The 56,881-nt window shown below is 39.6% G+C and overlaps 1 protein-coding gene across 1 annotated transcript; it reads left to right on the top strand.

Annotated features, from left to right (window-relative positions):
* Window positions 1–3,317: 3,317 nt before the first annotated feature.
* CPPED1 (calcineurin like phosphoesterase domain containing 1) lies at window positions 3,318–54,336 on the top strand. The gene is made up of 4 exons (XM_082006556.1): window positions 3,318–3,482; window positions 14,592–14,810; window positions 38,504–38,926; window positions 54,045–54,336. The coding sequence occupies exons 1-4, from the start codon at window positions 3,425–3,427 to the stop codon at window positions 54,275–54,277; spliced, it is 933 nt and encodes a 310-aa protein (XP_081862682.1). The 5' UTR covers window positions 3,318–3,424; the 3' UTR covers window positions 54,278–54,336.
* Window positions 54,337–56,881: the final 2,545 nt, after the last annotated feature.

The following is a 56,881-nucleotide window of genomic DNA, read 5'->3' as shown; positions in this document are numbered from 1 at the left end:
CCAATGTCTAGACCAACCCTGTTCTATCCTTTTCACCTTTTGTATTCTTCCATTTTTGCAATTTGTTGTCTTCTTGTCATTTGCTGAGAATTGAGAAAGGATTCCCTCCTTCAACCACTTCTTTGACTATTTTGCTCTTTATATGAATTGCTCATCAGAGCTGGTAAATTTTAGAATTACTTACATGTTTTATTAGTACTTTATCTAGGTCTCAAAGTGCATACAGTCACACTTTAAATTGCAGTAAGAAATAGAGTGTCTGCTACTGGATCTTTCAGAACTTCCAAGTTCTTAAGAACTGTGAGGATCGGCAGCATGATCTAATGCGTACTAGAATAAGTCTTAGAAGATCTGGACTCCTCAGATCTGCACTATTCTAATCATAGTCATTACTAAGCTAAACCTTACACAAGCATTTCCTTTTCAATGCCTCCATCTCTCACTTTTTATCTATCTTATTTTCAATATACTACATGCTTTTCCAGAATGGTAAGTGCTCCTCTGTATGCTCACACTAGCTTTTTAAAAGTAGTAAAACTATTCTCAATTTATACTCTATAAATAAGACCAGACACGTGGTACTGTAAATTGTTTATTCAATGTCATCATAGTCATGACACTTTGCATACCAATTCAAGTCCTATGACAAAATTCTGCTGCTTTATCTAGGCCTCATCTGGAATAAGTCCATGAAAATCTATAATTAAACTAACATAGATCTGTAGTAACTTTAAAAGATTTAGTCATAGTAAAATGAGTTTAGCTGTTTAGCATTTGGTCCATGATCTTGGCTTCAAAAATGCATACTTTAAATTTGGCAGAGTAAAGGAAGCAGGAGAGAGCAGAAATCCCCCTCCTGCACACACACTCCCCATCCTCAGTTCTCACAGTTATATGCAAATGTTCCTTTATTTCTGCAGATGAAAACACTTCTGCAGTCAGGCTGCAAAATCACAAGAAAAATGTGTTTAAATTACAAAATGGAAATTTCTTGTGGCATCCTCATTACAGCAGACAATAGTCAAGCTGATGTAATATCAGAGGAATCAACATAGGCATGCTGCATACTTACCATACTCATCACCTAGAAAGAGCTGAGCATTCTGAGGCTCATCTGTAACCCATCCTGCAATGAGACCAAATACAGTCCTGACAACAGAATTTTGTGGAAGAGAGCCCCCTACACATGCCTAGAAAAAAGAACTGTGAAATTACAGAGGTTTTGATAAATCTAGAAGATGTTTGAATCCACATCTCTGCCAGGTCTGATTCAGTCTTTCAGACGTGCATACCTTAAGAAAAATGGTTGCCTTTAGCAACACATCCAGGTAATTCAGCATGGTGATGTCCTGGTTTCAGCCAGGACAGAGCTGGTTTTCTTCACAGAAGCTAGTGTGAGACTGTGTTTTGGATTTGGGATGAGAAACTGTTCAACAACCCAAAACATCTTCACAGAAGCTAGTGTGTTGCTAAGTAGTCAAGGACAGTCCAGCTTCTCATGCTGGCCTGCTAGCAAGAAGGCTGAGGGTGCATGGGAAGCTGGGAGGGGACACAGCCGGGACAGCTGACCCAGACTGGCCAAAGGGATATTCCCCACCATACGACGTCATACCCAGTACATAAACTGGAGTTGGCTGGGGGGGAGAAATCGCTGCTCGGGGACGGGCTGTCGATCGCCGGGTGCTGAGCAATTGCTGTATTGGGCATCACTTGTTCTTGTACATTCCTTTGTCATATTATTATTGTTGTTATCATTGTTGTTTCTTTCTCTCTTTCTGTCCTATTAAACTGTTTTTATCTCAACCCACGAGTTTTTTTTCCCAATTCTCTCCCCCGTCCCACTGGTGGAGGGGGGAGTGAGCGAGCGGCTGTGTGGTGCTTAGTTGCCAGCTGGGGCTAAACCACGACAGGTGATCACAAGCTCACATCCTAGTGCTATGAAACTACAGTGTGCTGCCTTGCCAAAACAGTAGTGTTCTCTCTACATGTTTTGGCCTGATCTTGATGATACTTCATTTGCAAAATTCATCCTGAGTTTAGTTGAAGTCATGCAGCAGTCATATATTCTGGTATATGGCTGCTCAGGCCTATTAAGCAGATGAGAAGAAAATGGAAAAGAAACAGAAAAGGTCAAAAATCTCTTTGGATCATTCAGCTAATTGCTCTTCTATTAGCATGAGCAGTTCCAGCATTAGACCATAATCACCTGTTCCTATGATGGTGTTAGGATTGGTGATAGGCTGCACCTGAGAGTCAAAAATGCACTTTAGTATTTACTTGCTTAATGTACCAAATGCCGTATCATAGAGGGGAGCTGACAAAAACAACTTAATGAAAAAGACTACCTCTAGCACTTTCCATCTCATGATCATCAAGCAGTTTACAAGCAGGAATGAAACTGTTTTCATTTGTGGATAATAATAACCCCATTTAACAGGTGGAAAAATAATCCAGCCATAGGAATGTGTTTTACTTGATAACAGGAACCTTATCTAGTGCTTTGCTACAGATTTCACAAGATGAATAAAGAGGCACTCAGAACTCTGCATGTCACATGGTGCAGAATAATGGGGTCCTGGCTGTTTGAGTGGAAAATCACAGCTGTATTGCTAGGTCAAAAAGGGACTCCAGTCCAGAAAAGGCTAAGAAAACATTGCCTTGCAAGCATCATGCATGTATTTCAGTTAGTACCTGACTGGGTAGCCTGGTGCTGAGAAAAATGGAAGCTGTGTGGGCCATGGTAGCAGCCCACCATGCTACCCACAGCCATGGGCAGGGCCCACAGGCAAGGCAGGGCCTGGCCAGAGATGCTGGGGCTGGGGGCAGCAAGACACTCTCCACTTTTTCATGTAACTTTTTTTTTTTCCTCCTTTTTCAAAGAGCAGTTGGTGGTGATGTCGAACTTTGGGAGTGCAATTAACGCTAAGAGGAAATCTGACCTGTAAAACATCCCTTGAAGGTACAGAGGAAGCCTGCCAATATTTTTAGATGACATCGGTTTACTTCAGTTCGCAGGTCAGGAAGAAGTTGAAAATGAAGTAACTCTATTACTGTTTTTATTATTATTCATTTAAAAGCCAGCGCACCTTTGGGACAGGTTCCGCTCCCAAAGGCTACGGTCACCCGCAGCCGTGCCCGCCCGCGGCCGCCATGTCGCCGCACCTCCCCCGCCGCCTCCCGAACATGGCGGAGCCAGGGAGCCACTCCGCAGCACCCCCCTTGCGGGGGCCGTGCCCCCGCCTCTCTCCCGGGGGAGCCGCTCCCACCGTGCCCGACCATGCTCCCTGCCGCCGCCTTGCCCAGGCCGTCCTCCCCCTGCGCCGCCCGCGCCCAGGCACCGCCCCCGGCGGAGGTGGTGCCGCCCCCTCGCCGGCCGGGGGCCAGGCGGCGGCTCTCGGCAGCGGCTGCACGGCGGGCGAGAGCTATGGCGGCGGACGCATTTCTGAGCGCCCGGGGCAGGACTCTAACCGCCTTCCGCCAAGGTACTCTCCGAGGGGTCCGCGTCTGGCGGAACCTCGGCATAGGGCTGCGGGTTCCGGCGGGCTCTCTTCCCCGCCTCGCAGCCAGGCGAGTGGTGCGGGAGGAGCGTGCGGAGGGGGAGGCCCGGGGCTTTCCCCGGCGGCAGCGGGAGGAGCGTTTACTGCCAGGGAGGGGGAGACGGAGGGCGGGCGCTCGCAGGGGCTGGGACAGGGCCCTGGGCCGTCTGCCGGCGCCGCGAAGCCCGTGATGGGGGCCGCGTTGCTGGGGGGAGCAGGCGGCACTCGGCGTGCGGCTGCCGGGCGGCGGGGCCTGGCTGAACGCGGATCTGTGGCAGCTCGCTGCTCCCCCTCCGCTGTGCTGGGGCGCGCCGAAGCCTCGGAAGTTTGTTACCACGTTAGCTGGAGAGCAGAGGCGCGTTGAAGCGTTTGCCCCCGCGGTCCTGCTGTCCGCAGCGCGGGTGGCTCCGTCTCCCGTGGAGAAGATGCCAGCAGTGTCCAACACCAGATTTGTTTTAAAAAGCTTGTCAGTGCTGCTAAACCTGGTCTCCGTAGCTTGTGAAACTGCCGGTGCCAGCGCTATGATATCGTGTGTTTGTAGCTACAGGGGTGAAGTTACAGGTTACAGCTCATTGTTTTTGTTACTTAAATGAAAGGCCAGGTGTACCAGAACGGATACAACTAGACAAGATCCAAGTTCCTTCAAGGTGCTTCAGCCTCTCTCCGGGTGGAGGTGAGCAGGTAGTCCCTCCCTTGGAGCTTCTGCTAACCCCCTCGGCTGATAGTGCCTTATTGTAAGTCAGCTCCCTAGGAGACATACTTCTAGACTTGCCTCCTCCCAGGTGAATAAGGTAATGAGGCTGTTGCCAAGCCAAAGATAGCAGCCACCTGCTGACTGCTGGGTCTTGTGGCTGGTCCAGCAGAGGAGTATGTTTAGCATCTATGTGTCTCACCTGTTTGTAAAATTTTCCCAAGGAAGGAGGTTCAACAGTGTGCCTAGGTTTTTCAGGTGCATAACTAGCTCTGTGTTAAGAAATCATTTCCTGTTGCCACACATGTAAGGTATTTTATTTTCTTGTATTTGTTTATTAATTACAAATTGTATTGGTTTGCTGAGGTGGGCAAGGCTATTCAATACCAACAATTTTGTGGTATTTTCTTGGGTTTCATTGGAAATATTTGGCTTTGCTTGTTGCCAAATAAAAATCACTAACTCTGAGTATGTGAAGTATATGTATACAGTCATTCTGGCAACCTATTAATTGCAGATGGTGTGGTTGGTTTGGAACAGAATGCCTAGCATTTGTTGAGGGGACAGATGGCAGACAAGCTATCTAGTTATATCAACTGTATAGTGAAATTGTAACAAAAGGAGTGTTCAGTGGCAGTGTAACAATTTCTGAACAAAAGCTTTATCTCGGGACTTCTTGAAAATTGCCTAAACATGGAAGAAAAAATGTGATTTGGGTGTCTGTTTTTCCAGGTGTGCTTCTTTCTCCTGAAGTGTCCTTGTTTGATATTCTTTAAATATTAAGACTTTCCTTACCAACTTTTTTTTTACTCTTGTTCAGGAGTTTTAGGCTATCATAGTCCAGCTATCATCTTTGGGTACAATGTTTCTTTGCCAATAATTTACTTAGCTCTTTCTTAAGAGTCTAAAGTTCAACACAATCTTTTAATAACTAAATGATTGGAAAAAAACAGAACCAAGGGCTGATAAAACTGAGGCAAAGTTTCTTGCAGTTTAAGATGAAAATCTGTTACCTGTTTCATTGTTTTCCTCAGTCTCGAGGTTTCAGTCCTGTTAAACAGGTAGCTACACAAAACATTTGCTATTGCTGCTCTGGCTTGGCACACTGTTTCCTTTTAAAATTTGAGAGTCACTATTGAGAGTTTAATTAATTTTTTCTCACTACCTTTTCTGCAAAATCACTCTTCCACACCCAACCCCTTAATAGTAATTTGTTCAGTTGGCTTTCACATAATGTGGAGGTTATATTTGTAACCTGCTCTAATCTGCTCTTGCTATGTGACGTGTGAATCAGAAGCTCAAGGTTAGGGTTCTAAATTATCCATGTCATCAATGGAGCGTAGTAGCAAACAGTGCATAAATGCCCTACTTCATTGGCAAGAGACCTCTGTATGCTTTGGCTTTACTTTTTTAATACATTTTCTGTCTTTCTACCCATGTGAAATGATGCTTCAGATGTCTACTACTTTTATTAGTATATTAGTGAAGGAACAGGACAATATGTTTGGGTAAATTCTGTCTTTCCCCCACTTCCAAAATGTTGTGGGATTTTTTGTTTTAGTTTTGGTTTGTGGTTTTTTTGTCCCAAGTATGCCAGTCACATGCTATGCAAAGAATTTCTGTGAAAGTAGGTAGAGCACTTTTTCCAAGTAACTAAACAAGTGATAGTACCATCAGCTTAGCTGGTTGAGAAGTGTCTCTGTTTCGAAGCTGTCTTTTGCTAGTTTTAGCTGATGGTTCCAAAACCTTCATCTGGAAGAGGTAGATAGCCAGCATTGCATACTCATGTTCTCAGTTCCACATACAATTTTATTATGTTCCTCTGTCATGCCTCCCTCACCAATCTTTTGCAAACTCTTTAAGCTTGTTCAGTTGCTTCTCTCATTTTTTTGTTTTGCTCCGCACTCTATTCCTTTCCTGTCTCTGCTTTTTTGCCATTACTGAATGTTGAGGTGACTTTTCTTTGTAGCACTTGCCAGAACTATCTATGAAGTTGGTGGTGTTTTTCTGACATGCACTATCGTGTACTTTTCTGCACTGATGTTCATCTGCTTTCCTGAACAGTCACTGTGTAATGAATTCTCTCCCCAGTTCTTCACAACCAGGCCTTATTTTCAGACTGCCAAATGGCTTAGTTTTAGGAAATTTCACTTCCTCGCAATTCAGTTGCTGTTACAGATTGTTTGGAATTTTTTGAACAGTATAGGTCCCAGTACAGATTCAGGTGGGATCTGTGTGTCTTGTCCGTTTCTTTTTTTTTTTTTTACCAGTTTTTTATGCATGTGACGACTTTCATATTTCAAGACAGCTTGGCTTTCTTAAGAGTCTTTGGTAGAGTAACCGTCGTATACCTCTCGGAGATTCAATAGACGGTATCAAGTGGATTTCCCTTGTCCATGTAAAAGCTGTCGATAACTCTGAAGAATCAGTAAGTGCAGTAGTTACTGTCTTCGCTACAGTCTCAATTAAAAAAATTGTCTGTACAGATGCCAGTTTTGCAGTCAGTTACCACGGTTGCTCAGGAATAAATGTAGGCGTGATACTGGCCATGTTCCTGCTCCTCTGGTGCAAAGGCAGTTTTAAGCAAGGGGTAACTCCCCAGGGCTTAGCTGTTTTTTACTTTTGAGTGTGACTGTGGATGCCACCTAATCTGAGTGGTTTGTTGTTGTTCATGTCTATTTGTTGAATCATCTACTGGTATTTTGATTTGGGACAGGTCTGCTGCACTGTTTGTGATGAATTTTGGCATTGGATCTTCACAAATTCCTTCACAATAAACATGGATACAAAAATTTACATTGTTTTTCTTCTCTGCCTTTATCTTTGGGTGCATCTTGCATGTCTGGAACATCTGTTAGCCTTAGTGAATGTCTGGCAGGCAACTTGCTCCTAATGCCTCTGAAAAGGGATTTATTAGTTTTCAGATTTATGCTATTTCCAATTGTTCTTCACTTTTTTAAGCTTGATTTCTTGAGGACTTCTGTAACTAACCTTCCAGTGTATAAAATCTTACCTGTTTTCTTTATTTGGATGCTTTAGCTTTTTGAAGGATGCTCTCCTGCTCTTACTAGCATCCTTATGGCTGCTGTTTACGTTGTTTAGGCAGTCTGGATTCTTCTTGGTCTTTCCAAAGTTCTTAGTAAATGCTGTGCCTATGGTCTGAGCCTCTGGGATAGTGCCTTTGAGTAGTTTCTGTGCTGCCTTCAAGGATTTTTGCACTTTTAAAAATCATCATAATTACATATAATTCGCCTTCCTTTGAAATTAAATACAACTGCAGTTGATGTCTTATTTTTTCTTGCTTTCGCATGAGTGTTGGATCTTGGCACATTATGGTTACTGTTCTAGAGCTCTTCAACAGTAATATTTTTGAGCACTGATCAGAACTGCTTCCCAGCTAGCATATTCCATTCCCAATACTGTCTCCAACTCACATATGAATTAGGCAAATTTTTACGTGGGTTTTGAGCAACTTTCTGTGACTTCACCTTGTCATTATGCAAGCCACCCCCCTTCACACCTACAGTGTTGGGCTGTAAAGTTTCTGTAATGAGTTTACATGTTAAGTTTGGAGGTGGGCATAAAGGCATAACTAGAGTTTAACATTCTGTAGCCCTCAGTAATAAATAAACTGTATCTGAGGGGGCATTTCCTACCTTGATAGTTATCTGAGAAGCTTAAAACTATATCTTTTAAAAATAATAGTACTGCCTAATTTATTTGAGAAACCGTATTCTGTCAATTAGTGTTTCTACTGACATTGTAGTTTAGGCTCACTGTACATGATTTCTACAATAATTACTATTTTTAAATGGCTTTATTTTCTCTCTGAAAAAATTTATTTTGGTACCTGTTTTGAATGTTTGTTTTCCATAATAGGTTGCCTTGGTCATTCAGCAGAACCCTCAATAGTCCTATATTTGGTAACCCCTCAGGTACACATGGAAAATACAGCTGAAAGGAATGAGTATCTCATTAGATTGAAATCTTTTGTATTTGGACATACACACAGTAATGATGGTGGTTTTGAAGCCATAATTATTGACAATGTTTTAATATTATAGGAATTATTAAGGATTTAGTGCAAATCCTTTCTTGTTTTTCAAGCTATTCCAGGACTTGAGAGGAAAGAAAACAAACTCCTTCAAAAGTAAACTGCAAAACAATTGCAAGGAAAAAGTTTTTTGCCTTTTTATATTGTTTATGATGTATAAATAATGCCTTCACTTCAAAGATTCCATTTTCCTTCCTGCCTATTGCTTCTTGTCCAGTTTTATCTAGAAGAAGACACAGACATGCTTTGTAGGCAGAGACAGCACAAGACAGGGAACCATGTGCCTGTTTGCTATTTTGTGATCTTTCAGAGAAGTGAAATTCATTCCCCAGGCAGACCCAACATGAGAATGAGGATACTTCTTGTATTTATTACTGCTCATGGTATACTGGCGAAGCACTAGGCGTGTGTCCATGTCCATTCTCCTCTGATATACGATAGTGTCTATAGAGAGACTACAGGCAAGAGTAACTTTTCGTAACCAATTTTTTCCTATGAAATGCCATATTGTGTAGAGGAAGAAGAAAACCAATGTACTGTTGAAACCAACCAATGTACTTTTAAAAAATCCCAGCACGGACATATTGGAAATCCCACCACTACGTGGCTGTCAGAGGCCAACTTGGCAGTGGTTTATATGAGCAATCTCTATATGTGTATTTGTGATGCTTGGAGAGGAGGGAAGAAAAGGGAGGAGAAATTAGGAAAATCAAAAGGGGAAGAAGTCAAGGCACAACAAGATACTGGCTGTTGTCCTCTAGAAATGGTGAGGTTTGGCTTAAATCCCACCTAGGTCCTTGAAGTGTCTTTTTGTGTGTGATCACAATGCGTGGCTGAGCTTTTGTCATGTGAATTGTTGATGACTACTTTGGCCCTTCACAGAATTAATCCTTAGATAAAATTAGAAGCTGGCACCATTTTTCAGCCTGTGCTCCTAGAAATACATTGAATTGATCCTCTCTCTGTACTTTGGCATGCATGGGAGCCGAAAAAAAGAGTGGGAAGCTACTGAAACTGAGGCATAACAACGTGTTCTGAAGTTGCACTTCTTTCATGGTGATCAGCTGTGCAGCTCTTAAGGAGGCCTGGGAATAAAATGGATTTGGAATAGGAGTTTTGCATGGCTAAATGTATAAAAGCAGCTCTACAGACATTTGTTCTTCAGAAATGGAAGCCGTATGTGCACCAGTTGTCTGAGATCTGCTGACTTTTGTCTGGCATTTGCTTTTTCTTATTGCTTGGTAAATTCGGAAAGTTGCAAACAGCCTCTGTGCTCATAGGGATGAAGAGACAATTTGCAGGCATTCTCAAATCTGCTCAATTTTGTGACACAAGGGAGAAGGCAGAAAAAAATTGTTTATTAATTGAATCCTAATCTTCTGTTGCTTTACCTAGCATGTACTTTGTCTAATACCATTACATAGCTCATCTAAAGGCTTGAAACATGGACCCGATGCCCCATGGACTTAAAAATTGAAACTCCTAGCCAGAAGGATACCTTTGATGTCATTCCCGTAAAAGTCGTTGCTTGCTACATTTGAAGGGAAGATAGCAACCGTACATGCTATTTAATTGAAGCCGTATGGAGTAACATCTAGGACCTGGATCATGACTAGATGATCACTGCAAAAACAGCTGTTCCCCCTCCCACCACTTGTGCCCAATGCTGTTTGTTACTAACTCTCTGCCAGACTTCGGCATTCCCGTAGCATACCAACAGAATTATTTGTCTGAGCACTCTTCTTGTGATTCAGTGCAAACTAAAAAGGTTCAAACAATTTTTTGTGGTGCCTGACTTACTGCTTAAGCAGACGAGGTTTGCTTGCATGAGCTACAATACCTATTCTTCTTGCGGGTGCTAACAAGCAGCTGGTGAGGGAGAGAAGTAAGTTACCGAAGTTTTATTGATAATTATCTGAACACTGTCCATTGATAAATGATTTAACTCTTTAACTGTTAATCCAAAAGACTTCTGGATCCATGTACGGTAGTGGAAGATGCTTTTACGTTCTGTTTCTCTTTGCTTACCATATTGGTCTGTTGAAAGAGCACTCGTGCAGGCGTGCTCCTGGCATTTTAAGCAAAATTAGCCAAATTGCGCTACTTGCAACACCTTAAACTTTAGCTGGACTGGTGTTATGCCTTGCACAGATAAGGCAAAACTTGCATGAGCTCCTATGCAGACATACCAGTGAGGGCAATTGAGAGTTCTTTCCTGGATGAGCTGAATTCAGAACATGCTTAAGAGTTGGTGCAGGTGCAAGTTTGCACCAGTGGTGTTGTACAAATACAACTCTCTTCATGATATTCTGCTTTTTTTATAGCACTTTATAGTAATTGAAATGCATTCCTAATAAACTTAAGTTATAAGTTTAAACTGAGTGTCCATATATTATTTTGTTCCCATATATTCTTTTGTTTCATGAGGAATGAAATCTGTAAGTACTAAACTAAGTCAGGAAGTACCACTTGATAAGTAATAAGGTAACGGAATTTGGTTTAAGTACTATTTATTTGTTTCTAGTTGAAGTGATCAAATAACAAGACAAAGGTAGAAAATATTTATTCAACCTTACTGTTATTTTTTGTAACTATTTGATAAATTATCAGATACCACAAAAATAGCTGTTGACTGAATTATTTGACTAAGACCAGTTAATTAAAATAACGTTTTAAGTAAATGCTATTTATGTAGCCCTAATTCCTGGATCTTTTCTGTTCTCCCTTCGCTTTCTTCATTTTATTTTTTTCTTTCCTACAGGAGAATATAGTATATACCTTTGCATCATTTTCAGTTCCTTTCTCTTTTCACCTCCTATCTCTTTCCTTTTCTCCCCACTCTTCTTCACCTCCACCCCTGCATCTTCTGTTTCTCCTTTCTTCTGCCACTTCTTGATTCTGTCTGTGTACTGAACTTCTCTTTTCAAATTCATCTTATCAGTGTCTCTCTCTCTGCCTCACATGACCATCACTCACCCACTCAAACCAGAGCATCTGTGCACAGTCTTGAAAACATTCAGGTACTTAAAACCTAGACAGCTACTGTATTGGCATGAATATAAGGCAGGAAGGAAAAAAAAAAAAATCCATGAAGCACATATTAGAGTAGCTCCTGGTCTGGCCTTGCAACCTGTTTTGCACCAGCTCTGCGTGCGCTCTGACAGTGCATTGTCTGCTTGCCAGACTTCTCTCTGTTCAAGCATTATATATGAAGCTCCTTGTTTCCTGGGAGTGATCCAGTCCTGCTGCCTGGGTTGGCCAGCCTGCCTGACCAGCTACCTGGCCTGCTGCAGGTGCTCCAGCTGCCTTTGGCCACCAGACACCATCCCTGGGGCTCTGGAAAGGGAAACACAGTATGTCCACAACTGAAACAGAGTCTTTAAAAAAAAAATTAAAAAAAAAAAAAAACAAAACACCTAGCTGTCTTTTCTAAGTATTACCTGTAAAAATAGATAAATGTCTCTATACTTTACTTAGGCTACAGTGGTAAAAATTACTGGCTTCAGATTAATCAATACAAAACAAGTAGATTTTGCTCAGCATTGATTATCAATACTGTCTGCTGAGTTGCTGGAAAAGGGACAGGTGTTAAAAATCCTGCCACGTTGTTCAAAGATTTGATCTTTTTTCCCATTTAATGAGTGTGAGGATTGTGCCACTCCTCCAAAACAAGTTCCTGTTTCAAACTTTCCCTTTTTTTTTGGTTTTATTTTGTGTAGGTCATAAAGAATTTCTGATGCAAGCTTGCTTAATTGCTTTTTTCTATAGCTTTCCACTGTTGTTTTCTCTGCACAAACGAAGCCTTTGATGCAGCGTGTAAGCTATTTTTTTTTTATGGCTGTCATATTTTGCCATGCAAGACAAAATAAAAACCTAAATTACTTTGTCTCATTCAGCTGTTTCCATAAGGCTTCTATTGCAAACTCATGGATGGATGGATCATTTCACTTCTCTGAATAAGTTATGTAATTGGAAAAGTTAATTTCGTTTCATAATTAAAAGCTAATGAATGGCTAAAAGTTTCTATCTATAAAATACATGATTATTATTTAGAACAAGGCAATGCTGGTATGAATTAACAGACAATGTTAACAGATTATAAATAATTTTGTTTAGAAATTCAATTTTAACTAAAATGTAGAAGCTTGCATTTGCAAAATGATCTGATGCCATAGCAACAGATGACAATTACAAGCAGCTTTTGGGAGTTGCCCACATTCCTTCTCCCCCACCCCAGCCTACCCATATCCATAGTGCAAGAGATGAATTCTGACCTCTGTTTTCTAACCTTTCTTGAAAGAAACATATCCCATTTCATGCAAAGGAAGAAGCTCCAGTTCTAGATCACTTGAAAGAAAACCAAAAGTAAATCCCTGTGGTTGACATGCTGCTTGCTTATGTACTGTTATTGAAAGATTAGTTTTGCCTCAAACTGTGTTTCAGCTCAGACTGGCGTAATATGGGAGTGTATTTATGGATTATATTTTAATTTGGCATAATTTGCTGTATCATTTTTTCTTAGATTCAACTATAGATTGATGTAGTAGCTACAGGCTTGGGGAGGAGTGGCTGGAGAGCTGCCCGGCAGAAAAGGACTTGGGGGTGCTGGTTGACAGCCGGCTGAACATGAGCCGGCAGTGTGCCCAGGTGGCCAAGAAGGCCAACAGCATCCTGGCTGTTACTTACTTACACAGAAATAGTGTGGCCAGCAGGAGGAGGGAAGTGATTGTGCCCCTGTACTCGGCACTGGTGAGGCCGCAGCTTGAATACTGTGTTCAGTTTTGGGCCCCTCACTATAAGAAGGATGTTGAGGTGCTGGAGCATGTCCAGAGAAGGGCAATAAAGCTGGTGAGGGGTCTGGAGCACAAGTCTTATGAGGAGCGGCTGAGGGAACTGGGGTTGTTCAGTCTGGGGAAGAGGAGGCTGAGAGGAGACCTTATCGCTCTCTACAACTACCTGAAAGGGGGTTGTGGCGACAAGGGTGTTGGTCTCTTCTCCCAGGTAACCAGCGATAGGATGAGAGGAAATGGCCTCAAGTTGCGCCGGGGGAGGTTTAGATTGGATATTAGGAAAAATTTCTTCACCAAGAGGGTGGTCAAGCATTGGAACAGGCTGCCCAGGGAGGTGGTGGAGTCACCATCTCTGGAAGTGTTCAAAAAATGTGTGGATGTGGCACTTTGGGACATGGTTTTGGGGACATGGTGGCGCTGGATTAATGGTTGGACTTGATGATCTTGAAGGTCCCTTCCAACCTTAGTGATTCTGTGTAGTCACTGAGTTTTTTAAATGCTGTTTAAAAAAACTACAGTAACACTAAATGTATTAAGCCAAATACAGCTGTCAAAACTCAAATATTCAGGTTGCAAATGAATGCCTTTAGACAGCTGGAAAAACAACAGTATGTTTGTGTTTGTAGTTTAATTCCAACTTGAGACATAAGTCTAGGAAACAGGATACCCATTTTTGTTTCTGATTTGTAGCCAACTGTTAGCTGCCAGTGTTGAGTTTTTTTCTTATGTTCTTGTAGTCTTATGATTCACATTTCTTTTGTGGTACTTGCTGTTACACTATCAGAGAAACAAGTATACAAGAAAATTGTAGCAGTACAAATTCTGTTGTACCTTCTGTTTGCGTTGACTCTGCCAGTGGAAATCTGTTTCCGAGTTCTCACCTTTTTATTATAGGTCCCAGGAGCTATTACAGCAGTTCTAGATTAGGATTTTCATTGTTGCTGCTAATTCTGATGATGTTGGATTTTGTGTTTGCTGACCTTGGTCCTGTTGAGTGGCTTCGGTTCTAACTCCAAAGAATATGCTACCTCCAACTTCCCGCTAAACGTATAAGAACAAAAAGCATTTAACTCTTTAATAATTTAAGGACAAGTCTACTGGAACCATGAAATGTGAAGTGTGTTGTGTATGTTTTAACTTGTTAATTAAAGAAGCAATAATTGGAGTCTTAAAAGAATCAACTGAAATCTAATGTTATACACTTGTGCTCTGTTGTAGTCTTGTAATTTCCAGCACTATTTGTTGAATTCTTCATATACTTTTCCTCTAATCAGTCTGTAATTACCATGTGGTATAATTAATATACTTTCATTTATTGCAGCTATCCATTAGAGGAAAATTTTGTACTTCTGCCTTTATATTTGTCCTGTATGAATGACTACAGAATTATGTACTTTCATTAAAGCAGCCTGAACTTAGGTGAAGAGCAGTCAGTTTAATGATGCATGGAAACTTTTATTCTCTTTGTAAGTTTCTCTAGAGCTTAACTTTTTTTTTTCTCCTCTTTTTTTTCTTCTTAGATGATGAGTACCAATGGAGGGGGCCCTTCTACTTCATCCAAGGAGCAGATCCTCAGTTTGGACTGATGAAAGCTTGGGCAGTTGGAGACACTAACAATGGAGATGATGAATGGGGAGAAGAAATCAAATTAGCAGAGCAAGCAGTGCAGGCCATTAACAAACTAAACCCTAAACCCAAGTTCTTTGTGTTGTGCGGAGACCTTATCCATGGAATGCCAGGTAAGGCAATTAAAAGTGTAGAACAGGGATTGTAACTCCATTTTCTTTATATTTCATATTGGCAGCAAGGCTAATTTAATTTCTTTGACTTCATAATATGCTTTCATAGGATTTGGTATGCTACTGTTTTGGTGTTTGGGGAAAAAATTGTGCTTTGTAAACAATTCTTGAGACATTATTCTGATTTCTTCATCTGATGTCCTGTATCATTAATTTTAGGGTGTACTTTTGTTAGTTAGTTGCTTTTTTTCCAGTGGGCCTGGGGAAATTTTCTCTGAAATAAAAGACCTAAGAATGACACATTAGAATTCTTTCTTCTAAACAAAATGCTTTGAGAAGACAAATAGGGACTCTACTCACTGGGGAAAAACAATGCCAAGAAAAGAACAAAAAATAGCTATAGCTTTTTGAGTACCTAAAGTAGCTGAAGCTCAGAGAATTCTCTGGCTTTCTAATACTTAATAAATTCAACGGCTTCAATATTTAAATTCTTAAAATGCTAGAAGTCAGCAAATTCAAGTTTTAGCATTCTTTCCTGTTGCTGTGGGACTCAGAGATCGGTGTGTTTCTGTGTACAGTCAGAGGAAGAACAACAGATCATCTAGAAAGGTGGGTTAGAAAGTTTGACAGTTATAACTTTAAAACAGACTGGTAATATTTTCTATTTTAAGAAGATAACTGTTCTTCTTGGAAATGAATGAAAAAGTGATGTTACTAGTTGACAAGTGGTCTCAAAAGCAGATCTAAGCACAGTGTTTAACATTTCTTAGCCTTGATAAGAAGCAGAGCTGCAGACAGCCTTAGCTATGTAACTGGCAGCACAGCAATCCAAGTGAGCTTGCAAATACAGAGTCCTGTGTGCTTTATGCTACGCTCTGCTTTGCACTCCACTTGCACCTGAGGTGGTGCTTCCCAGCTCGTTTGCACAGGAAGGTTTTGAGCATGTTAGAGACCTTTCACTAATTCCTTGTGTCCTGCAAAGTGTATTTTAAAACCTTAGCTGTCAAATTGACAAGTCAATTGATTTGCATTATTTATAGGCTATGGACTTTCTTGTGGCCAGAACATGATTTTAGTGGGAAAGTGTAAAAACCAAGAGATTTAAGCTTGATAGAATCTACCGTGGAAAACCTCAGTAGCTTGATCATAATGTGAAGTCTGCTTTTATGCAGTTGGTTTTTGGTTTATGTTCTTCCATTAATTTTGGAAGTACCGTTTTGACCCAGAATCATAAAATAATCTCTTCCTAAGAATCATCTGGCCTTCCTATAGCAGAGTTTTAGTAAGTGTTTTGATTAGGACTTCTAATTTTGTAAGTGTTCCCACCATTTTTTTTTTTTATCTTCAGTATCCCTTGTAAGTGGAAGAAAATTCTGGACAAATAGGTGTTTCTACATCCTGCTGAAAAGGTTCTTTCACTCACAAATTTAAATCATCCAGGAAGCTAAGTTAATTTCATTTTACCTGGAGATTTCTCAAAGGCTTATAAAACAATGCAGAGTTCTGAGTACTTTTGTCTATATTGACTTTAAACGACGATATTCTAAGGCTTTTCTGTTGATAGAGAGTAAGTGCCAGCTACAGAAAACCAGCAGTCTTCTGACTTCTGCTGGGTACTGAATGGCTAGATACAATAAATAAGTCTTGTGTGTGGCAGGTTTTATGGGTTTTTTTTCTAGTAATGGATCTCTGTAGTCATTTTATCCCTTTTACCAGTGGTATGTCTCAGACTTCTGTAATATTTTAAATACAAACCTGCCAGGCTTTTGCAAAATATTATCGTATACTCATTTTGCTCACAAACATGTACAAGAAACCTAATGGATTGTACTGCTGAGATCACTTACATTGTGTGATGTATGTGCTGTGCATTGTATAAATATTTGAAGCTGTCCAGTGCAATTTCCAAGAAACTGCAAGAAAGAGCAGTTCATTACTGGATGATCTTAAGGGTCTTTTTCAGCCTAAACGATTCTATGATTACCTCACTTGAGCCACCATATTTTAATTCATCTAATAATTTCTTGTTGATTGAAATTATGTTCTTTAATGCTTTGTAAGCCTGTGTGATCATGTAGTTATATAAAATAGTTAAGGAAATGTTCTGCCAAAAGGAACTTCAGAATATTCAACTGGAACAACTACTTATTACTGTCTTTGTATTTATACAAACGGCTTGCTGTGGTGTGAGTTGGTAAACATATAAGTACAATTTTAGAGTCAGCCATTTCTTTTCATGTCTAAACTGATGAGAGAGATAAAAGTGAATTGCTGTATGGTGCAGATACCTGTGGATTAGCACTCTGACTAGTTGCCTAGAAGGGCAAGGAGATGTGTGATACAGCAAGGGAGACAGAAATGCAGAATCAGAAAAATACTTCAGAGAAGATTAAATCTAATCTGTGTGTTTAAAAGAATTTGAAAGAACTCTTTAGTTTAAACTGTATGAATGTGTATTTTGGAAGAGAAATAATAGGTTTTTCAAAGGGTTTTTTCTTACCTTTTCATCTTGCGTATTTAGCTTCTAGAATAGAAACTCCTTTCAAACACAGGGAGTTAAAAGAAAACTTAAAAGATATTAAAATATGACAACTCACATCCTGTTTAAAAATGTCTTATCAAGATACTTATTGACAATTTCTTTGGTTTGGTTTGTTAATAGCTGTTACTGTATGAGACACTGCAAGACATTGGCATTAAGAAGCCAAGATGTTGGTCTTATAAGAACTTATTTGCTGCATATTCTTTTACCAAAATAGAAATTCTCTGATGATAGAAATTCTCAAGCTTTCTGCCCCATTCTGTGCTAAACTCTAGGGATTGAGGTGACTTCCTTCTCATGGATTATTTAAGAATGACTTTTTAAATTTCTTCTCTTACACGGGTATGTGCTTGAACCGCTTGTGTATTTCTGCACGAGTTATAACTCAGATAAAAAGCAGGAGCCATTGTATTCCACTGTCATATGGCACAAGTATCTTTCCACTAATTCCAGTACTAATACTGTGCTTGAGATTTCATGCTTCTTTACATAAACCATTTAAAAAATGAGATAAAAAAGCTATCAGCAACCAATTAAACTCTTAAAAAAATTTAGAAAGAGTTCTATTTCAAAATTATAACAGTAATATTGAAATTTTCCAGCACTTTCCTTATTTGTTACAACAAAAATTTGAAATTTTAAGAAGCCTTTTGGCAATACTGTATTAATGAAAAACAGCAAATAGCAAATCTTAGAATTTTTATAGCCAATAGCTTTTCAGATAATCTGCATACATTTATATGTTCAAATTTGAAGACTAGTAGTACTATTTCTTTTCCTGGAGTAATTTAAGTATTTTCACTGTTCTAGCCAGGGATGTTTAGACCTATGTAATGTATGTCTGTAGTAGAATGGTATGGCAATCGTTTCATACTTCTCCACTGAGGAGTCTCTCCAAGAATAATTGCTGTGTTAATTCTCTTATTATGTTAGTTCAATAAAATGAAGGATTAAAAATTAATTTTTTCAGTAGGCAAAAATCAGAAATTACAAGAGACAAGACACTGATTTAAGTTCAACAATTGTGAATGTGGCTTGTACATGTATGTTATTTAATGTCTCAAATAGCCTTTTAAATCACTTGTGTATATCAGCTATATTAAAACTGAAAACATCAGCGTTAATGGAAGTGTATCATAGTTACTATTGCAGCATGGTTATTGAAGAAAGCTATGATCAGCTCAATTTCAGCTATGTTATGATCCATTAGCCAATGTCTATCAGGTTCTTTCAAATAATCAATGCTTGTCAATAAAGGTGGTGGTAGGGAACCTCAGATCTTCCTCTCCTCTCTTAATATGTTTCATTGTGGACTACTAAGTGTAAAGTTTATGATGACTATTTTAAAGCATGCACTGTAGCTGTTTAGCTGAAGCAATGTTAAAGCCTTTGCAAAGGGACTCCAAGAAATCTCAGAATTCCAGCAGCTAGAAGTGATGAACAGAATCCTGATCAGCTGGGAAGCAATCAGGCACAGCACTTGGAATCCATTACAGATGTCATTAGAGCAACGAAGTAATCAGCACCAGTATCTTGGTATTTAGCTGCTGATTAAAAGTAGTTTGTACTCTGAATATTATTTTCAGAAGTTTTTCTTGATTACATAATCAAGAATAGAATATCTATTCCTGGTAACACTAATATTGTGGTGCATAATCAAGAATTTCAAGCAATACCTTATAGTGCAACTGTGTTACTGAAAATAATTTCTATGAACTTGATACTTCTACCTAGATACACCATGATAATGAAAGACTTCTGAAGTCATTTGTGTGCATTAAGTTAGTGTACCATAATTTAGTATGGCAAAAATGGTAATCGGCAAAATGCAAAATATTGTTGATTAGATAATGTGTTTGTTTCACAGCATTTTTCTAAAACTCTGGAAATTCATTTCTAAAAGCGTTTTTTAACATAGCAAGTTGGAACCTTCCATTTTGTTTTATGACAACTTCCCATATTGTTCCATTAACCCTTTGAGCCCAACAGTCCAGCCAGTTTTTCGCTCGTCTAGTTCTCCACTCATTTACACTTCAACATCCTAACTCCACAGCCTTTTGATGATTATAGAGAGGTGCCTCACAGTGACATCAGCCAGCGCTCTCAGTACTCTTGGATGCATCCCCTCGGGTCCCACAGGCTTGCTTGGGTTGAAATTTTTCAGGAGATACTTGGCTGAATCCTGTTCCACTACCAATATTTCCTCTGCTCCTTTAACTCTGGGAGAATATTTCAGTGAAGAGAGGCAAAACCAGCATGGAGTACCTGTCACTTTTCACTGCCTCACTTAGCAGTGGGCCTGTGCTTTCTTTGTTTATTATTTTATGGCTAAAGTAGTAGTAGAAGCCTTTGCTGTGTATCATGCCGTTTGCTAGTTTCAGCCCTCAGTGAGCTTTGGTTTTCCTGACACCAGCCCTGCATGCCCAGGTACTTTTTCAATATTCTTCCATTCAAGTCCATCTTTGTTTCCATCTCCCTTTTACATCCTCTTTCTGTTGGTACTCAGGCATGAGTTCCCCATTTAACCAGGTCATTCTGCTGATAGTCTACTTCTTTTTTTTCTCTGTGCCCCCTCCCCCCAGGTATGAGGAAGGACCATTCTTGTGTTAGGAGGAGCTTGTCTTCAAAGACAGGTCAACTCCCTCAAATTCTTCTGCCTTTCAGAGCTGCCTTCCACAGGATCCTATATACCAGCTCCCTGAATAAGCCAGTCTGCTGTCCTGAGGCCCCAGATCTGCTGTCTGCCTGCCTTGCTCCCTCAGGATCTTCAAATCACTCTGGTGGCTGCTACAGCCAAGGCTGCCAGGGATTGATACAACCCCTAGCACTTCTATGCTCCCGAGTAGCAGGTCTAGAAGAGTGGGCCCTGGTTGGCCCATCTGTGTCAAGAGGTTGTCGCAAACTCCCTCCTGGATTGCTGTCAGCAGATGTCAGGGAGGTTAGTCTCCCGTAAGAGCCAGGGTCTGGGATCTGGAGACTTTTTCAAGTTGCTTATAGAAGACTTAATCCACTTCTTTGCTGTTGTTGGGTGGTCTGTAGCAAAACCTCACTCTTAGTGGCTGACCTCTCCTCTGATCCTGACTCACAAGCTTGAGAAACCTCGTGTCTGTTCCATAGAACATTTCCCTCCATACATTGAGGGCAAACTCCCCTGCTTCTTTCTTGCCTCTCTTTCCTGCTTCAATTTAAGGTGAAGCATTGTGCTTCCTTCTTCATCCCATACCTTGAGTGTAGATTGTCGTCCAGGAAACAGCTTCTGCATTTCAACACCTTTCATTACAACAGCAGAGAATTCAGCTGTTTGCAGCCAAGGTCACCCTGCTGAAGCCAGGGAGAAGCACTGGCTTGTGAAGCTGAGAATCTAGTAGCTATTTTATGTGGCTGAATTCCTTTGGAGGAAATTGTTTAAACTGCATTTTTTTAATGATACTACTGTGTCGGTAACTTGATAGGCATCAGTTCTAGCCAGCAAAGTCCTTTTTGTTGTGTAGCTTTAAACCAGTTGTTTAATTATTTTTCATTAATTGCTCTGCTTACATGGGTGAAAGAACAAGTAAGACAGTAAGTCTCCTGCAAACTTTACTTAGCTCCGATTGTAATAAAATGTAGCTGTTCAGAGACTAAATGAAACGAGACTTGTCTAATAATGTGTATAATCAAAAAAACCTGATAGAACTTGATTAAGCTTGATCTGTTAGCAGTGTGATAATGGATCAGTGAGCAAGTAATGTTTATGCTTGCAGTTTTAGATTCATTTGTGTGTATATGTTAATTAGAAGAAATCAAAATCACTGGAATTGAGTATTATGGCACTTGAACTGCACTGTCAATACTCGTACTAATTCCTTTAGTTAAGTGAAAGCATAATCTCTAATATACACGTTTCCTGCCTAGGTCATTCAGTGCTATATAATCTGACATCAGCCTCTTCAGTTAATTAAATCCAAGTAGTGAAATTTTTCATGTTTGGGTTTTTTCCCTACCTTTGTTTTCTATTATTAAATTGTTTAATTTTAATTCAAACTTTCAAATTGTTCTTTATAACACATTTCTGAAACATTTAATTCTGGTGAAGGAACGTTTAGCTCTGCTCAGGTGAGTGGAAACAGCACCTGACAGGTCAGAACTGTGTGTGTTGTGCTCTACTTCAGAATTTCTTTGTTTTGCTGAGAGACAGGGAGGAGGAGGATGCCGACATCACTTGCATCTGCTCTTTCAAAGGTCTTTTCTCTGAAGGATCCACTTTTTTTTTTATATCCATTTGCAAAGAACAAATCAATCTAGACGGCTGTGTAAGTGATGGCAGGAGACTAAGCCATTGTTTTTGAAATACACTGAATTCCAATACAAGAGTTCTGTTGTCTGTTCTTCTGACATGCCTAGTGAATTAATTATGATGGTACTTCTTCCTTTTAAATTAATCTGCCTATACTTTAATTTTTCTCATTAGCTTCAGAAGCCATTGTCCATCTTGCTTTCCAGTGGATCACAAGATAAGCAGTTGTGCCTATTCATGCTTGCTTATTCATTCCCAAGGTCTGGTGTTGTGGGGCTTTTTTTGCACAGACTTTTATTCATTTTATAGCTCATAAAAATGTTTGAGTGTCTCATTTCAGCCACTTTTAGTAATATATCTATATATTTTTTTAAACTTACCTTTCTTAGCTCTCTTGAATTACTTGTGCTGCTTTCTCCCTTCTCTAAGGTAGAGGCTGTGGGGAGGGAGGGAAGCTGCAAGGAGCTTTTTTCCTGTTTGCTGGAGGTAGAGCTGCTTTGTGCCATTTTGGACCTCAGCAGTGGCCCTGAAAATGGTACACCTGTTATTAAAATTATTAGTAAAAATGTTTCCTTAACATCAGACAGGTTTGCCATATACTTTTAATAGTTGTCTGCCTGATAGAATAAGAATTGTCTTTGTTTTCATGTGCCAATGTATATATTTTTGCATGTGTTCTTCCATTCACATATATGCAGAAACACATTTCAAATCTTTTTAGTATTCCGAATATGGTACCTGCAGTAAAAATGGGATAAATTTTTTTTTTTTTTCCAGACACAAACTAGTTACACCTTAATGAACAGAAGATGGTTGGAGAGAATTAAACTGAAGCTGTTGAGTTTAAACAAAGCTGTCCTAGTCTGCATGGTACGGCAGAGGAAAACATAGGGGACTGTTACCAACCGTGACATTGCTTGGAAATGTGTTCAGGGGAATGTTACGAACTAGTCCACTACCAAAAATTTAACTGTGCTCTTCAATAAAACAAATTGTACAGTATTTAAAATTTTGTCTACAGAGGCTATTACTGGGTAGACCCAGCTTCTCAACTTAATTTTGTCCAACTTTTTGGATAGTTTTTGTTTAACCCACCAATGTCGACCAAAGCCTGGATGGTTCTTTGTGGCAGGGTAACAACACGGAGTTGGTCAGAATATTGGCACCTTAAAGCATGAAAAAACGTACATGCTTTTATAAATGACTCTTTTGTAAATGGAACGAGTTAAAACATCTGATTGTTTCAGTCAGCTTTTCAGAGCTGCAGTCATACTTGATAATGTTTTCTTACTATTCGTTTGTGACATCACTTTCTCTGTTAGGCCATAGTTGGATTGTAACAACTTCCAGGATTGTGTCTCCTAGGTGTTTTCATGTTTTTGCTGAGTGGTCTAATGTATGTTTTAGGCTGTGAGCACAACAAAAAGTGCCAGAAGAACTTCGGGACAGAAAGCGGGGGCACACCTATGGAGCTGGATGGGGTTAGGCCGTAACTTGTTAGAGTCTGAATGTCTAAATTGCAGTTGAGGCAGCTACATTTTTTTTTTCTGTATCTGTCTGTCAGATTTAAATGTGCTAAAAAGAATAGCACTGTAGCAACAATTTTTGTTTAATCCAACAGAAATACATGTGCTGAGGCAACACAGAAGATACATAGTCTTATATTTGTAATACAACTTTAGGGAGTCAACAGGAGAGATCAACTGTCTGCTGATCTTGATGGAGAAAGCAAATTGTGACATGCACCGATCTTCTGCGCAAAGATGGTACCTATAGGTACAGTTTTTCATAGTCTGTTCCATAGGTACAGCCAGTTACAGGTATAAATCAGTTGGTATCAATTTAAAACCCATGGCAAACCCTTAATCCTTTGGGAAAGCCATTTAATACTTTCCTATTCTCAAGGCCTCCCAAATTTTTAAAGCGGTTAATTATCCGCGGAGATTATAGAATGGTCACATATAGGTGTGAATACCATTGTTCCCCAGGAGCACAGCCAGAAGAGTGGTGGTGTTGCTACCTACAGGCCACCGGCTGTACACTAGTGTGCTTTGGGCTGTTTGCAATGCTGCAGTCCTGGTCTGTTGGGCTTGTTGTCAGCTCGCTATGGGAACTTGCTGTGCCAACCGGAGCTTGGGACTGGGCACGTGTTGTTACTGTGACCAGTTTAAACATGGAGTGGCAGGAAGGGCCTTGACAACAGAGAAACAAGTTGAAAACAGAGGTCTCAAAACTATCAGCAGCTCATGGATGGTCTGTTACTGGTCACTGAGGCAGTGCAGCCTTGAGAGCTGGAAAAAGACTTCTTTAAGCATAATGGGGGGAAAACGCAGCCGAGTAGCAGGGCATGGCATGGCACCTGCTACAGGCGGGGAAAGCAGCGCCCTTGACACCATGCCATGTGTAGTGGTGAAAAGGTATCGACTACCTAGCAAGTCTGGTATCCTGTAAAAAGGCAAGATCATGAATTTGGGAGGGAATTGGCACTGTTACAGAATCACTGCGAGATTGTTGGAGATGCAAGTGCACTGCCTGCTTCAGCATCCCTCCCTATTTCTCTCTTCTGTTGACTGCCCTCCCTCTCTGCGTCAAGCACCCTGGGCCCCGGCCTGCCCGGCTGGCACCTCTGGCTGTCCCGCTCTCTGCCTGCTGCTTCCAGGGACCCCGACTCTTCTGGGACCTCCTCACCTGCCAGCCAACTTCCCGTGACTGCATACAGTCTGTGTGTGTATGCATCCCTGGTGCATGTTTTTTCCCCCGCAAATTCTGCATGTTTTGCTAACACTAACTCATTCATAAAGCCTCAGCAACGCATATCAGCTCAATGTGACTAATTACAACCCTGGGCACCACTGTGCTTTATGTGAAAGCGAAACCCCTGGCTGCGTGTCTCCTCAAAATTATGTACCCTATCCTGTCTTCCACGCAAACAGTGTTTTTTCATATAATAATACAGGCAATAATATGCACCAAGAGTTTTAAAAGCAGGTGCCGAATACTGGGATTCTGAGTTCATATTTAGGCAGCCATTAACGGACATGATTTTCAAATCGGCAGTTCTCTGTTTGACTTCTGCTTGGCAATGTGATGATCAGGATACAAAACGAGCTGAGCGTACCAGCTTTGATACAATCAGTACCTTTTATAAGCTCTGACACATACGCTGTAGAGAGTGAAGTTATTTATGTTCAGAATAGACAGCTTCAGAGCTGAGGAACATCAGAGCTGATGGTTCTGGTGTCCAGACAGTGGTATGGCTTCATTTCTGTTTATAATCACTGTAACATTTGAAGACATCCTCTCTCCTGAGAGAATTACCAATGGGATTATCTTGACCCTCTTTCCCATGCCCAGATTTGATGTGCAGCTGCTGCAGTCCAGAGTATTTCTGTCTCTTGTTTCTGTTAAATATTGAGTACGTTAATATGACTTTCTCCAGAAGTGTAGTTTTTATAGATCATTAATCTTCAAGCATAGGCTGCAGCATATGATTACAAACTTCTGCCTTACAGGGTAACTCTAAGAAAACTCTTTAACTCGTTCAGTTTTCTAAATCAAGGGAAAAGCACATACCGTAGCAAATGTAAGGAGAGGGGTCAGCAAAACTGCTATCATGGACTTCCGGAGGGCAGACTTTGGCCTGTTCAGGTCACTGATTGAGAGAGTCCCTTGGGAGACAGTCCTGAAGGACAAAAGGGTCCAGGAAGGCTGGACAGTCTTCAAGAAGGAAATCTTAAAGGCGCAGGAGCAGGCGGTCCCCATGTGCTGTAAGAAGAGCTGGCGGGGAAGGCGACCGGCCTGGCTGAACAGGGAGATTTTGCTGGGACTCAGGGAAAAGAGGAGAGTTTATCATCTCTGGAAGAAGGGGCAGGCAACTCATGAAGAGTACAAGGATCTCGTTAGGTCAAGCAGGGACAAAATTAGAAAGGCAAAAGCCCAGCTAGAGCTCAGTCTGGCCACAGTCGTAAAGGATAATAAAAAATGTTTTTACAAATATATTAACAACAAAAAGAGAGGCAAGGAGAATCTCCATCCCCTACTGGATATGGCGGGGAACATTGTCTGCAAGGGCGAGGACAAGGCTGAGGTACTTAATGCCTTCTTTGCCTCAGTCTTTAATAGCCAGTCCAGGTATCCACAGGGTATTCAGCCCCCTGAGCTGGAAGACGGGGATGGAGAGCACAATGTACTCCTCATAATCCAGGAGGAAGCAGTCAAGGACATGATAAGCCACCTGGACACCCACAAGTCTATGGGGCCTGATGGGATCCACCCGAGAGTACTGAGAGAGCTGGCGGAGGAGCTTGCCAAGCCACTCTCCATCATTTATCAACAGTCCTGGTTAACAGGGGAGGTCCCAGAAGACTGGAGGCTTGCCAATGTGACGCCCGTCTACAAGAAAGGCCAGAAGGAGGATCCTGGGAACTACAGGCCTGTCAGCCTGACCTCGGTACCAGGGAAGATTATGGAGCAGTTGGTCTTGAGAGTACTCACAGGGCACCTGCAGGACAACCAAGGGATCAGGCCCAGCCAGCATGGGTTCGTGAAAGGCAGGTCCTGCTTGACCAACCTGATCTCCTTCTATGACCAGGTGACCCACCTAGTGGATGAGGGAAAGACGTTGTCTACCTGGATTTTAGTAAAGCCTTTGACAGCGTCTCCCACAGCATTCTCCTGGAGAAACTGGCGGCTCGTGTCTTAGACAGGTTTACTCTTCACTGGGTGAGGAACTGGCTGGATGGCCAGAGAGTTGTGGTGAACGGCGTTAAATCCGGCTGGCGGCCGGTCACAAGCGGTGTTCCCCAGGGCTCGGTTCTGGGGCCGGTCTTGTTCAATATCTTTATTGATGATCTGGATGAGGGGATCGAGTGCTCCCTCAGTAAGTTTGCAGATGACACCACGTTGGGTGGGAGTGTTGATCTACTGGAGGGTCGGAGGGCTCTGCAGAGGGATCTGGACAGGCTGGATCGATGGGCAGAGGCCAACTGTATGAGGTTTAATAAGGCCAAGTGCAGGGTCCTGCACTTTGGCCACAACAACCCCATGCAACCCTACAGGCTTGGGGAGGAGTGGCTGGAGAGCAGCCCGGCGGAAAGGGACCTGGGGGTGCTGGTTGACAGCCGGCTGAATGTGAGCCAGCAGTGTGCCCAGGTGGCCAAGAAGGCCAACAGCGTCCTGGCCTGTATCAGGAATAGTGTGGCCAGCAGGAGGAGGGAAGTGATTGTGCCCCTGTACTCGGCACTGGGGAGGCCCCACCTTGAATCCTGTGTTCAGTTTTGGGCCCCTCACTACAAGAAGGATGCTGAGGTGCTGGAGTGTGTCTAGAGAAGGGCAGCGAAGCTGGTGAGGGGTCTGGAGCACAAGTCTTATGAGGAGCGGCTGAGGGAACTGGGGTTGTTTAGTCTGGAGAAGAGGAGGCTGAGGGGACACCTTATCGCTCTCTACAGCTACCTGAAAGGGGGTTGTGGCGACGAGGGTGTTGGTCTCTTCTCCCAAGTAACTAGTGATAGGACAAGAGGAAATGGCCTCAAGTTGCGCCGGGGGAGGTTTAGATTGGATATTAGGAAAAATTTCTTCACCGAGAGGGTGGTCAAGCATTGGAACAGGCTGCCCAGGGAGGTGGTGGAGTCGCCATCTCTGGAAGTGTTCAAAAAACGTGTGGATGTGGCACTTCAGGACATGGTTTAGGGGACATGGTGGCGCTGGATTAATGGTTGGACTTGATGATCTTGAAGGTCCTTTCCAACCTAGTGATTCTGTGTGATTCTGTGATTCTGTGAAATGTCCCTAGTCAAACCGTTATTGTTTAAAACCTACTGTGAATGTTCTGAATTCTTTAACTTAAAAAAAAACAGTCTTGGGCTTGACCAGAAAAGGTCAGTGAATACTTGATTTTGGTAAGAGCTGAAGTTGGTACCTCCCACGAGGTCCTACCTGTCTTTTTGGTTTTGGATCCACTAAAAAGGAACACTGAGATAATACTGAGTTTCACAACTCTTTATATGTGATAAAGTCTATGTTTTTCCTTCTTAGGAAATATTTTACACACGTTTAATGTACGAATTTGTACCTTTGCAATTGTTTTGTAGTCGATCCAGCCTGATGTCCTTTCTAGGAGGCAGACTGCTGTGCTTGTACTTTATTACATCAGATACGAACTAGCTTGTTCTCATTTCAGTAACTGAGTTGTTGGGAGATTTGCTGCTGGTGGGTTTTGCACACAAGATGTGATATGAATGTAATGCTGAAATCTGCATTTCAGCACAAGCTGCCATTTATACATTTGTGAACTGAATAAATTACGGAGGAATATCAGGTCCCATACAAGTTCTTAATGTTATATACAGCGCATTAGTAAGACATTCTACAAAGGAAAAAAATACCTGATAATTCTTAATACCTGTCTTAAAAAGTTATGTTACCACAGTAAACCTGGCTGTGCGCTGCTTTTATTACTGCTTTTAAACTACCATTAAATAACCCATTTTGCTAAAACAAAGGAACATTAATTAAACAAAAAAACTTGCCAGACAAAATTAAGCTGCTCTGCTAGTCCTTAAGGGAAACATGTATATAAGGAGATATGTTGTAAAGTTTTAACTAAAAATACAATAGTTCTCTAAAAGGTTTACTTTCTCATCTACAAGGCAAGAGCATGAATGCTGCTGTTTGTCTGTATAACAAGCATATAAGCAGGTTAAAAAATGGTGTCTTAAAATATGGTTCCAACTTCAAAATAACTGTAAGCATGTCACCTTTACTATATTTGCTCTTTTTTGCCATTTGAACCGGCTGCTTGGTTTACTAACAAAAGCAAGTTTGTGTAGTTTTTTTTAACTCCCATCAGCCTGGCGCAGCTGGAGAGGAGGCAGCTGTATTCTGCTGTCACATGCGGTTTCAGCAAAATTGCCAGCTAAATCCCAATTCCTGAATCTTTGTCAGTGGGGATTTATAATCGAGCACGAAGTAGAGAAGGCACAGATTGACTTTTTAAATGCGAGGTAGAAGCAGTGGCTTTGAAATGTTTATACTGAATCAGGCTATAGGTGAAAATGTTATTTGTTGAATACAAGGTAATTTTGTTATAAATATGTCGCTGACCGATCAATGGGTCTTTTTTTGTACTGTCAAATGAAAGAACATGAGCAGTGTTTGTTTGACCTATTTCCTGACAATGAGGTAGCTTAATCTAAATAAACTCACTGCATCCATTTCTCTTGCTGTTGTAACCTATCAAAAACTTTGATGTGCTGGGTAGGATGGAGCCCAAACCAAAAGGATTCTTGCCTATTTTCTTCTCCAAACTCTTATGCTAATGTTAATAATGCCTAAGTAGCACTTTATTTGTCAAACATCTAATAATACCTATTTCAAGAAATGTCACTGTGGTTGCATAAATAAACATTTTATACTAATTATCTGATTCTAGTAAAACCTAGTGGAGCATTCAAAGCCTCCAAACTGCTTAGTATGAAATTTAATTTGCTCTAATCAGCCCAAGAGTAGGGAAGCATGAGATACTCTCCGTGCATGTTCGACAATACATTGCAGTCTCATATTGCAAAGAAACCATTGGGCTGTCAGCAACAAATATTTAATCTGCAGTGAGTATATACTTACTTGTATTTTAGGGTATAATCTCTAGTCCAGTCCACAGTTGAACTAAGGAATCCTGTTGACAGTAATTCTCTGTGCATGAAAATCTTTTGAGCTGTAATTAATTATACGATTGTCTCAAATCATATACTTTTATGATACAAGTATCCGTACAAGTTCTAGATTTTATATATATGTAAAAATAAATATAAATGGAAGCATAGTTAGCTTTTTCTCCATGTTCTAGTAAAAACTTTCTCTCTCAAACTCTTCTTGCTGCTTAGCCAAGGAAGTTTTAGTTTAGCTTATATTCTCAGCTTTAGCAATTCAACTCTTATCTATGAACATCTGAAAATGTATACATGGAGCAGATGTTCACAGCGAGGTATTTATTTGGCACATTTGACAGTAAATATATCTCTGTGTTAGAATCTTTGTTGCTTCCTTTGTTTTCTTGGAATTGCATTTGCTATTTGCAAAGACCAATTTGACAAAGTCAGTGCTTTGGATTATGCAGGTATGCTCAGATGAGGTGATTAGAACTGTCTTTCTAGTTTAAAAGTGTTTGCTTTTTAAAAGGCATGTTTCCAGGCTTTTCCATCCCTCTGAATTTTAAAGATCGTCATCTTCCTTGTAAGTCAGTGGTAGAAGATCTAGCTCACATTATTTTGACTCAGTTAATCAAGCTGAACCAAGTCTTTGCCAAACTGCCAACTCTTATGTAGTCAATGGAGGGTAACATGGTGTTAATGGGTAGGAATTGGGCTAGACCATCCAGTTCCTGCCTACAGCTCTGAGCAAGCTGCCTTACCACCCTGACCAGGCACATCGCCTGCTTGTATTGTAAGATCTTCTCTGAACACCCCATAGCCAACATGAGTGTGGAACAAAGGCACAAACTGGCAAAAGATTATTTGGGCTAAGAGGGCAATATTCTAAGGAAGAAGTGGTTTGTCTGAACCATTGGCTCTGGCTAATATTAACTGCCTTTTCATTCTGTACTTGTTCCGATGGCAAAGATGTCTTTGTAAGGGTAGACAAGCCTTAGACATCAGGAGAAGTACATATCTTTTTAAGTAATTGTACCCACTTATTGCAAGCACTTCTCAGTTTAACAGCAAGGACAATATCATTGGAATTAAGGGACTAGTGTTTCAAAGAGTTATTAGCTGTGCTGTAACCACTTAATATGAAACTGTAAGTATGGTAAAGGCCTTAAAAAGCTGTAAAATTCTCACAGGTAGTCATTTGAAGAAAGTGTGAAAGATTAGAGTCTTGCTCTGTCTCTTAAATATTGGAAATAAGACTTTTGTACTTTCAGCTTGTTTTTAAGTTTGTTGTTGTAACTCCTGTAACATTGGGGTATTTTTTTCCTGCTTCCAATGATCATCTTCCAATGATGGCCTATGCTTGATGTGACAGCTCTGCATAGCTAGGAGATGAGTAAGGATGAGAAGAGCAGAGTTGTGCTTAAGTGAAGCATTATACTTATTTTCACAGCAGAAGGTGGAAGAGTAAATGCCACAAAATAGGTTGTTAAGTGGGCACCTGTGTGGCTGTCACTCAGAAAAATGTCGGCATTTGCAATCATTATAGTTAATGTTGTGCACTGAAACTCTGGCAGCAGTTGATCCCCTAATAGGCTTCCTCGTTCACTTTTGGTGTTTTGTCATTACTTTAATGTAATAATTGTTAATTATTAGCTAAAACTGGAGTTAAATTTTCTTCTTGTTTCAATGCCTAAAGTTATAAAATAAATTTAATTTGTGTTTTCATGCAGGGGAATTCTTTAGTGTGATCACTTTTTGTGTCTCAGAACAGATTATTACTTGTTTCTAATGTACTGAACAAATCAGTTGCTTACAGCTGTGGACAACAGAGTATTTCAGTTCTTGCTTTTCAGTGGAACTAATGAGATGAGGTTCATCATAAGTTAGACGGAGTAGTCAATTTTTCCAGTAATGAATATAGTCATATTTACATTATTTTTAACTGTGTAATAATTTTTTTTGCACATCACAAAATTGTTTACAGGCTGTTTGAATATTATAAATACCTATGTCTAAAGAAGAGAGAGGACACATTTTAGCTATTACAGCACAGACTAAGCCAGAAAAACCTATTTCAGAACATTACCATACTGGGTTCATTATTGATCAGCTTATTCTTGCATGTAATAATTTGGAGTGACGCAGTATATTGCATGAATTCATTATGGCAGATGCTAGAGGGGAAACTTTAAGTTTAAAACAACAGTGAAGAGTATAGACTAATAACAGCACCAGTAAGACTGAGCTGGGTGGCCTGATAGATCTTTTCTTTCTATGCCAGTGCCCTGTCTATTATCACATTTTTGTAGCATCCTAGGAAAAATAGAATCAGAATAGTTTGGGTTGGAAGGGACCTTTAAAGCTCATCTAGTCCAACCCCCCAGCAATGAGCAGGGACATCTTCAACTCGATCAGGTTGCTCAGAGCCCCGTCCAACCTGACCTGGAATGTTTCCAAGGATGGGGCATCTACCACCTCTCTGGGCAACCCGTGGCAGTGTTTCACCCCCCTCATTGTGAAAAATTTCTTCCTTAGATCTAGTTGAAATCTGCCCTCTTTTAGTTTAAAACTATTAGCCCTTGTCCTATTGCAGCAGGCCCCGAGGAAAAATCTGTCCCCATCTTTCTTACAAGCCCCCTTTAAGTACTGGAAGGCTCCAGTAAGGTCTCCCTAGGGCCTTCTCTTCTCCTGGCTGAATAAGCCCAACTCTTATCAGCCTTTCTTCATAGGAGAGGTGCTCCATCCCTCTGATCATCTTTGTGGCCCTCCTCTGGGCCCTCTCCAACAGGTCCATGTCTTTGCTGTGCTGAGGGCTCCAGAGCTGGACACAGTACGCCAGGTGGGGTCTCACCAGAGCAGAGTAGAGGGGCAGAATCCCCTCCCTCAACCTGCTGGCCACACTTCTTCGGATGCAGCCCAGGACACGACTGGCCTTCTGGGCTGCGAGCGCACATTGCCGGCTCGTGTCCAGCTTTTCACCTGCCAGTACCCCCAAATCCTTCTTGGCAGGGCTGCTCTCAGTCCTTTCATCCCCCAGCCTGTGTTGATACTGGGGCTTGCCCCGACCCAGGTGCAGGACCCTGCACTTGGCCTTGTTGAACCTCATGAGGTTCACACAGGCCCGTTCCTCAAGCTTGTCCAGGTCCCTCTGGATGGCATCTCATCCCTCAGGTGTGTCAACTGCACCACTCAGCTTGGTGTTATCTGCAAACTTGCTGAGGGTACACTTGATCCTACTGTCTGTGTCAGATGAAGATATTAAACAGTATTGGTACCGATACGGACCTCTGAGGGACATGACTTGTCGCTGATCTCCACCTGGACATTGAGCCATTGACCACTATCCTCTGGATGCAACCATCCAACCAATTCCTCATCCGCCCAACAGTCCACCCATCAAATCCATCTCTCTCTCCAACTTAGAAGGATGTTGTGGGGGACCATGTCAGAGGCCTCAGAGCTAAGGCCATATAGATGACATTGGTAGCTCTTCCCTTGTCCACTGATGTGATCACTCCATCACAGAAGGCCACTAGGTTGGTTAGTCAGGACTTGCCCTTGGTAAAGCTGTGCTGGCTGTCTCGAATCACTTCCCTGTCCTCCATGTGCCTTAGTATAGCTTGCAGGAGGATCTGTTCCATGATCTTCCCAGGCACAGAGGTGAGGCTGACAGGTCATTAATTGAATGAGGAGAGCAAAGTGCTTTTTTCTAACTGTTGATGGACAATGAGAGAATCATTGCTTTTATGGGATGGTAACATGTAAACAACTGAGAGGAGGGTAAGCATTTGGCAATGACATTAAGAGGAGTCACCTGTATTGATGAGATGGGAAGGTTAGGGAAGAAGGCAGCACAGTGAGGAATGGTATCAGAGATCTGGGGTGGGAAAGCTTTGTCTGCATTAGTGCTCTGAAGGGATGCTGGGTTGTGTTTGCAAAGATCAGAGAAAACTGTATCAGTATTTGAGATGTGACAAGATTAAAGCTCAGTTAAAGTTTTATTTATGCTAGTGCATAAAAATTAGATGCCGTAAAGATGTGATTGCAGAAGGAACCTGTAAGATAAAGTCTGATCTTGAAGATACCATTGGGTTTGGGTCTTCCAAGTGACAGGCGCAGCAATGGGGCCATCACTGGGTAGGGGGTCAGCTGAGATGCTGAGAGGGAGCTTAGCTGTAGCCCTTTTAAGCTTGAGCCAACAGCCAGGTATCCAAAATGACAGCAGAGATGAAAGACAATCCTATTTTGAACAGGAGGAGACTGCTTTCCCACAGCCAGATAGAGGTAGCAGTTAAATCTGTTTCAGTGGAGGTACTTACAGAAGGAGCATGCTGTGAATATAGCCTTGGACTCCTCTCTTCTCTAGAAAGCTAGGGAATACTACTAGGGAAAGTCCTCTAAATGGCATGAAAAGGAGTAGAGCAACTGCAGGCAGTCATGAAAACCAAAAAGAAAGGACAAACATCTCAAGAACAGCAAAGTGCCCAAAATAATTTGATTAAAGCAATTGTGATGCACTATAAACCCAGGAAAATACACAGATCTGTCTTTTTGTTTGTTTATAACAATCATGTCATTGCTTCCAACAAGAATTAGTTGTCTTTTGGTATCAGAATAATTCTGATATCATAATAAATTACAAAAGGAATGGGCCCAATGTTTTTGTAAATTCCATTTTCATCAGTGGTGTTTTGACATTTTTTTAATTTTGCTTGTATCAGGTTTAGTTACTATTTCTATTTGATATTTTGTATAGTATTTTAATCTACGATTTAGCTGTTACCTGTTCTTTGATAATCTGTCTCTTGGGTTAAATGTTAGGTAATTGCAGTTGTCATATTAGGGCTTTTCAAGAGTGTTACTCGCATAAAAGCTCATAGTTAAAACAATTTTAACTTTCTTCTTTTTCAAACAGAAAATTTGTGCTTTCCTTTAAAAATTATGTGTTTGCACCTCCTCCAAGTTTGGGACACTTTTAAGATACATTGAAATACTGGGACTGAGTAATTTAGAAATCCAGGAAATTATTGTGCTTCATTTTTACATGTTACTAAATTGGCTGAAGATATCTTGGGTAGCTTCATCCTAAAAGTGCCTGTGCTGGTCCTCAGCCTAAGCCAAGCAAAGACGTTGCAGACCACTGTAAATTAGTGGAAGGCATCAGTAGGGATGTGAACATGCACGCTGGCTCAGTTAGGGGCCCCCTTTTAAACTCGGGTATTAGGTCCACATTTTTTTAGTGTCTATAGCCTTTCCTGTAGGAAGCCATGACACAATACTGTGTCAAGATTTGCAGAACAGGTAAACAAAGACGTACTGTTCTGGCTCCTGAGAAAACCCAACCCCAAAGGAGGCTTAGAAATGGCAGCAACATCAGTATCACAGGTCAAGCTGCAGCAGTTCTGCCCTGCGGTTGAGTCAGCTTGTGCCAGCCAGATCCCAGAAAGTGACTTCTCAGATGATCTTTGGAGAGTAGAAAGTTTTATGAAATGCAGTGTCATTGTATAATATTGAGTAATTGACCTCTGACGGTCTTTTTCTCTGTGAATTTGTGACCAGTAGCTTTGATTGTTAAAAGAAATCTGATTACCTCACTAGAACTTCCATCTCTTGGAAAATGACATGAACTGGAGATCCAGGGCAATACCCGTGTCCCCTCGCAGGGACTGGCGTGCTTCTCTTGCTTTGGGGGGGAGTTCTTGGAGTTTTTCCAACACTGACACAGAAACTCCTGGGGCACTGCCTAATAACACCATTATAACCTTCCACTTCCCCTCTCCCAATTCATATCAGTAGAAAAATGAGTGCTATTGCTAATTTTTCATTTGGAATACTTTTGGGGAAAAAGTTACAATGTTGGTGGAGGTTACTGTAAGTGATTTTGCCTCAGATGCAAAAATTGCCATCAGCATGCATTGCCGAGATATGGTTTGGGGGTAAACAGTGCTTCATGTTGTTTTTATAGCTAACGCATTAAAAAAACCAAACCCCACGCTTTGTTACAGAGGTGCGCTATTCTGTGGAATACATACAAAAACGGTAACTGTTGATTAGTAGCTAAAGGATTTCTTCTTTGGTAGAATAACCTGTGAATTCTACTTTGCTGACTGAAGTCAGCTTCAGCAAACATGCTTTAAAAGTACTTTTTTCCTTGAACTCTGGCCCTTTCAGAGTGAAGTGAAGGCAGGCTGTCTTGACTCCTTTACGCAATGCAGGAAGGAATATTAGAAGTGTTTAGGCAAATAGTGATATAATATGCAACAGAAAGATGTACTGCAATAAAGACACTGACATTGCACCTTTATGCTCCTGTTCACATCACTAAGCTTTCAAAAATGATAGACTGGGAAGCTGCAGAAAATTGTAGGCAACTACACTAGCAACAGTTCTCACTTTCATGTTTTTCATAAAAGCCAAACTGCCCTTTATGGGCTATTAATTTGTGAAGTTATTTATCTCAGGGCAAGACTCTCTTTACACAACCTAACATAAAGACAGAATATTATAGCCTGGGATTTAAAAATGTCACTGCACATCATGCCAGGATAAACAGAATAGAAATTAATTTCAGTTACATCTACCCTGACACTTTTACATTGCCTCTTGGCGTTATATTCTTATTCACCTACAACAAACCTCTATCGAAGCTAAAGAAATACATGTCATCAAATAAAAATGTTCTTCGTAATAATTGGAATAATTAAATACAACTAGCTCTGTGCGAGATTGAAGGGGATAATTTTTATGCTATGGCATTGACCACTGTAGTTTCTAGTGGCTTCCTTCTTTTCTTTAGCACTTCTTTATCTATTATTTACCTCAGTTGCAAATTTAGAGGGAGGTGCCTTCAGGGGAGCACTGCATAGTGGTGTGGCTCATTGTAGCACAAATAGTGCGTGCCACTGCAGCACGACTCGCGGCTAGTCTGCAAGTCCTAGCCCTTCCTCTCCAGCGCTACATCCAAAGAGTACAGAGACATTACTCCACCTTTTCCCACCTTTATCTCCATGGGTTTCTCTTCTTTTGAAGTTATTTTGACCTTCTACCAAAAAGAGGTCAAGCCAAGATACAATTGCCCTAAAATAATCTTTACTTGGCATGATTTCCTAGACTCTTTGGGCAGACCTTGTTTTCCATTTTGAGCAATCTGTTTTCTGCAATAAAACACCAAGGATGTGTCTCTGTTGCTATAGAAATAATATTGCATTAAATGAGAGAACCAGTGCCCTGCTGTCGACAAATCTAAGTGTTAGTCTCTAGAGCTTGAATTCCACCACTGGGAAGAGGTATACATAATTCTACAAATTATTTCTGTAACTTATGCATAAACGTCTTTATACTCTGAAACTGTTAGCTAAATTTCCCAAAGTGAGAGCATGGAGATTAACATGGTGTAATGTGTTTACATATATCTTAACAGAGCCTTCTCCCTCGCCTTTTCCCCGCCTCCCTCCCGCATACATTTTCATATTTATAGCCTGAAATTTCCAGGTCTTTGCATAGGAAGGTGGGGAGTGGCAGGAAAAGCAGCTTTCTCAGGCAAGTTCCCTAGCCCATGGACAACAAAGTGTGCCGGGTTTATTTAAATTTTTGGTTTATTTTTTAAAATCCAGCTCCTCCAAGTAACATGAGATGTCACTTGCCCTGTTTTTTCTAGGTTTAATAAGGATATTTTCCGTAACTGGAAGGATAGCCTAAACTGAGCAAGGTCCTGGTACATTAATATACCCCACAAACTGATCTGCTGTCCACTACTTTCTGCACTACACAGGGTATCTTATGCCCAGTTTTTCTCAAGTCGCTCAAAGTTTTTGCTACAATAACTTTCAACCCTGTACAGCAGTTTAAACACAAGAGAGTTGTGGATTTTGACTTTATGCACCACATATCAAATCTCACACCTGTCTCTGCATTTAGACATAGTATGAATGTTTTTTCCCCAGTATTTTTCTAAAGCTGTAGAATTCTAGTAACAGCAGTAAGGTGGTACTTAAGCCTATTTATCTATAGGGTATGGGAAAGGATTTTATACCTTCACTAATAATAGTTACTAAGGGTCAGTGTTTGTCAACATATTGATCATAAGTATTTTGAAGAGATATGGAGGAAAAAATCTTTTATCTAGTAATTACATTACAGGAGCCCCGCTAAGTCATTTCTATGTATAATATAGATGTGTAGTTACAAAAATAGAACAATTTAAGAATACATGATGATGAATTTGCATAGACCTGTATGCAAATCTATGTTATAAATCTGATTTCAGAGTTCTTGTAAAAATCCTGTTACAACATCTTCATTAAAAAATGCAGTTGTTATTTGTGAAATGGGCCTGTGTTAGATATATGTTATGTACTGCAGGACAAAATACAATTTATAAATGTTCAACTTAATTCATGAATAACAAACATATCAATGGCCCCTGATTAAAGATTACGCTTTAGAAAATTTAAAATAACCTCTGTCATCATTAGAATAAAAGAACTGCTTTTTAAAAAAAATCCTTTCTCATTTTTTTCAGTGATTGCAAATTAATCTAGCAATTAGATAAACCTTCCTAGACAAGGACAGATTTCTGACAACCAGAAGAGTAACTGTCTGGGTATGCGTATAAACAGAGATGTGGGAAAAACTAGCAGAGTACACTATTACCTGTCTTTGAAATTAATGCCATGCTCATTATTAAAACAGACTCATCAATTGCCACAAGAGACTAATTATATTTTTGCTGTTAAAGTAGTTATTATAATGAAAAAAAACCCCACCCTAATTCCTTTGCACAGCCATAAAATACAAACTAGAAGCTGACCTGCTTTTTACCCTTGTGTAAAACTGTTACACCATCCAAGGTTGCGGCATTTTTTTGCCAGATCATCAGTCTATAGATGAAAAGAATCAGCCTGCTGAAGCTTTTGGTGCAAAAGCCTGACTATTGTATCACCTACTGCTATGCTATCTGTTTGTTCCTGTCCAGGGCCTTGCTTAAGGCAAGTTACTGAAAATGGCTGAGTACTTGATAAGGGAGGGAAAGAAGTGGGAGCAACAGGGTTGGGTGGACTCACAATATTAAAGTGAAGATGTATTTTAGATCCTTGCATATTACCATGTTCACACCTAATACAGAATGTTTTCTTACTATGCGTATTTCCATAAACAAAAGCTAAAAATGAGGGTAGGAAAAGATAGCATAAACACTAAAATGTGTGTGTGTGTTTGTTTGTTTTAATAGGAACCCAATGGAGAAAGGACCAAGAGCAAGATTTAAAGAATGTTCTGAAGAACACTGACCAGGACATCCCATTGGTATTTGTCAGTGGAAATCATGATATTGGCAATACTCCAACAAGCGAAACGATAGATAATTATTGCAAGAACTGGGGAGATGACTACTTCAGTTTTTGGGTTGGAGGTGTTTTCTTTCTTGTGCTGAATTCTCAGTTATACTTCGATTCTTCCAAATGCCCTGAGTTAAAGCAAGCCCAGGATGTGTGGCTCAGTGAGCAGCTCGCTGATGCTGAAAAACATAAATGCAAGCATATAGTAGTATTTCAGCACATCCCTCTGTTTCTGAGAAAACCTGATGAAGACCACGATTATTTCAACTTGGAAAAATCAGTTCGTCAAGAGATAATGGAAAAGTTTCATAAAGCAGGTATTTTCTCAAATTTTCCTATTTTTGAATTTTTGTTTCAAATTAGTAATGGCTATGCTGCCAGACAAAGTACACTTAACTTAAATGGTACTGTTTTCAAGGAATTTTAGATACTGCTTATAAGCCTCATTGTTCCCCGTAGGTCAAAATTATCAACTGAATCTAATCACCTGTAAAAAGTACCAAACAAAATTTAAAATTTTGAGTGAAAAGTAAAAAAGTTAAAAGCTCTTTAAAATAAGTGGCAAGGATTCCATTTTGCAAGTACTGATAGATGTAAGACAACTTGAGTTTTTCCTGCCTAAGGAGTGCAAGATCAGGTATTGCCATAGAGAAAAATACAGAATTTATGTTTTACAGAAAACATGGAAACAGAATTCAGAATTACCTTGGAGGTTGTTTTCTCCCACACTGAGCCAATTTTAAACCAAGAGTGTAATGTGCTCCAGATTTATTCAGTGTTAAAAAGAGTCTTGGTCTGCCAAGATCAATGCTTTGCATATCCATTACTAATAGGGGCCATTTCTGGGGTGCAGGGAAGGTGGAACACGCGCTACACAAGTATATTGTACCAAGCCCCTTAGCTTTGTTTGATGAGACTTGAATGCCGTGGAGACAGACACAGTACGCAGCCACTCCGCCGTGCTGTTGCCATTGTTTCCTGTTAAGTGCCTTCATGTTCCTGGGGTGTGCTAATCCCTCAAAATTTCCTGCCAGCCTGCCATCGCTGCATCAGCATTATTTTCATTGTATCTGTAAGAGAGCATGTTATCTGGATGACTGAACAATGCAAATTGTTTATGATATTGTTCCTAATTTACCATATGATCGTTAAGCCTGGACTCATCCAAAACCAGCCTGATTTCCAAGCTCTGCATCTCCTACTGTTTCCAATCAGTGGGGCCAAAATTCATAGCTATCTGAGGGCCCTGCAGGGGACTGGCTGCCATATCTGCAGATTCAAGATTCACAAGTGTTTTTTTCTCCCCGTAAGGAAACACACTGAGAATACCTCATAATATCTTTTTTAATTTTTGTGGTGGTGTTAATATAGTGGGAAGTATTGCTATTAGAACATTGGGCAGCTAAATGACTCTTTACGTACTGTTGGCTAAAACCACATCCTAGTTCATTAGAGAGCTTGTTACCAGAAGGACAGTGCCATACAGGTGTACCCCAGTAAAGAAGCATTAATGTAGAAACCAAAGCAGTGGTGTTCTAGAGCTTTCTGTCATCCAGGTGGTTTACTAACATTTGGCAAACTCGGTACTGGGAATAGAATTAATCAAGAGGTAGAAGAAATTATGCAAAATGTCGTCATTGTGACATTTATCATTGTTACATTATCATGTTTCTTAGAGGGGTATGTCAGACTGATTCTCCTAATGTGTATCTGGAGGCTTAACCGGAACTTGGGTAGGCTTCAAATGATGGGGAATGGAAGGCAGAACGGGAAGCCAGCAGTACAACTCTGTGGAAGAAATTCCCAAACCCTTTTCTGTCCCATGTGTACCTTCCCTCTGTCATTTCCAGTCATGTCCCTCATTCCCATTCCTAAAAATCCTCCCAAAATTATGTGTCATTTGGTTGCTTCGTGAACAATGTTAGAACATTGATTCTTTGCTTGCTGTTATATAGTAAGTAAATGAGTCAATAGGTAATATTTGCAATCCAATCAATATTTGCAATCAAACATTTTGCTAATTAAACAAATACAGAGCGCAAGCAGTTCAGTGTAACTCAGACTACTGAGAAAGATTAGCTGAATCAAAAGCTGGCTCAGTTTCCTTAGTAATGGGTGCGTTCTGTTTCCATTTTATTACTCAGTAATGAATCTTTGCAAGACCCCAAAATGTTATCAGTGGATTGCAAACAGGCAGTTAAGCATGGGAGGAGAGATGCACAGATATGCAGTGACACCGGGTATTTTCCAACTCTCTCCTTTGCCAAAGAAGAATCGATTTCAGCCTATCGTAAGACATGAAATTGGTTTTCCTCCAGTTCACTTCATGCATTCTTGGAGGACTAAAACACAGAGTATTGATAATGAAGTCCTAATCTACTTTGCATTTGTTGTTGTTTTTAATTGTGACTTGCAGTTTAAGAAGGCTAGCCCCTTAGAGCACTTAATTTAGAAATAACTATTTATTCTGGAAGAAGAAAGTTTGCATTTTTAATGAGTCCACCGGGCTGCTGCTACTCTTCCCGCGAGCTGTCACCAATCCTTCCTTCCTTCTGGTCTCTCGCTCTCCACCTCTCCACTTGAATTCTGGCATGATTCTGTGTTTCCAACCACTCCGAAGGTTTGTTGTGTAATTATGAGAAACTTCAGTACAACATGTATGTTTTAGGGGTTGCTGTGTTTCGCAATGCGATGTTGTCAGATGGGCATCATATGTCAGCTGTTGATAACCCAGGATCAGACCCAGAACCATTCCAGTTTTCGTGTTTATACTTTTTCTGAAAGTATCAAATACAGAGCCATAACTCACCTGGTCAGAGAGAGACAGGAAAGGAAGGACAATCTAGTAATTCAGGGCTTTCCATGAACAAAGGAATTCGTATCAGATACTTAAAGTATGGTGATGTTGCACAGGTGCTTTAAAGTGAGGTATGCAAGTTCAGGAAATTATTATTTTAAATTCATAGCCCAGATCTTCTGTAGTTATTCTCTTCTCATCACTTGCATATTACATAATGTTTTTGGTTTAAGTATCTGCTCATTACAAGCAGAGATAAAAGACTAGCTGTAGAGGCTACATCTGGTATGAAATACTGAATTACATTTCTCACATTAGAAGTGTCCTTAACAGTTGGGCTAATTAAAGATAAAATCATGTCCTTATGATAAATATTTATAAATTGAAAATCTGGCACTTGTAAATATGTATTACTACTATGCAACATTAAACCATACTTGTAAGCTGCACGTCTAAGAAATCCTCCTAGCCCATGTTTTCTTTAAATGCATTACAGCAAGTATTGTCCTTGAAAAAGTGATTTCAGTGACAGTGAAAATCAACTCAGTGGAGAACACAGTTTATCGTTTAGAGCAAAAATACATTTCTGAACGCATGTTTGTATAACTTCTGAAAGTTTAGCCTGAGTTGTCAAAGCTCTGTCTCCTCTCCATGCAGAAGCTAGGTACAGAAAAAACCTGTGTGCAAGAACTGTGAATGAGCTGACCTGACGTTCCCATCCGTGAGATCTGCTGGAGTCAATCGACTCTGCTGTGTGAAATGCATATTCAGCTTATAAGAATTTTATACTGCTGATATAAATAGGTTTGCTGATAGCTTTGTAGGGAAAATGAAGAATCTGGGTAGTGGTCTAGCCAAAAATATGGTCTGCATGCCATGTGTCTTTGATAAACATAAGTAATAAAGCAGGTTTTAAATTAATCAGTTTATGTAATAGAAGACATACTTTTTCTTACATATCTCATTCTGGTTTAATTTTATTAGGATGTTAGAAGATTGTTTTTTCTATGACCTGCAAAGTATGTGTGTTTTGGTTGACCTATGGACAATCTTTTAAAGACTTTTTGTCCCGAGGACCATAACTGACACACTGAAATTACTTACATTACTTAACACAGTGTTTCTTAATGGCCCTAATGAACTAAAACATTAAGCAAATGTCTGAACTTAAGAGCTTTGTTGAATAAAAATTCAACATTATAATTAATACATTAATATCTGTTTTTTCACCATCAAAGTTAAGAATTCTTGGTTCAGCGTGAGATGAAGAGGTGGTCCACCTAGGCAAGAGATTTTGAATCCAAGAGAGAATCACTAGATAATAGATAAGTAGATAAAATATAGAAGGAAGTTCCCTGCAGCCTCCAGCTTTAATTAAAAAAATTTAAGTTCACCTAAATGTCTTCAAAGCAATTTTTTGGATGTGGTTAAAAATACTTAAATTGTATACATGGGAAAAAATAACTACCTAACTTTATTAAGTGGCATATTTTTTCATTATATTTGTGATTGTAGATGCTGTAACTTCTAACACCTTTACTCATTAAGGGAGTGTGATACCTACATTCTCCTCTTAGAAATCTTGTGAGAGTACTGTTAAAGGAAGAAACAGCCTTCTGAACATCCACAGCCGAGATATATTTGAGCACAAAATTAAAGCGTGGAATGCTGAAAGCTGTTGTTTCTAAAATTTACCAGACAACATATGCTATGTTTCATTATTTTCTTTGCTGTGTAATCAAAGTTGACAAGGGAATAATATTTTCTTCTTCCTGCCATTGAGGCCTCGATTTTGGCAAAGCCCATACACCAAGTGAGTAATGTCTGCTTGCTGATGTGCCGCTCTGTCAGTATTTAAGATAATTTAGATTAAAATTGATATCTTCTATGTCACTGAGTAAGAACAGTGGTTTTTAAGACCATTCCCCAGGTAGGATAATAATAGTAATCTATCATGTAGATATGCATAGATAGACACTTTTTCAGAAATTCAGCAGCAAGTACAAAATAACTTTATTTAGATTACTCTGTAATGACATTAAGTAGTATTTGTTCTTAGATAAATTTCTGAAATGTTTTATCCAGTGGGTTCTAGTTCTGGCTGATAAAAACTTCTGATCCTTAGAGCACACGGCAAACCAGGATTGTCTGGGGCTTGGGTCGATGAAAAAGCTTCACTTTCAAATGGAAAAAGTAGCAAAATCAGGAAATAAATTCCACTGAAAGGTCACAAGAGGCATTCACAAAAATTTAAGTTGAAGTAGAGAGTGACCTTCTACAAGACAGCACCTCTAAAGGCTTACTTAGACCAGCACTCCAATTAGGTGATCTGGAATCACCCTCTGGCTATGCCTGTTGTTTCTCCTCTGATTATACAGGAAAAACAAGTGAGACTAAAATCCTTCTCTGTATAGCTGTATTCAGTGTTGTCCTATATAAAAATACTTTTGACATAGATTTACTTTACAACTAGTATCTTGTTTCCCACTTACAACAGACCCACTGACCACCAGCTGCATCAAGCTCAGGATTCTTTGGTCTGCAAAGCAAATTTAAGGAAGAGTTTTTCTGCAAGTATGCAGGATCATGTTTTCAAATAACACTACAAGGGATATTTCTACTAAGATGCTTATGGTGCCTTGTGCTGTAAATTCTAATTATTCAGTTTGATTTTATTTACACAGCTCCTCGCATGAAGAAGGTAGCGTAACACAGAGCCTCTAAAAGGGTATGCAAAATAATTCTGTAACACTCTTATTCAAGGTTGACTGAAGAGGTCATGAAATGGAGAGTGTTCATGCCCGAGACTTACCAGTGGGACTATTTCCTTCTACTGGAGCTCTGTTGGTGGGAAATGATTGGGGGTTTTGGAGAACAGGGTCTGAGAACTACCTGAGCACCGAACAGTTCTGTTGACAGTGCTGTGACTGATGCTTTCATGTCTTCACTGCTGTAAAACCTGCTTGGCAGATGGGGTGATGTGAGCACTCCCAAATTGCAAGGAGATAAAATCAATTCTATTCCACATGAGAGATGTTGTTTACAAAGACTACTAAATATTACCATTCCCTTTGTAGCACTGGAGTCTGGAAAAAATAACGTACACCACCTGCCCAGGGGAGAAAAAAGGTACGGCAAAAATGCCTATGGTTAATGTGTGCTCTTGTAGGGAAGCCAAAAGAACATCATTTTGGAGCACAAAACTGTTTGGAGAAAAGTATTACTGTTGAACTGAGCACACTGTTCAGCATTTCAAAAAGCAGCTGTATGCTGCAAGTGAAAGGAAGAAAGAAAAGCCAGCTTGTGCCCGATACTCCAGAGGAAGTGCTCAAGATCAGTTTATCCTTGTGACTTAAATGGTTGTATTTGCCAGAAACATTGCCTTTTAAAAACATGTATCTACACATACATGTGTGTGGGTCTACACAGACACACGTCTCATAGTAGCATCTCCCTGTGCCTGGATACTACTTACTTTGTTCTCCTGCCTATGAAAACTCTGAAAGGGTACTAGACTGTTGATAACATTAAGGTGTCTAATTCAGTACAATTTACCTTCTTTACAGAAGTGTTTCTCCCCGTTTGCTTCCATTTTGGCTCTACTGCTGCTCCTCTCTAGTTCCTGTGGTTTTGGGGACAAATATATGTATAGGATCAGCTTTTGCTAGTATATCCTCTTTCTTCAGGACTCGATTGAGCCGGGAGGTTTGGCCAGTGAAGCAGTAATTTTTAAATAAGCATAATTCTACTTTAAACCTAATTTTATCATTAAACTTGAACTGCTAACATAAAAGCAGGGTAACTAGACCAGAATGAGAATTCCTATAGCCCAGTATTCTGCTTCTCCTACTGGCCAAAAAGAGCACAAGACAGCAAAGTGTATAATGATATTTCTTCCAAGTACTCTTCCACTCTCCAAAACTTTATTCTCTCAGGGACTTACTGTATCATATTAATGTTATGAGTATGGTACAAGTTAGCGATTCTTTTATGGATTTGTTCAATTGGCTTTTGAAAACACAGCTTTCACAGTAGTCTGTGGGAGGGAGTTTCATGTTTCACAGCTCTGTGAAGACATGCCTCCTTTGTCGGCTTTGAACTTCACCTGTAGTCTGTATTGAAAGCCACAAATCTGTAAACTCAATGCAGTGAACATTGATTCACGTCTGCAGTTACTGTAAAGAACAGTTCATTAATCAGGACTTAAAGGGTGATAATCTGGACCATGTGATAAATTTCATTGCTCAGTCAGAACCACTTTTTTCCCCAAAATTCTCTACAGAGTGCATGGGAGAAGCAAGGTCTGTACTGCACCCATTACATATTTATTATGTCATTCATATTGTGCTAATTTAGTCTTCTCGTTCTCTTATAGTCTCATTTGCTTTTGCTGAGAAAAGCATTTACTTAATTGAAGGCTCAGTCTAAATAAAGCATACTACTGATTGCCTATGCTAATTATTCCAGGCATTCTCTTCCCAATTTGGAAAATCTGCTTGCTTTTCTTTGGTTTATTTTTGTATTGGTAATTTTCTTCCTATATTTTTACACTAGTCCGTAGTGCTGGGTTGAGCAGTTTGATTTCCAACTGAGGCTAGGCCAGTCGCGTTTTGGACACAGCAAACCTTCCTCAAAATGGTTTTGTACATTAGGAACTAGAGTTGGAAAACAGCTTCTTCTGAATTCAGGGTTTTTTGGAAGCAAGCCATGGAAGTGAGTGCAATTGCAGAAACTGGAGTCAGACACCCCTGGAATTTAAACTAGTTCAAGTCTGAATTACAGCCCTGTATCATTTGATTGTGTGAGAAAAATAGTTTACTAGGAGAATGTTTCTTTATGAAATTATTTTTAATATTTCAAGATAAATGTGGGTGCATTTATCTTGAAATAAGAATGAAGAGGTGTCCATCTTCTTTTAACTTACTTGGATTTCTATCATCATTGCAACTAGATTTCCTTTGAGATTGGGGCTCAGTCTGTATTTCGTGAATTAACTAGCAAACATCAAAATTTTCAGAGTTAGAAAAACAGATCTATTTCACAAAATCTTTCTGTTGCATTGGAGATTTTTTCCCTCTCTGCTACCTAGTCTTTTGTAAAGCAAAGCAGTGCGTACTATCACTTCAGATCTCATTAATATTATCATGTTCAGTGTTCCACTACAGTTCTTTTATTCTTAGAAGCTGTTGAACTCTGCCACTGTAAGAGCTCAGACTACCAGAAGCTGGAGACTTTTGACAACATCCACAATTTGGTAGAGGGAATCCTGCCAGTAAAAAGCAATTCTCTCCTTCACATTGTTACTGAAATACCACTCTGTGGGAAGACATTTGATACTTATGACAATACTTTAACAGCATATAAGCTTTCTGAGTGATCTTCTGAAGAGCACATTTGATTTTACTTATTTTTTTAAACCAGAGTCTCTAAAAGAAATGCATCCTATGCATGCTGCCTGTCACTGGGCTCAGGTCTCAGATTATCCTGAATGCCCCTACACAGAGATGGTCTTGATTGCCTAGGTGCAACTTCTCCCACAGGGAGGGACATGGCCAACCCCCCTCGCTCACACATGAAGCAGGTCTCTCCCCTCAGTCCTGCCTTAATGGGGATGGGTAGAAGGCCAGCCTTTGTATTTCTAATCATAATGTTTATTTGGTAAAAGAACACAGGGGAAAAAAATACAAAATTAAAAAATCACATTACAGTTCAGTACCATAACATTATAGAATATACCTGTTGTCTGTTTAATAAAGTAAAAAGATCACCTGGCTATCATTTAACTTTGTCTCTTTTTTTTAGAGACATTCAATACGGACTTAACTACTCCATTAAACACAAAGGCCAGGCAAAACACTGATTAAGAAAGATGTGGCTGGTTGTCGTTGTTGCACATAGAGAAGGCAGACCATAGTCCCAAATGGAGCTGAAACCATGCCCAGTCTTCCACGTCCTTGCATTTTTCTGCACTACAGAATACAACAGCAGTGCAGTACTAAGGAAGGGAGAAGAGGCTGGGAATTACGGGACTGCAACTGCACAATAAGCTAAGACAGGGATGTAATCGCTCTTGGGGGAATTATCCATGAAACACAGCTAAATTCCTTTGTTCTTTTACAGTGCAATTATGTCAAAATCATGCTGACCCCTCTTCTCTGGTGCCGTAGAGCTGTTGCTTAGAGAGGTTCCTCTGAGTGATAAACTGTAATTTGTGGGAAGATGCTGCACTTCTAAAATTCTGTAAAATAACCTTAGCTTCTCCTGCTCACAAACTGCCTTCTGCAGGTTATGCAGTATGTCGTTTCCCTTCACATAATGAACTTCTCTCATCTGATTATTGTCAGAAATAAAATCAACAGCATGCTAACAATACTGGGGTAGGTGAAGTTCACTTTCACATTTATTTCAGTATCACCAGGCCTGAAAGAGGTGGGGAGTATTTCATATAGGCCTCAGCTGCTTTCAGAACATTTTTCTGCTTTGGGTTGTTTGGGAACTCAGAACTGCTGTAAGATGGTCTCTTCTAAATCAGAGCTACTGCAGCCTGCGAGGATGTGATGGCTGTATACACGGATTTGCTCCTGAGCCTGGTTGGCCTGGTCATCCCTTTCTGTACCAATCTCTTCCATGAAGGATCCAAAGCAAATCTCACGTACTTGTTTAGATCTCTCCCTCCCTATTAGGCCAGTGAGTCAGTTTCATAGTACCTATGACACCATCTCTGTAAGAAAAGCCTGTTTTAATACAGTGTGCTCTTTTGGTTCACAGCGCTTGAAGAGGGAACCAAGAGAAAATCGGAAACGCTAGTAAAAATTGTCCATCTTACCAGAGCTGTTAAACTGAGAAATATGCAAATCGACAAGAGCTTGCTGAAGCTCTTGCGATGACTACTTATTTGGTGAGCTAGCTTTACAGAGTAGACACTGGAAATAAGGGAGGGGGGAAAAAGTCTTCAGAGGTGTTTTTGTTCATATCATAGTTTTGACTCGGGGAAAAAAGTATCCAAATTAAAAAATGAACTTTGTCTGAAATTTTTTTAGGTGAGCTGTGCTTTAAAGATTTTGTGTATGAATGAACATATAGATAGTATCAAAGGTAGCATGCTGAATTACATGAGCTACTAATTACCCTCCTCAGCACTTACCTCTTCCCTTGCCAGATCCACTGTGTAGCCTTAGTCTGAAGTGACATCACATAGTGTGTGAATTAGCATAAAACCAAAGTATTTATTAACTCATTTCATGGTCAAGCTAATGAAAAATATAAGGCTCATCAACATATTTACATATTACGTCTCTTCAGATGACTGCTGAACAATGCATGTTTTGGTTGGTTGTTACGTCATAAATTATTTATGCTAAATAAGCTCCTTTGGGCTCACAGAATTTGTACTGTAAGAGGTACTTACTTAATTCTTTAGTACACATGCATTATTCTACAGGGAGAAAGAGTTATGATCAGGTCTTTGGAAATAGTAAATCTTTTTGTCTTTCAGATTCAGCTTTGTCAGATCAGAACTAAAAAGGACTTTTTGTGCTTGATCAGAATATGATGGGAAATTGCATGCTGTCAGGAGGACATCTTTGGTTTACAAAATCAGAATAAAATTCTGTATTTAAACCTTTTTTTTACAGTGACACTGATTTTTTTGCAGACTGATTGATTCTGAAAACTCATGTTCGATGTGCAGGCATGAAGCTCATTGGTCTTGGGTGTCTTCATAATCCAAGTACCGTTTTAGCACAGAGAGAGTAAGACCTGGCGTCTAACACTAGATGGTGCCCATCCTGAGTCCCTGGCATCCAGTCCTCTTCTGATCAAAAATGAGTTTGGCAGTTCAGGCCTTTTCTCCCTAGCAGATACTCAGTAACTATTGTATTGTTACGTAGTCTGACATCGAATGATGATGATCACAGAGACCCTGTGTGTGGTTGGTTTGTTTGGGTCTTTTTTTTATAGTAACTATCTGCACAGTTTATTACTTTAGTCAGATATTAATTCCCCCTTTTTTTTCTTTTAATGAATAATCCATATAGGTATAAATAATGTATTGCAGTAATGGAGACTGCTTTTTTTGGTTAATGGATACTGTGAAACCTCCAGTCACATTTAAATTCCAATCACTATGTATTTCATAAGAAATTAGATAATGAATGCTTGTGAAGGTGCCATCCATTGGACATTTATTTACACAGTAGTTTTTTAGTGTTTCATCCAGCTTTTATATCAAAGCTTTTCCTAACTGCTATTTCAGAAACCAGGAATTATAAACAATCACTGCTTTACCCTTTTTTTGTTTTGTTATTTTGGAGTGGGAGTGAACTGCACCATTTTGTGTATAGCTGGATGCATTTAACCAACCTGAGGATACCTTAAACAGACTATAAAAATGAGTCCTGCCAGGACACTGGGGGTGGGGAAGGGTTGCTAGCAACTTGACAGTATTACTTCAGAAAAACATCTGAAATGAATAAACTAAATTTGAGTCTAAGATTCTTTTTATGTTTAAGATCAAAAGCAAGAGCAAAGTAAATTGCCTGCTTGTCATCTTAGTATTATTGCATTGACTGGTTCAGATTTTCTTCTTATGCTAACTAAAAAAGTGAGTGGAATACAGTTAAGTGAATAAGAAAGTGCTACTGAAGAAAAACCACATCAGTCAGACTTCTATTAATACACAGCAGTGACCTGTTTGTTTCTTTGTTCAAGATGTTCAAGATGTAACATACTGTAAAACAACAATAACAAGAATTAATAATACTAGGACTGGAAAGAGTACCTGAAAACTGAAGTCTGGGCAAAATTGTCACTGGGAGGTATCTAAAGCAGATAGTAAATTCTAGCAGAGGCTGATGCTGAGTAGCTAGATCCCCAAAGGCATTTCAGCACTGAACACTGTCTAGTGCAATTAGGATCTGAATGACATACATATGCTAAAAGGGGGAATTTGGATGAACAGTACCCACAAACGCCAGCTTGTTTAGGCACAATCTGCCTCCCATAGCCAAGAGATAAAAGAGGTTTTAAATCACATGCTCTCTGGTCTCAGGTATCATATTTGCGCTGCTTATAAATCACTCTTCTTTCAGTTCCATACCAAAACACCTTGAGTGTAGGCAGTTAGCTGGCATTAGATAGAATTGTGGTGAAGGTGCAGTATTTGCCTAAGAAGAAAAAAGCTGCATGATTCACAGGCCAAAGTTTTTACCTGGTGGCTGTCTGCTGTCTAGGATGGGTTTCTCAAAATTTTCCCTTGAATTCTCAGATGAGGGGAGTTTTTTGTTTTTCTTGTAGCTTTACTAAAGTTGCTTTATTACTTCTGTATCCTCTGTCCTTCTAATTACACTGAAACTGTATGTCGAGGTTTGTCAGACAATAGCCAAGTTCTAGCTGACGGTGACCAATGCAAAGGTAACGTTATTCTCAGTTTTCTACCTCGAGTCATTTGCCATCTGAGAAAGGTTTGGATTTTGAAATATGAAACCCATATAGCTTTTACCAGGCACACAGTAGAATAATTTATATTTTGCTTTCCATGCTGCTTAATTTTTAACTATACTTTAAGCCTGGTTTATATATTTTATATCAGTCTTCAAATCACTCACTCCCACAAAAGCAAGGTTTGATGTTGCCAACTGTCTTCAGACAGGTTCACCTGCTTCCCTTTTCATTTAATCACTGTGAAAGAGGTCTAAATCTACTGCAGGAGAAAGACTGAAAGGTTTTTCTGGTTAGAGAAATAAGGATTTCCTTGTGAGTTATAGTGTGTTCCTAATCACAGCTCTCTGCCTTTAAATGGCCTCTATTCTTTCTCAGATTTTCTGCTGTCTGGAGGCAAAATCAGTTATTGCTAGCTTTTTTTTAAATGTCACTTAGGGTTAGAGTATCACAAATTACCCATTCTCTGGCCTACCACCTGAACAGGACTAAGCATGTGTTACCTTTTGTGTTAAGCATGGAATGGTTTGGTGTTGGCATCACAGTGTCCATCCCTGCGTATCCTTATGGGCTTTGCTCATTATTCTGTAATGATAAAAACAATGGTTGAAAGGTGATTATCAGTACTGCATATTTAAGGATAGTTTTTAGCCTGAGGTGGTGAGCAAGACCCTTGCTGTGTGCAGAGGAAAGGAGTGCCATCAGGGAGCACCTGACACGGCTCACAGTATATGGCACTTGTCCCCACCTGCATGAAGCTTCACTCTTTCTCCGCTGTCCTCCTCAGGAACAGGCACATGTTTAGACCTTTGCCTGTTAGTTTACTTTTCAATATAAAGACAAACTATGTTCAGCAAGGTACAGCATCTATAGAATAGTGCCAGCAAAATATTTTTCTATTATAGCACAGCAGTTTTTTAGCCAACATAGGAAATAGATTCAGTTACATAAAGTAGCCAGTTATTTTGATAACCAGCTGGCCATCTAGTTGTAGATGTCAGGGAATACTTAGTGTGTTTTTTGAGTCACTCAGTATTAATTCAATATATTTTCGGATGCTGTATGTCGAACCATCAAAGTGTCATTATGATTAAGTACCACATAACCTAACGTAGGTTAGAAACCTTCTGTTTCACAACAGTATAAAATAGCATTGGGATGCAGCTTCAGGAAACTGTAATAGTCTAAAATCCAAGGATCTTGGACTAAGCATGCCAAAAATTAATCACAAAACCTGTTTGTAAAATTAGCTATTTCTACCAACTCCACAGTTCCATTCAAAATAAAAAATGCACCATCTTAAATTAGCAAGAAAGCTGACGAACAATTTTTTGCCAAACTACAAATGCTGTTGACTGTGATGCTCAGCTCTATCTATCAACAGTGCATAGAACGGCTAAATGGTGGAGGATGCTGGCATAACCTGGAAATGAAATACTTGTCTGTGATGGCATGTTCTCTCTTAGGAGGAAGCTAGGTTCTCAACTCTGTTGTTAATGGTTTTACAAACTTTGACATGAAAGGTAAGTACTTAGCATCAAAAAGACTTTTACTTTATTGTTTGACACATGAGACTAAACAAGGTTTCATTATTTTGTAGTAATAAAAACATTTGATTAAAATTTATAAAATATCAAATGAGGAAGGGAAAATAATCTATTTGGTAGCATGAATTTGACCTGTAAAGACAGTCAGAAAGGCCATTCAGAGTAGTCAATACAGCTACAAATCTGTTGTTTATTTTTGCAAGGCAGAAGAAATAAAAAGTAGAAATTACTGGTTTGGAGGTGAAGATGACACAATTTCATTTAATTTGAAACTGTTTCAAAATTTCCGCAAATATCCCATAGCTACTGGGGAGCATAGCAGGAAAGCAGACCTGACATGGATCATCTTTAGAAGCTGGTCAAAATGAAATAGCATTTGCAAACTTAATTAATTTTTTGTTAAATTATCGTATTCTGAAAGAAGGTGAAGAATGGTTGGAATTCTTTAAACATTTGTTTGGCTAATCAGTTAGACAATAATTCAGCTAAGGATTTCAAAGTATTTTTTATATATACACTTAAATATGAAGTATGTTTGTCCTGTTTACCTGCTGCTGCTTGTCATTAGCTTTTGTTCTACTTCTGACAAGCCTGGATGATACTTGCATGCAACCTACCCAGAAATTTTCAATATAGCATATTGTTGTCTCCTGCAACAGATCAAAAGTATTTCTTTCTTCTCAGGGTTATGAGGGAGTGATTTTTTTACCCCAATACAGTCCAAAATATAAAGTCTGTTTTAAAAAGAGAGAAACAGAATGGCCTTAAGTCATTAAAAATACAAGGAAATCAGAATAAACCCACCTTGTTTGTACCCCATACTAGGTAAATATTAATTCATGCCATTACCAAGCCTGACTCCTCTTGCAGGTTGTCAACCTTTGTTGGCAGCTCTCATTTTTCTTCTGCTCTTACTGTAACTTACAACCTCTTCTGCTTATTAGGTTTCTTTGATGTACCCAGCTCTGTTCCATCTGTGATAACCCCCCTTGATGTCTTTGAGAAAAAGATTACAAATTATCTTCTCATTTATGTTTTTTATTTGTTTGTCTTGCCTTTTTTTTTTTTAAGGTCACCAGCATTGGGTAAACAGGTTTAAGCTCTCCTTAGTGAATTTTGTGCATGTTAATTGACAAATACAGCTCCACAATCCTTGGCTTTTAACTCATGTTTCAGTAGCATCATTCTTTAGACAGTTCTCTATTACTGAAAATTTTTTCTACTTTTAATCAGCTTCCTCTAGAGTGTTCCTTCTTTCCAGCCAAAGGAGTAGCAAGATGACAAACACACCTTGCAATAATCAGAGTCCAGTAACCCTGAGCAGAGATAGTGGAGCAGAATAAAGTTTTTACTATTTGTTATTTATTTATTACAATTAGAATTATTTTATTGCTGTTTACTAATTATTTGTCTAAAATGCAAGTTCAGGTAAATGGTTTACTTTTAATTTCATGCTTTATGAACCACTAAAGAATGAAAGTAAACATTATACCTGTAGCTATACTTGCTATAGAACTTTCTCTACAACACCAGCAGCTGTGTAAGCCTCAGCATAAAACCTCAGCAGTATCCTTTACTGTAAACTCATTTTATACATAAACTGCAACTGCTAACTAAATACATATGCTCTTTTTTTCTTTTTTTTTTAAACAGGCATTAAAGCTGTATTTTCTGGACATTACCATAGGAATGCTGGAGGGTTCTACAGAGGACTGGAAATGGTGGTTTCATCAGCAATAGGATGTCAGCTGGGAGAAGATACGCATGGGCTTCGAGTGGTTGTTGTCACAGATGATGAGATTGTTCATAAATACTACAGTTTAAATGAACTAAGCAGCCAAGGCATAGAGAAAGAGCTACTAGATATGCTTGCTAAGCAAAATTAGGCTATGTCAAATTATGTGGTATTTTTCCATACTAGACAAACAGAAACAGTTTCAGAAAATTTCCCCAAGCTGAAGATACAGATTTCTGATTGTGCACCATGCCCCAGAACAGCTCTCATTTCATTACTATCTTAAATAACAAGAAAGTTGTTGGCATGTTTCTCATTTTAAAAATGAGACCTATGAGGAAAAGGGAAGACTAGCAGAACTAATATAGTAATGTATCATTGAAAAGAACTGTTCTGAGAATTTTGACTTTGCTCCTAGATAAGACTTTCTTGTTAGAGAGAAAGTGTGTCAGAGTGGAGTTGTAGCTTCCAGATAACCTTTTAACTCAAGTTTATTTTCATTTTATATTTGAGAGAGATTTTAAAATGAATAAATGTAGTCATTTCTTTTACACTCTGGACAATAGAAATGTGGCATTTTTTTACTCTATAAAACCATCTCAAAAACTCTGAAATCAACAAACTCCCACTGACTTTCAGCAACATTTGGATCAGATCTTGTTACCTAGAGGTCATACTTTCTCCCACTTCCCATACTTTATTTTCTTAGCTCTTCGGAGGCAGCAGCAATAGGAAAGCAAACACATTCTGTTTTGCAGTCACAGCTTGGGTTTCCGTTATATCCTAGTTTTACATAATGAAAAGTCTATAAATGAAGCTAATGTAGGTGCCACTGACAGAAACTAAACATGGAACAACTATTTTTCTTTTGAAAGTTAACTACCATTCAATTAGCATGTATTCTTGCTATAGCTTCAGAATCTGGAATAACTGTATGGGGAGACTACTCTGTACAGAATACTGGTATTAGAATCACTTTGTTGATTCCTAGACAAGGGGGGAGCTTTGATTTCCAAAGGCAACTTAAGAGTGCCTTACTGTAATATTATACAATATTGAATGTTGAAAACCCTAAAAAGTATATTATCTTCACTTGGAAAAAGTCTTTAAAAATAACTGATATAAAAAGAAATTTATGTGCTGCCATCCACCTTTTTTTTTTAGCAAGTGTATCTGATTTGTTTACTGTTAAATAAAAAAAAAAGTCTTCATGTAATTAACACATACATGTTTTTATTGTTTAAGTATTTAGTTTCAACATTGTAATCCATGCCACAGGTTATCTAGAAATAGAGAGAGCACAATTTTAGCACCAGAAGAGGGAAGACGACAAGCAATACGAGCTGAAAATGCAATGCATTCTGTTTTTATGTATACTCACATGCAACATCATTCCCTAGAGGATATTACAGATATTTAAATATGATGGGAGAGATGAAATGCTGTGCTGAAGAGTCAGTTTCATTACATTTTAGGCACAACAGTTTATCTAGGAGGCTCCTTCAAGCTTGATTTGTGGGACTCGTGAGATTCTAAAATTACCTCTGTAGCATTTCCTTGCACCAGTGAAACATCTGTACCTGCAGATGCACAGGACCAAATGTGGACTACTGTCCCATGACAATAACAATAGCCTAAGTATAGGTAATGTTTGATTCAGAAAGAAAGAAAATTATTTTGCTTTTGTTCTCTGCCTGGTTTCACTTGGTTGAAAGTTTTCACCATTTCACTTTCAAGGGAACATCTGCAAAATGAGAACTAAAATCTAAGGCTAGATTTCTTTGAAGTAGGTAGGTACCAAAGTACCCAAATGGTAGTTTCACTGGAAGTTTAGCACCCATTAATTCAGATACTGGTTTTAAAAATCTGTATACTTAGATATGTTTTAAGCTACTGACTACTTTTAATATTTGGTCCTACATAGCTGGGTGCTATTTAGTAATCACAGCTAATTAACAATTTCAAGACTGAGATGATGCTAGTTTATGTTTTACAGAGGGAAGAATAGTCTCTCTCTACGACTTACTTAAGTCTTTCAAGTTAGTTTAAATCGTAAGGCTGAAGAAGTTCAGCAGAGGGACCTGAGGGAGTCTGAGCATGGAATATTCTCTCTGCTCCAGCACAGTATTGTAAAGCTGAATGGAGGAAAAGCTTCTATTAAAGGATATAATTTTAACTAAATATATGAAGCTTGGGAGATCGAAGCATAACTTTGGGAGGCTATGAAAATGCTAACAGTAGTGGTATATAGTGTTCTAAAATTTTATTTTCAGCATTAGTGTATTAACATACAAAATAAATGTTTATATAAGCACAATTTCAATTCTTTCTTTTAAATTTTTTTTTTTTCAAGTGTCATTTCACTGTCAGAAATTCTGTGGCATTTTTGTCATGATAGTATCACTTAACCACTAAGCTGAAGTTCAATTAAAAAAAAAAAAAGTTTCTTTATATCCCAAATTCTTCCTGTATCTAGTGATAGTGAAGAATATGTTGTTATGTTCATGTGTAAAAATATTACCAGATTTGTCTTCAGTTTGGAGTTTTAAAAGATGGTAAAGTCAGGCTGCTGATTTTATTAAACACTTTCTTGTCCTGTATAGGATTTTGGGAGCTAACAACAGTGTTGTGTAGCTACACATTGTGTAGGCTCTGGCCTAGATTTCTGTCCCTCCTGTTGTGAGGACAGGTAATCACTAAGTAATGTAATGTACTTACTTTCTATTATTCTCTACTGAACTAGATGAAACCCCCA

The sequence above is a fragment of the Phaethon aethereus genome (assembly GCF_964289735.1).
Source record: "Phaethon aethereus genome assembly, chromosome: 15".
Classification (NCBI taxonomy): domain Eukaryota; kingdom Metazoa; phylum Chordata; class Aves; order Phaethontiformes; family Phaethontidae; genus Phaethon; species Phaethon aethereus.
The sequence above is the reverse complement of the archived record's forward strand: the minus strand, read 5'-3'. Positions and strand labels throughout refer to the sequence as shown.

Coding starts and splice junctions, on each gene's coding strand:
- CPPED1 (XM_082006556.1), top strand. CDS start 3,425: ATGGCGGCGGACGCATTTCTGAGCGCCCGGGGCAGGACTCTAACCGCC. Junction 14,811..38,503: donor CCTTATCCATGGAATGCCAG/GTAAGGCAATTA, acceptor TTGTTTTAATAG/GAACCCAATGGAGAAAGGAC. Junction 38,927..54,044: donor GGAAAAGTTTCATAAAGCAG/GTATTTTCTCAA, acceptor TTTTTTAAACAG/GCATTAAAGCTGTATTTTCT.